Genomic DNA, 72,089 nt, shown 5'->3' with positions numbered 1-72,089 from the left:
CCCGCACCCGCTCCCGGGTTCAAGCGGGACCCGCGCCCGGACCGGCACTTCCCCGACCATGACTGCCAAAACCTGGAAAGGGGGATGCGCAGTATTCCTCATTTAGGACTCATTCTGCTAAAAAATGACAAGAATGAAAAATTCCTTTTGCTGGCTCTGCATTCATTGAATCGGTATATTTTCCTGAGCACTCATTACGTGCCAAGAGCAAGGGCGATAGGGTGAGCAAGATGCAAGCTTTACTCTCAAAAAGACCAGACAGAACTGGCATTTACTGAGCGACCTCCGTGTCCCGGGCACACACCTTAACGTTGTTCACCCCTTAAAACAATCCCTTCTCATAGGCCTGGTCATCTCCACTTTGCCCAAGTGGAAAATGAGATTCAGAAAGGTGTTCAAAGTTACAGAGCTAATGCAGGTGCTTGCTGCCTGACTCCCGCCTGCGTGTTCTTTTCACTTACGTGTCACTGCCTGCTGGGAGCTCCGGCTCTAGTGTCGGCGCCAACAAACTAAATAAGTAATTACCCACAGGTCTAAAATAGAGCACAGGGCAAAATGGAGGCAAGAGGGCCTAGTGGAGAAGGATCTCCCCGGCTTCTTCCCAGCTGCCCTGGACAAGGCCTCACAGGTCAGTCTTCGAACGAATTTGTACATTAAGCGGCACCATCGCCGTGCCTTGCTGTGCAAGGGGCGTCCATGTCAGGCTGCCTGGCTTCCCGCTCTTACCCTGCCCTGCTGGCTGTGTGGGCTCTCTCTTCCCTGGGCTTGGTTTCTTCCTCTGTAAAACGGTGATGGCATAGCAGGATTTTTCTAAGTATTAAATGAGATGATGTTTACAGAGGGCTTGGAACTGAGCCTAGATATTCAGCCCCCCATGGGCAGAAATCCCTGGGGGCTCATTAGAAAACCAATAGCCTTGGCTCCTTGAGAACCTGGCACCACATTGGAAGCTACAGTTTTCTCTGTAAAAACCCAGAACCTGAGTAATAATTCCATTAAATTAACCAGTACAACCTGCACCTTGGTTTTAAAGGAAAGGACTGTCTTCCCCGGGGGCAGACCATCCTGTGTCTCTGCCCCCAGCTCTGTGCGCCCACCCTCAGCCTCGCCATCACACCCAGCAACACCATGAGTCATGAGTCAAAATCACAGACAATTTTGCCACACACGTGCCCAAAGAACCACATTCTTATAGAGCCGTAAGCCATGCTTAACATACTTCCAGATCATTTTCCTTAAAGCAGGCATTCCCCCAAGCTTCTTGACTTCATCTTTCTTCCCCTTTTACGAATAAGTACAAATTAAACGTATGCTTCTGATTCAAGATGGTCATGTGGGCTTGAACATTTAACTCCCCACATTCTACCCACCCCACCCTGAAATGTTTCCAGTGCATTCCACCTGGAAACACACACACGTAGGAGAAATTCAGCATTAACCCTGGAAAACAGGAAAAAAGTGAGGTCTTTTTTCCAGGATAAAGGGCAGATGGGATTAGACTAGAGGAGGGAGGACTTCCCTGGCATTTTCCATACGGGAAGAAAACCCCAAAAGAACACACTACCAAGATCGAGGTAACAGATGCTGGAGGTCAGGATAAGGCCAATTGAGAAGTGCCCCCAATGCTCAAGTCCTCGCAGAGCCAATAACCCCGGCAAAGCCCACCGCTCTTTAAGTTAAAACAAGGATGACAACTACAAGTGGAATACCCAGACCCCCAGAGTCTCATCTATATAAAGCCCAGTGGTGACTGGTCAGGTTCCGGATGGCATCACATTTAATGATATACCAGTCCAATGGCCAAAAAAATACTTGATATGAAATTTAACTATTACCCAAAAGCTTGTTGGAAACAAATGACGTTCATGACATACTCCTTCCCATCCTCGTTTCTCTCAAGCTAGGCAGCTCCTCCAAAAAAAAAAAAAAAAACCCACAAACAAACAAACAAACAAAACGCTCTTTCTTTGCTTGAAAAATCCCCTAAATTCTTTCCAAACTAGTCTACGCTGACCTTAGTCATTTTCTCTCAACTCATTCCCCCGACAGGTCTAGGTGATCAAATCAACATACATCACTTCTGTAGTGGTCGAGAGGTATTTCTCATCCACAAGTCAATGTCTGCCATTTTCAATGTTAGAACATCAAATGTCCTCCTTACCCGTAATGCACAAAAAAGGCTCAGGAACCCAGCTAGAGAAGGAGGGAAGAAACTAAATACCCAAGGGGGTGATTTTTGTTTCCTGTCAGCAGGAAACCAGGAGAGTTGAACAATTTCTCGTGATTCCAAGACAAACACCTGAGATCTTGTTCTAGCAGACTCAGTTCACTGATTTTTGAACATGATTGCCAAGGGAACAGGAAAGAGTAAAATGTAGCTTAAATCCCATGATTTTTTTTTTCACTTTGCAGAGTGTGAATTTCAGAGGAACTTACAATTTGGCTAGAGATTTCAGCTTTTTCCCATTTTTTTCTCTCTTGAAGCCAAGGTGAAACAAAGGCTTCCGTTTTGTTCTATAAAAATCTCCCCCACAAACATCAAGAACAGGAATATAAATGCAAGCAGGTATTAGCATTAGATCATGCTGGGAATGTAAACCCAAACACAAAAGCACCTTTATTTCCCAAATTGGCATGTCTTTTAAGCTCCGCTGTGATTTATGCACTGCAGGAAGGAGGAAGTTAAAATGATGCTTTTCAACAAATTTTTATTTAGAGTTTGTAAAAGTAAATCAATACAAAAGGCACGTTATCACAGGGCTATCTTAATCTCATAAAAGAATAAATAAAACAACTGAACTGTCAGGTATAACAAAGATACATTTCGGAGGCTTTGGGATTATTAAAGCTGATTTTTATACCAAAAATGATTGTTTATAATGTCAATGAAAAAAAAAGAATAAAGCTTGACTGACCTTGACTAAATAACTAGAATGCTTGTTTTCTACCATAAATATAGCATCTCTGAAATTCCTAATCCCATGTCATACTTTCTTTTCCTATAGTTACTATACAATTCAAAAATCAACATGATTAAAAATTTTGAAATCAACAAACATTACTTGGTGTAGTGATTGAGATATAGTTCGGCACACATCATGAGCTTTCTATTGTTGCATATGTTCATATGTTCGTGGTTCCTTTTTCCTCTCCCTCTTCTTCTACCTTCGTTAAGCTTAACTGAATAGTTTTTATCTCCTCGTATTGCCTTATGTTCTATAATTCTTTGTTATTTTCATGGTTGCTTTAGAGTTTACATCCTATATAAAATTTTTATGATATAATTTATAGAATATATATTATAGATCTATATAAGATGCATGCATTATATATGAGTATATATAATCTGTATTATGTATCAGTATAGGATATATATATATATATCTTATATTGTATCTTTTCCAAAGCCTATCTTCAAGTGATAGTATATCATTTCATGTACAGTTAAGAATCTTACAATAATATTCTTCCATGTCTCCCCGGCCAGTCTTTCTTTATGCTGTTGTTATCATACATTTTATTTCTATATGTGATATAAACCCTATTAATACACTGTTATAAGTTTTCTTTAAACAGCTAATTATCTCATAGATTTAAATAATAAGAAAAAATATATTACTTACCGCTGTACCATTTCTTTTTTTTTTAAGACTATTTATTTATTTGACAGAGACAGAGAGAGAGCAAGCACAAGCAGAGGGAATGGCAGGCAGAGGCAGAGGGAGAAGCAGGCTCCCCGCTGAGCCAGGAGCCCGATGCAGGGCTCCATCCCAGGACCCTGGGATCATGACCTGAGCCGAAGGCAAGATGCTTAACCGACTGAGCCACCCAGGCACCCCATCCCTGTACCATTTCTGATGCTCTTCATTCTTTTGTGTAGATTCCTACTTCCATCTGGTATCATCTTTCTGCTTGCAGGACGACCTCTGACTTGTCTGGTGGTGCAAGTCTGCTGGTGATTGATTCTTTCAGCTTTTGTATCTCTGAAAAGTCTTTACTTTCCCTTTGTTTTTGAGAGTTACTTTTGTTTGGGTTAGAATTCTAGATCAACAGATCTTTCCTCTTAGTGCTCTAAGAGGTTGGCCCACTGTCTTCTCACTTGTATTGTTTCCAGTGAGAAATCTGCTGTTACCTTTACCCAGGTCCGTCTCTATCTAACCCGTCTTTTTATCCCTGGTGCTTTCAAGATGTTTTTTTCTCTATCGCTGGTTTTGATCAATTTAATCAAGATGTACCTTCATGTAGTTTTCTTCAAACTCTTGATCTGGAGATTTTGTTCAGTTTTTCAGTTCTGTGGGTTTATAGTTTTTGTCTAATTTGGAAATTTGGGTGCTATTATCCCTTCAAGTATTTTTTTTCTGTCTTCTCCTCTTCTCTTTTTCAGGTTCTTCAGTTACATATATATTTGACTGCTTGAGGCTGGCGTACACCTCACTGATGCCCTTCTGTTCCATTTATTCTTTTTCCTCAGTGTTTCATCTCGGGTAGTTTCTATTGCTGTATCTTTAAGTTCACTATTTTTTTTTCTTCAATGTCTAGTCTGTTGTTAATCTCATCCAGTGTATTTTTCATCTCACACTTTGTAGTTTTCATTTCTATTAGTTCATTTTGCATCTTTTTTTTACATCTCCTATGCCCCTACTTCACTTTCAGATTCTATGAAATATACTTATAACTGTTTTCATGTCCCTCTTTGCTAATTCTAACCTCTATGTCAGTTCAATTAACTGCTGTTTTTCCTTATTATAGGTTGTATTTTTTTAATTATTTTCATGCTTGGTAATTCTTGATTGGATGCCACATACTGTGAATTTTATCTTGTTGGGTGCTAGCTAGATCTTTTAATATTCCTACCAAGATTCTTGAGCTTTGCTCTAGAACACATTTATACTTAAAAACAGTTTGATCCTGTCAGATATTGCTTTTAAGGCTTGTTAGGTAGAACCAAAGCAGAGTTTAGTCTGAGGCCAATTATTTTCCATGACTGAGGCAAGATTCCTTTGTGTACTCTACCAAATATCTTGTGAATTTTGAGGTTTTCCAGTCTGGCTGGTGGCAACAAGAACTGTTCCTGGCCCTTATGAGTTCCAGATACTGTTCCCCATAATCTGCACACTCCCATTTCCTCATATCATGCACCAACTGGCTCTCTGCTGAATACTCAAAAGGACTCTGAAGGTATCTGGAGTCCTCTCTCTCTCTCTCTCTTTCTCTGCAGGTCTCTATTCTCCAGTAGTCTGTTCTGCAACCTCTAGATGCCTTGGTGTCCCTAGACTTGCAATTCTGTCGCTTCAACTCAAGAAGTCCACCAGATTCCACCTCTGTTCCCCTTCCCTGCACCCTGGCCTGGAAATCCTCTTGAGTCAGTAAGCTAAGGTGGTTGTAAGGCTCCCCTCATTAGTCTCCCCATCTCTCCAGGATCACTGTCCTTTGTTGCCTGATGTCTATCTTGAAAACCATTGTTTTGTGTGTTCTGCCCATTTTATTACTTGTTCCAGATGGGAGGATCAATCCAGGCCTTGTTACTCCATCTGGTTTGGAAATAGAAGTGTTGACACTTTGGATTTCAAATCCAAAAAAACAAAGGAATGTAAGCAGGCAAGGGAGATTGGGATTGGAAGTGGAGACTTGTTGGGTCCCTGGGTGGCTCAGTTGGTTAAGCAACTGCCTTCAGCTCAGGTCATGATCCTGGAGTCCCAGGATCGAGTCCCGCATTGGGCTCCCTGCTCAGCGGGGAGTCTGTTTCTCCCTCTGACCCTCCCCCCCTCTCATGTGCTCTCTCTCTCTCTCTCTCATTCTCTCTCTCAAATAAATAAATAAATAATAATAAAATAAATTAAAAAAGAAAAACCCTCTTTAAAAAAAAAAAGGAAGTGGAGACTTATTAAACAATACTGATTTTCTTCTTTTTCTTTTTTTTGCACCCCAAAACTGCTACTGACCCACGGCTCTGGGCTGCCACAAGCACTAGATCTAGCTCTGGCCCATGTGTTATTATGGCTCCAGAATTTTCCCTTTCCCTCGCCTAAATCCCTCAGTCTTGAGAGATATATGGAATCAGTTTGGCCCCACATGGCCTTCTAGGGCTGTGGACAGAGTCAACTCTGAGAAAAGTTAGAGTGCTTACAAATGCCATCTTGTGTTCCATAAATATTTATTGAGTGTCTATTATTGGCCAAGTACTTTTCTAGGTGCTGGGAATGCAGCAGCAAACAAAACAAACATCCTTGGCCTCACAGAGTTTATATTTCTATGATAAATGATAGATACATTTCACACAACACAATATAAACTTGCTATGAGTTTCAATTTTGTTGGAAAAAAAAATTCATGCTCTTACTAGCAAAATCATAAACTAAGCTAAGATGAAAGACAGGCTAATTTAAGAAAATTGTTTATACTGAGTAAATAGAGAATCTATTTAAGCCCTTAAAGAGTCTTCTTTAGGCCATTTACAGAAAACATGAAGCCCAGGGGATATGCTTTGCAGAGGAATGGCTGATTTGTCTGTTGGGTCCATGAGACCATGTATGAGTGGAGAGCCTCAGAGAATCCTTCACAACAGAATTCATTAGCTGAGGCCCTTCTCCCAGCCTACTTCTGCCATTGGGTAAGTTACTTCCCCTCCTCACCACATAATCACCAGCCAGTCTTACCCACCACCACCACCCCCAGCTTGAGGTGCCCCACCTCTGTGAGAAGACAGCATGGGTTATGGTAGAAGGAGTGATGAGTCAGACAGGCCTGGCTCTGAATCTTGGCTCCAGTAATATCTAGCTGTGGGACCTTGCTCAAGTTTCTTCACCTTTCTGGCCTCCTTTTTCACCCCCCTGAAAATGCAAATACTACTATTTACCTTCCAAGTTTGTTGAGATTAAATGAGACCCCAGCTACAAAATATCAGGTTGGTAGGCAGAGATTAGGAAATGTTCCCTCACTTTACATTCTGTCTTAGCAAAAGCTGTTTTTCAAGTGTCATTTGTTGAGTTTTGCCAACTCAGCATCCGTTTCACCTTCTCTGGTAAAAACATCCCAAATTTTTAAGAAGGAATTGTCTGTTCTTTATTGACTGCATTCTGCTGGCATGATACGGTAGCCTGCCCCTCTGTAGCTAAGTGGATGGACAATGACCTGAGGATGCTTTCTTCCTAAGATCGGAATCTTAAGCAGAAAGACAGAGAAGCTGAAAACATTTGGCGGTCATTCATCCCACTGGCCCTGACTGGACTGGTTCTGCTGTGAGATTTCATGTAACTCTTGCTCCCAGAGAGCACTTCGCTCCCCATCCACTCCCCGGCCTGTCCTGCATCCCCCCTTCTGTTCAGTGTTACCTTTCTAGGGAATTTCCTTTCATTTAGGTTAGCCATAGTGAATTTCTGTTGCTTACAACCAGAGAGCTCTATCTGATGAGCAAAACAAAAAACAAAAAACCAACAAAAACCCATATTTCATGTTTTATTTGGATTTAAATCAACTAGAGCCACCAGTTTTACTTGCTTGGCCAACAAGGAGGAATATTAGACATAGGACATGCCAGAGTTTTCCTAATTAACAGAAGAGCCTATATATTCTGTGTAGCAGTAGGTCTTCCCAATGATTTATTTCATTTAAAGCCATCATTCCCTATAACAAACACAGTCAAATGATTAAGTGAACACATAGTATATTTACCTGCTTCCAGTGATCCTTAGAGTTGCCCCTACCACCCACACCTGGAACCCTTGGAACTAACATGCACTGAATCCCCACATTTTGGACACTAGAATTTATCTGATTGACTGCTTCTCCAAAGAGTAGAAGCATCCATCCCAGCTTTTGGAGGCTGGATTGGGACCAAGGGAGGCTTCCCGGAGAAGACAACCCCCAATCTCATTGTAAAATAAAGGTAGGAATTATCCAGATGAAGAGGGAAGGAAAGGTATGTTTGGCAGAGGAAACAATAATGCAAAGACTTAGAGGAAGTGATGGTGTCGGAGAAGAGTGGAGAAATGACAGACGAGGCTGGAAGATTGCAAGACACGTTAAGAGGGCCCAGCCCTGCTTTGGAAAGCCAAAGCATTTTTAAGGTCAGTGTGTTTTTACTCAGAGGCTTATGGGGGTCTCAACATATCCAATAGGTCTTGTGTTCATGAGGCAGAGAAGCTAGAGCTGAAGCCCCCATATGTCTCAGTGGTCCTAGTTTGGAAGACATGGAGAACTTTGAGGACTGAGAGGATGGCCAGCAACCTTACAGACAGAACCCTGGGGGCCTCAAAAGCAGGTTTCTTCTCCATACCACCCATAAGTTGTGCAGCCCCGGTCTTCAGCCACCCACCTCTCTGAAACCCTTGTATCACCAACTGTCTACTCAACATCTCCACCAGGTCATCCAGTTGTGTTCATTGTTAGATTCATCATCTTCTTTCAAAATTTGCTGTTCTTCTTGTGATTCCTCTCTTGATGGAAGATACCTCGACTCTCCCAAGCACCACAGCAGAAGCCTATGCATTACCTGATGTCTTTGCCCACCTCCCTCCATGTTCAAAGTCATACACTCCCATCCATTCTTCTTCTTGGATTCATGGAGACATCTGCCCCCTTTTCTCTACTTGTATAACTACTCTTCTAATCTGGTCTCAACATCTTTCCCTTGGTTACCACAGCCAGCCTCTTAATCATCATCCCAGCATGTGCCCAGGACGCCAGTTGTAAGGTCATGGGTTATATAGCTTTAATCATCAGAGACATTTGTGAAGTGGGATTAGCAGAGATGAGCAGAATCGTTCACTGACCCATCCACGTTGCTACCTGAGGCTACCAGATATGGTAGCAAATATTATTCACCACTTGTCCCTTTAAAAAAAAAAAATCTATTACTTCCTTACAAATTCTTTTATTAGGTCTTATGTTTCTTTAGGCATCACCCTGTTGGATTTAATTCTAGTAAAAGGAATTTTATCTGCAGTCTTGCAAAGTAATCCCTCCTAATTAAACGTAAAGGAACAACAACAACAACAACACAAAAAAGCTGGCACAGCTGTACTCAGGGGAAAAAACCCTAAACAAGACAGCCTTTTTGGGAAACAAGTTTAAATATAGTTAAAGGCAGGAAATATTTACAAGAATCTAACTCAGTTTTCTGTTTAATAAACACACAAAGGACCTCAAGTATCTATAAAATCTCTGGAGATGCCTGGGCTCAGGGTCTTCCCAGTGTAATGTACCTTTCTTCACACAAGGCCTTTCATAATGATGGGCCATCACAGGGAACACTACTCAAATTATCATCTATCATTGCTGGAAGGTTTATAAACTGCATTTTTCTTTGCCAGATGTCACTTTTTTAAAAGCAGAGTTAGCAGGTTAACTAGAGAATATGAGACACAGGGGCAGAGCTTAGACCTCTAAGATCCAGGGTCAAATTATTGCAAAGCACAGTCAATGCCAAATCAATGAGGTTTCTGAATCAAAGCAGTATAAAAATGTCATCTTGTATTTGCTGCAATACAGTAAGTGTTGTGTTGATGCTCCCGGGTGCTGAAATGAAACACAGAAGAATCACAGCCGCTAAAGCAACGGAGTAGGCAAGAAACTGATGTCTTTAGCGCCATCTATGGGCCAGCTCTGGTGGAAGTTTTATTGTCCTTATTTTAAAATAGGAAGGAACAAGCGCAGTAGTATTTGTCAATTTCTCTGACATCACATACTAATAAGAGATAGGTCTGGGCTTCAGGCCTGATTCTATCTGATTGAAAAGATTGGGCTCTTTCCAGCTTCTTCACATTTATGTGTTCATTCATTCCATGGGGATTTATCAAAAACTTACGCTGGGTCAGGCCTCCATCACACACACACAGTTTTTAAATAAATGTGGATTTATTTAAAATTTATAACTATAACTTGTTATGAAAGAAAGAAAAAAGAGGAAATAATATAGACTAGGGATGACCTTTTTGGTAGATTATATTATCATTCAAAATATTTGCTGTCCTTCCTTGGGAGAATATTATACTTCCCCAGCTCATTGACTTCAGGTTTGGCCATAGGACTCATGGTGCCCTCCATATAGGAGCATTAAGCATCCACACTGTGTTGCACTAAGGAGTGTCCATGTGACCTATTTTGACCAATAGAATGTAGCTGGAAGCGATGTGCATTTTTGTCAGGCAGATACCTTAAAACCAGCTCACAGGTTACCATCTCTCTTCTCTCTGCCCTAAGTCCACAATGTCCCAGGTAGAGGCTATCCATTGGTCTATCCCAGAGTGAAGCCTTTGTGGATCAAGCCGACCCTTGATGGACATGCTGTTGCTGTAAGCCACTGAGATCTGGGGGTCATTTGTTAGCACAGCATAACAAACCTACCCTGACTTATGCACCTTCTTAATTGAGGGTTGGTCAGTGAAGAGTCCTTTGAGGAAGTAACATATGAGCTGAGACCTGAATGAAGGATCCTGCTAGGTAAATAGCAGGAGAGGAGAACTTTCCAGAAAGGACAAAACAGCCAATGCACATGCCTTAAGGTAAGAAAGAACTTGGTACATTTGAGGAAACAAGACCTGGGTGTCTGGAGTGAACAAGAGTAGTGAGAGATGAAGCTGGAGAGATGTCTGGGCTTGAGCATAGGGAACTCGAGAGCCAAGTGAGAAGGCTGGATTTCATTCCATGTGTGATAGGAAGCCACTGAAGGATTCCAAGCAGTGAGATGAAGTGATCAGATTCAAGTGTTATATATACATACACACACACACACACACACACACACACATGAATGAAATATAATATGTATATGGAATAGGTTCATTATAAATATACTGATACAAAGGATGTATAGAACAAAATTTATAAATGATAATAAATTATATAATACTTTTATAAGTTTCATAGAGGCAACTGATTTTTACAAGATGCTTCATTGGTTTTTGCCAAACCCTTGTATTCTTAGCCAGCTTATGATTGCAATTAATCAACAGGTTTAGTTCGACATATTAGTTGATATGGTAAAACAAAAGTGAAATAATTAAGATATATGTTGGAACATCACTCAGCCAAGAATGTGAGCAACTTCCATAATTGAATTAAATATCTCTTTTGAGCTCCCATTCCAGTGAGGTGGTTGAAAGTTTATCTCCATTAAAGTTTTATCCACCTTCCATTTTCTTGGGGTTGCATCTAAGTTCCAAGGCCCATTGAGAGGGCGGGCCCATTGAGCCTTCATTATTTCAAAGAGGCCACTATTTACACATTTATATGATAATGCAAATGTCAACATTTATATATCCCTCATTCCTATCTTCCAGGACTCATCAGGTCTGCAAGAGCTGTTTCCACCACTCATCCTTAAGAACCTGACAATGTCTATGAAGCTAAGATTCCATCTCCCTATATTCATTATAGGGTCTGCCAGGGAAGCAGGAGACAGGTTCCCTCTCCCTGGAACTTATTAATATCTGGATTTTCAATGTTCTCCCTCTTCTTTCCTCCACTTTAGCCTGAAGAAATCATTCCCAGTCTTGGGAAGGAGTAAATCCCTACATTCCTTAAATATCCCAACCCACAGTTTAGTAGATAGTATAGTAAAAACTGGCTTACTCTTTGGAGAAAAATAAAGTTGAATCCCTACCTCACACTATATACAAAAGTAGATTCTAGATGGATTCAAAATCTAAAGGTGAAGCATAAAACTGCACAACTAAAGAATTAAATATGGGAGAATATCTTTATGATTTAGCATTTGGGGAGACTTTCTAAATCAAGACCTCAAAAGCTCAAAACATAAGGCAACAAGTTGATGGATTTGATTACATTGACATTGGCACAATTATGCCCCCAGCCAAGGGAATGAGGAGGAGCTAGAATCCAGCACAGGCTCTGCTTAGGAGCCAGACGACTTGGGGTGGCTTCAGTCACAGATAGGAGTGTAACTCATTTGCCAGAGAGGGTGACCACAAAGACACTATGTGTGTGTCAGCTGGAGCCCCGATTCTGTCTCATCAATATTCTTCTCAGAAATTCCCATATCAACTCAAAGGTTTCTTTGCAGCCTCTGCTTTCGGTTTAGTCCTGAGGCTATTTCACTTGCCCTTACCTCTGCCTGGCATGCTCTTCCCCTGATCTCTGCATGGCTCCTTCCCTCCCTTCATTCAGGTCTCTGCTCTAACTGTCACCTCCAAAGAGAAGCCTTCCCTGAATACCCCTTCTGAATTACTACCCCCATCCTCACCTTGCTCTGTTCTCTTAACCAGCTTTCTTCATTCCACTTTTCACTCCCTGAAATCCCATATGTCTTGGTTCAATGCCATCTCCCCCACTGGAACGTAAGCTCCACAAAGGGAGGGACTCAGCCTCACTGGTGCCTGTCTAGTGCAGGCACAGAGGAGGTGATCGGGAAATATGAGGTGGATGAACGAATGGATTGGATCTAAAGAGCAAGCAGGATATGGAATTCTTCTCAGAAGAGTTAGAAAAAACGGAACAGCGAGTACTTAACCAGAGCAAAAAGAAATGTGAAGTATTATTTTCCCTAATTTTTGCCCTATTATGTTAAGATTAATTTGACTAATGAACCAGTTCCTTAAAACGCATAACGGAGTGAGTCAGCTTTCTCAGAATAATCAACATTGTGTTTAGCCTCCAGGACCTATTTAAAGACATAATTCGCTTCCAAGTGATATTTAGTGTTGCTTTATTTTTAAACAAAGAGCCAATTCATGATGTGTTTTTCAGATGCTTTGTGTGTAAGACATGCTGGGCTTTCACTCCCAAACAGGAATGCTTTCAGGATTATTGTCTGCATATTTGAGGAAGGAAAGTCTAAGGCCTGTCTACTTGTTGACTACCATCCAGCCCTTCAAATAAGCAGATGGCAGGTCAACTCTGCAGTTAGCACTTAGATCCTGAGGCAAACCCCCTGTGTCTCAGGAATGGACAGGCTACTTGGAATCAATTGAAGGATGATTTTGTTGCTTCTTTGGTGTCTGGTCCATCCGGTTACAGAAGCAGTTTCCATCCCTGGCTGCACACTGAAGCTTTAAAAATCCAGATTGCAGGTCCCAACCTTTTAAGATTCTGATTTAATTTGTTTGGGGAATAGGGGGGAAAAAATGGGAATTTTCAAAAGCTCCCAGGTGCTTCTAAGCCAGTACCAGGGTTGAGTCATTGTTTTAAAAGATCGCTCCTAAGACTTGGGCAAAACAGCATGAAATCTCACTGCCGCCAGTACTTTGCCTGGAGAAATACCCTTGGTTTCCCATTCGTCCACTCTGCTCCTCGGGCCTCTCTGATTTGCCGGCCCCTCTTGGTCCTTGACCTCTGGCCCTGACCCCATTCTCTTCCCTCTTCAGTGAAGGAACCTCATGAGGATACTCCCTCCATCTTTGACCTCAACCCTGGTCCCAGGCAGAATTCCTGCATGTCACCTGGCTACACATCCCCTGTCTGGGTGGGAGAGGGTTAGCCCTGCCCCTTCTTCACTCAACCCTGCCCTTTGAGATCTACCACCAGGCCCACCCCATGCACCGCATTCCCTGCATGAGCCACAGGTCTCCCACCCACACCCAAATGGTTGGGCCTTTATCCTATGGTACATACTCTTCCTTCTGCAAAGAATGTTCTTCCGAACCTCTTCACCTCACTTTCTCTTATTCATCCTTAGAACCCTGGTTCAGCTATCCCCTCTGCCAGGAGCCCTTTCCTGACACGTACCCAGAAAGGGTCAGTTGCTCCTCCCTCTGGACTCCGTGTCTGCTACTTAGACCACCTGGCCCCTGCCTGTGTCTGCTCACTGCCTCACTGGACCCTGAGCGTTTCAACAGTAAGACCATGTCTAACTCGCCTCCGTGCCCAGAATGCCCTCCTGGGCCCTAACCCAATGCAGCAGCATCAGAGAGCATGGTGAGTAAACCACTAAGCAAATGGGGCATCGGGGAGAACTGGGAGATTTGGCTTGGCTTACAGGTGAATCTGTGCTGGGGCCACAAGTGGTAATTTGTCATTTTTATTTTTAACCTTCTAAAGGTTAGAATTATCAGGATGCAGACTTAGTACAATACAGCTTTGTGTGCAAGGAGCAAATTAGTGAACAGTGGCCTTGATCCAGCCCACAGATGTCTTTTGATTATCTTACCTGGTGTTTAAAATCGTAACTTAGTTGTCAACATTCAAAAGTTAGGAAATTCTACAGATTTTACAGATTTTGGGCTCCTCAGAAAAGGAGGCCCCACAGAGTCCAAATTCCCAGGGCAACAATTTGTGGGGCTGGGCGGACTCTGCCCCACCTGGTGGGTGTGCCCTGGTCCCTTGGCTCAGCTCCATGCTCTCTGCTGCTCTCATGACCACCCAGTTGACCCTCGAGGGCCTTTGAGCTCGAACCCTTGATCTCCATCAACCTGGTGCATGGCTATTGGCATGTACTCCACCGTGTGCCATAGAGTTAACAGGACCTAATGTAGAGTCACACCAGCCGTGTGGCATTAGGTAGGTGACTTCACAGCTCTGAGCCCCTTCTATGCCTTCCAGCAGCTCACCAATGAAAAGAGGAGACAGACCATGATCACAGAAATATATGCGACGAAATAAGTACTTCAACAATATTGATACCAAAGCATGATTAATTCCAAAGATTCACACCAAAGCACCCAATGGAAAGTACAGAAAGCACCTGGCAAATTGAAGGGCAGCTTCCTAGAGGAGGTGTCTTTTGAGCTGGCCTTTGAAGGATGTATATCAGTTTGTCCAAGAATCGAGACTCTCTGGGAGAAAGACATTCCATGCAAAATGTGTGCAAAAACAGGAGGAAGAAAACAGCCTGGTGCCTTCTAGAAACAGTGAACTGGTAGATGTACCTGCAGCAGTGTAAGGCAGGAGGTGACACTTATTAGAGTTTGAGGTCAGTATCAAAAAGCCTAGAATGCTGTACCAAGGAGGTTGGACTTTATCTGGAGGGCAAAAACAGGCTTCCAGTTGCAGATTAACATGAGCTTCATATCTTGGAAAGATCACTCTGGAGGCAGAGCTTATGGGTCAAAGCACATCCACCAAACATTGAGAACTAAATGCAAAAAAAAAAAAAAAATCTGCTTTCATATCTGTAAGAAGTTTGTATATGAATGTTGATAGCAACTTTATTTATAACCCTAAACTGGAAACATTGTAAATGTCCATTACCCAAAAGTTGTGGTAAATTCTTACAAAAGAGAGCTCTACACAGTGAGAAAAAACAAACCACAACTAAAACCAACAACAAAGATAAATCTCAAAAACGTACTGAGTGAGGGACGCCTGGGTGGCTCAGTCGGTTAAGCGTCTGCCCAGGGTCCTGGGATTGAGTCCTGCATAGGGCTCCCCGCTCAGCAGGGAGCCTCCTTCTCCCTTTGCCTGCCACTCCCCCTACTTGTGTGCGCTCTCTCTCTCTCCCTCCCTCTCTCTGACAAATAAATACAGTCTTTAAAAAAAAAAAAAAACACACATACTCAGTGAAAGAAGCCAGACACACACACACACACACACACAAAAGCATATACTGTACAATTCCATTTAGATGAAGTTTCAGAACAGACAAACCTAATTAGAAACGAGTGATAGAAATCAGAGAGAGCAGGTAATAGATAGCAGGACAGTGTTACATCCGGAGTGGGAGTGCACTGACTGAGAAAGGGCATGAGGGAACTTTCTGGAGTGATTCAATTCCCCACAATATGTGAGAGTGGGGGAAGTGAGCATTGGCCTTTATAGGAAAGGCTTCATGTTCTGCTGGCACATGACCTCAGCTCAGCCGATCAGATGCACCTGCCCAGCCAGTGGAGCATCCCTTCCAGTGATGGCTGCAGCAAGCAGTTCCCAGAGCAGAAGTTACTCTTGTGCAACCTTCAGTGTCCAGTGGTCGGGGTGGAGGCCACAGGGTCCTCACCACAGTGGTGTGGTGGCATGATTTGGGCAGGGTGGGGAACTGTGGCAGGCACTGTTCAAGGAGCTGAGAATACATCGGAGGATACAGCAGATAGAATCCTTGCCTTTAGTAGGACATTCTAGCTGAAGACGCAGAGAAGAAACAAGTCAACAAATAAATAAACAAGTCATTTTGGATAGTGACAATGCAGTAAAAGAAGTAAAAGAATGATGATCTCCAATGTGAGTGGGAGAGGCTATTCAGACAGGCTGTCAGGGAAGGCTTCTCTGAGGAGGTGACGTTTGACCTGATAGCATTCCAGGCGGTGAGAACAGCATATGCAAATGCCCTGAGGTAGGAATAAGTTGGTCCGTTCAGGATTCAGAAAGTTTGGCAATATTAATATGAACAAGGGGGAGAGTGGCATGTGGGCAAACTGAAGACATAGGACAAGACGGAGAATGAGGGTCCATAGGCCATGGTAAGGAGTTTTATTGTCAGTAAAACACATAAAACAGATTTTATTGCCAGCAAAATTGGGAGATACTGAGGATTTTAAAACAGGAGATGACATGCTCTGATTCACTTTTTCAAAAGATCAGGAAATGGATTATTAGAGGCAAGAGTGGAAGTGGAGATGGAAAATCGGGTGAAGAGGAGCATGATGTTTAGTTTTCTGTGTCACCCGAGCTAGGCTACAGACCCAGTTACTCCATGAAACACCTACCTGGGTACTGCTGCAAAGGTACTTTGTAGATGTGATTCACACCTACGACCAGTTGACTTTCCATAGAGAAGACTACCCTCCTTAATGAGGGTGTGCCTCATCCAATCAGTTGGAAGGCCTTGCGAGCAAAAACTGATTTTCCCAGAGAAGTTCAGCCTCTCAAGACTGTAGCATCAATTCCTGTCTGGGTCTCTAGGCTGCTCTTCTGTCCCACAAATGTCACACTTGCCAACCTCACCCCCTCATCACGTGAGCTAATTCCTTACCAGAAATTTCTCAATAGAAGATAGAAGTAGAGATACAACCTATTGGGTTCTAACTCTCCCGTGAACCCTAACTGATACAAGTGGTTCACCCCTCAGGGTTCCTGTGCTGACCAGAGCAGAGAATTGTGAAAAGGACTTCTCCGCGCCCCACTCACAGCGGGCACACGAATACTGTTATTGCCCTACTGCCTTTCTATAAGGTTCTGCTGAGCTGCTGGATACAGAATCTCCAGGGCCTTCCCTCTCCTGAGGAAAAAATCCCCACAAAATCAAATGCACCTGAGCGGATAGTGTATAAAAGAGTCCCCTCACCAGCTCGAGTGGATGATGATACATCCGCTCAGTGGGATGTTCCACAGTCATTCAAATAACTGAGGACCCTTTCCCCAGAGGTCTGCCCTGAGGACACTCCCTGCCACCTCTCCCTGCTTTATTTATCCTCGCACTTCCCACCATTCTATGCTGTACTCATTCACTGGGTTTACTGTTTGTCTCCTCCTTCTAGAATGTCAGTTGCCTGAGGGCAGGGGGTTCAATTTATTCCTTTCAATGTAGAATCCCCAGTCCCTGGAACAATTACTGATATATAATTGGTATTCAATAAGCATCGATTGAATTAAAGCAGGAATGAATGAATAATGAAGATTATAACGTAATCCGAGAAAAATGTTTATGAACTCCAACTTTTTATTTTATTTTTATTGAATGATAGTAAAGCAAAGTTTATCGAGCAATAGTACAAAGCTCCCAAAGAGGGAGGGAACTGGAGAGGGTTGCCCTGAACTCTAACTTTAAATGAAGACAGCAGATCATAAAATACGCACATCACGATCTAACCACATGTTCAGCAAATGCATACTAAATCCACCGCATGCCCTTCATTGTGCTAGAACTGGAGATAGAACTTTGAGTAAGATCTTTTTTTTTTTTTTTTTTTTTAAATTTTAAAGGGGCTCATGGTCTAGAGAGAAGACAGGATATTAAGACCATGGTGGAAGGCTGTGAGTTCAGTGCCCACACGAGATTTATGAAGTGCTGACGGAGCCATGAAGCTGGGACCCTGGTGACAACAGCTCTCAAGCATTGAGCCTTAAGTGTTGAGCCTTCCTGTGGCCAGGCACCCTGATAAGCTCTGCATATACCTCATCTCAGATCATCTCACACCATAGAGGCTTTAGAAACAGAGAAGCTAAGGCACAGTGAAGTTAAGGAGCTTATCAGTTTAGGGTCTCATAACCAATCAGGGCAGAGATGGACTCAGAAGCCAAGTTGGTCTGCGTCCAGAGCCTGTGTTCTTAGCACTGGGCCGAGTGCTTCCATCATTTGTACAGAGAGTGGAAACTCAAGCCCAGGATGAACAGAAGTTTGATGGGTCAGAAAAGAAAATGCTAGAAGAAAACTTAACGTTGGGGCGCCTGGGTGGCTCAGTCGTTAAGCGTCTGCCTTCGGCTCAGGTCATGGTCCCAGGGCCCTGGGATCGAGCCCCGCATCAGGCTCCCTGCTCGGCGGGAAGCCTGCTTCTCCCTCTCCCACTCCCCCTGCTTGTGTTCCCTCTCTCGCTGTGTATCTCTCTGTCAAATAAATGAATATAATCTTTAAAAAAAGAAAAAGAAAACTTAACTTAAAAAAAATCTATCAGGGACAGTGCTGAGGAAGAGCATGGAGTGTGTGCATGAACTTTCCCATTCTTTTCAAATTCATACGATTGTGTATTTATTCTGTCATCATAAATACCTGCCTAATAAAATCTGGAACTTAAAGTTTTCACTAGAATGCTAATATAAAAAAATTGATTCTCACCAAATTCCCTGTTCTATTGTGAGAAAAACTTCATCTTGTGATATACTCAGCAAGATCTTTCTTCAGCTCACTGAACTTTTAGTATGCTCAAAAATGTATCCCCTTCTTTGCTGACTTAAGCATTGTTTTATTTTTGCCATGCCCTGAACGGTTCAAAGTCCATATTAAAACGCAAGGGTTTTGCAACCTTTGTTGATGCAAGCCTAGCAAGAATTCCCCAGCACTCCACCTCCTCATCAACAAAGCTGGAAAATACTATCTTAGCATCCGTACTATCTTAGTTTCCAAAGGCTGTTTATTTGAAACAATGGTAGGAGGAACACATGTGGACACTTACTTTTCATTCTTACATCCTCAGCTCATTTCTACTTCCTCCGTCTGCCTCCTACTTTTTTAAATTTAGTTGCACTCAGCTCAGATGTCACCATCTCTGTGAACCTCACCCCAAGTCAATCAGGAATAGAAATCTAACTGGAAAGAGCTTTGTGATTAAAAAAAAAAAGGAGGGGTATGCGGGTGGCTTTATTGGCTCCCATAACTGGAAGCCCAGGAGCCCAGGTTGGTTGAGCCAGGTTCTGAAATGATGTCATCTGAACTCTGTCTCTTTTGCATCTTTCAACTTAGTTTCTCTTCTTCAGAGTGGCAGAAAGCCACCCCGACAGACAGCCCCTGATCCACATTCTCCCAACTCCATAACCCCAATAGGGTCAGGGGAGGGGCACGAGATGAGTCCACATATAAACTCAGGACAGGATTCTGTTTGGTCCAGCTTGGGTCTTGTACCCAGGACTGTGGCGGGTGTGAGAAGATAAATGATTGACAATCTGACCAGGATCAAATGAAGTGAGACAGGGGAGCTCCCCCAAAATAAATCAGGATGCTGAGAAGGCAAAGAAACACAAATGATGGAATTTTTGATAAAGGATGTCCCCAATTCTCCACCTGCCTGTATATCTCCACCTATCTGCAATGTCATTTTACAGCTCCTCCCATCAAGAGATAAAATCTATTTTCCCCTGAATCTGGGCCGGGCTTGTAATTTGGTTTGACCCGTAGGATGAGTGAAAGTGAAGGCATGTCAGTCCCAAGCGTTGGCCTTAAGAGGCCTTGAGTTTCCTTCCTTTATCTCTCTCTCCCTCCCTCTCTCCCTCCTCCACTCCCTCGTCGGTCCACTTGTCCCAGCTGAGGCCCCAGAGAGTGAGAGAGCCCTGCTAAGATCCACAAAGCCACCGACAGCCCACAGCTGACCAGACACATGGGTAAGCCTTGCTGAGCCCAGCTTCCATCAGCACAACTGCCAGTCAGCATAGACTGGGGAACAAAAATCAATGTTCCTTGTTGTATATACTCTTGAGGTTTTATGGTTCTGCTGTAACATTACTGCAGCAACAGATAACTGATACACTCTGCCTCTGCTCTCTGTCTCTTGCAACCCCATTCTGCAGGCAAGCTAGGCAGTCCCTCCTCCACGTCCTCATAGCCCTTAGTCAAACAGCCCACATTATACTTTTGCAATTTTTATATTGAATTGTAATCATTTCTTGTAATTATTTGTTTACATGTCTATATCCTTGCCAATAAGTTCTGTGAGGGAGGGATTTTTTTTTTTTTTAATCTTTTTGAGCCAAACAGAAACTGGTTCAACATTCAGAGGAATTCTGAGGATAAGGAATGCAACAAAAAACTATTTGTGAAACCCATGCTGAGTGCCCAAATCACTGGCCAGTTTGAATATCTATACTTATGTATGGGGGCCATTTGTTTTTCCTGATTTTTGTATGTCTTTCCATTGGGTTATTTCTTCTTACTAGTTTGTAAAGGGTTTTTTGTAATATTTTCTGCATAGGTATTCTTTACCACATCCATGCATTGAAAATATTCCCTCCCAGTCCGTGAACTTCTCACTTCTCTTATGCTTTCGTTGGTGAGCTATTAAACTAAACTCAATTTTTGAGTTTTCCTGAGGCTTAACTTTTCAATCTTTCCTTTACATTTTGTACTTTTTGTATTTATTTGAGAATGTCTCCTTATCCCATGGTCATAAACATACCCTCCTACATTGTCTGCTAAAAACTTGGGAGTTTGTTTCTCATACCCGGGTCTTTAATCCATCTGGAGCTGAGTCGTATGCGATATAAGGTAGAGAGTCAATTGTCCCAGTATTATTTAGTGAATCTTTATCTTTGCCCCCTCTCTTGGGTTGCCAGCTCAGAGCACATCTCTATATGAGCAGGGTCCATGTCAGGTATCCCTATGTGGCTGCACTAAGCTATTTGTTGATCTCTGCACGAACACACTACCACCCTGTATTTATAGGATGAGTCACTCCACCTTACTCTTTTTCTTCAAAATTGTTTTGGCTATTTCTGGTTCTTTATTTTTCCATATACACTTTATAGTCATCAAGTTGTACATACACAGTCCTACACTAGATTTGTCAGAATTTTGTTTGGAATTGCATTGTATTTATAGGTTATTTGAGGTCTTTTCCATGAACACGATGTAATTCACCATATATTAGATTTCATCTGCCCCCAGGATATACCCAAGAACCCAATAATTCTCACCACCTCATCTGTTATCAACCGGATCCAAGCCAACCCGGTAGCCTCCCTCCTGGCGTCTTTCTGCCTCCGCCATCACCTCCCCTATGGCCTGTTTTCCACACAGTAGCCACAGCCATTCTTTAAAAGACATAAGTCAGTTCGTGGCCTTTGTGCCGCCTAAAATTGCCTTGTGGCACCACCGGTGCCAAACTCCACACTTTGGGAAACATGGCTTTATTTATTTATTTTTATTAAAGATTTTTTATTCATTTGAGACAGAGAGAGAGAGCATGAGCAGCGGGAGAGGCAGAGGGAGAAGGAGAAGCAGGCTCCCCACTGAGCCAGGAGCCCGATGTGGGGCTTGATCCCAGGACCCTGGGATCATGACCCGAGCCGAAGGTAGACGATCAACCATCTGAGCCACCCAGGTGCCCCGGGGAACACGGCTTTAAATGAACAAATGAGTGAGTGAATGGGTGGCTGCGGACTCTTTGTAAGACCCTGGCAATAAAGAAATGATCGAGGAAGGGGTGGTCCCCTCGGGGAAACCCAAATGGAGAGCAATGGCATTGGCCTGAGCGGAGAGGGCCTCGCATGCGGCGAGGAAGAAGTTGGGAGTTCACCATGGTGACGGAGAGCGGGGAGGAGCCAGCCGCGAAAGCGCGGGCACGGGGGAGCGCGCGGGGCGCGGCGCGAGGCTGGGCGGAGAGCTCCGCGACTCCGGGGCGGGTCCGGGGCTCCACGCGGCCGCCTCGCTCCGCACAGGGACGCGCTCCGAGGGCGCGCACCGGGCGGCGGCGGCGCGCGGGGCCGCTCTGGCGGGAGAAGCGCTTCCGGTGGCGGCGCAGGCGGCGCTGAGCGGGTCCTGCGAGCGGCGCGGGCGGCGGGGAGCGGTGAGTCGCGGGCGGCGGGCCGGGCCGGGCTGGGTGGCGAGAGCGCGGAGAGGCGAGGGCCGGGGCGGGGACGCGTGCTCGCGGGGCGGCGGCGCGGAGATTCCCCCCCCCCCCGGGCGGGATGTCAGGAGCCCCCGCGCCCTGCCGGGGATGCCGGGGCCGGGGTGGGGGTGGGGGGGTCCGCGCAATTTGGGGACCCCTACCCTCCCGCTGCCTGGCAGCTTCCCCGCCTGCAGCAGGCTGACCTGCCCCTGAGGTCCCCCTGAGCCCGGGTGGTGGAGTGCTTCTCGCCCCGGATGGGAAGGGGCTCACCATCCACGCCCGCACGCGCCCTGCCACGCTGTGCCCGGCGGCCGCGTGACGAAACTCCCCGCGGTGAGGACACCCAAAATGGCTGCCGCGGGGACAGGCCACCGCGCTACGGGCGCGAGTGATTGCCTGGCGACCGGGTGTTACCGACCCCCGTGCCCCCACATTCCTAGCTCTTGGCTTCTCCTCCTGGCGCAGAGCGGGGCTCCGGGGTCAGAGAGGAGACCACCTGGCCCCTGCCCTGGAACCCGCAATCTTGGCGGAAAGAGATAGGTGAGAGAGTGGTCCTGGACCGACCTTGCATCTCCATCCTCTCTTGATCTTTCCCACATGTCACAGGTCTCTAACCTTCCCAGAATGACAACCAAGGCATCCACTAAGTGCATGCAGGTGACTTAGGTTCATTGACTTTTACATTCTTCCAGCCCTGTGAGGTTCTTGGTTATGCTTCCATAATCCCGATGCGAAAGCTGGTACTCAGAGAGGTTGAGTGACACGCGCAAGGTCACACAGTTGGCCGTCTGTAGAGCAAGGCCAAGTGTCAGCTTAAATGTTACTTGCTCAAAGACGCTTTTCCTTGACTGTGTTGTCTAAAATTGCCCCCTCATGCACGCATTCTTTGTTAGACACCCCTGTGATTTTTCTTTCATACCATTTGTCATCAGTTGAAATTAACTGTGTTTCCTTGCTCGTTTTTTCCTCATCTTGCGACCAGGGCCTATTTTTGTCTTGCTCACCTATCCATCAATTGCCTGTACCAGGTAGACCCTCAGTGAATATTTGTTGAGTGCCTGAATGAAAAAGCCTACTTCTGAGTGACTTCAGAGCTCAGGCATTCAACCACTTCATGAACACCTGCCTTCTGAACCCCCACTGCATTTTGTTTGTACTTTCTCAAACTCATAATTACTTCTTCTACCTTGTCCTCTAGTTTTTGACTTGGGCGCCTCTTGATTTTCTCTTCCATTGTCCATCCCCAGTTTCCAGGCATTGTAATAGGTGGGAAGTGGGTATGCAGGTAAATAAGGAGCCTTTGCAGCTCTTATGGTGCTGGACTCAGACTTGACATGCAAGTTATATAAGATGAGAGCAGAACTCTTTGGGAGGATGAGTGGAAGCTCTACCAAGAAGTTCTGGGACCTCAAGCAGGTCCTTTCTCCCTTTAGGACTGCAGGTGTCTAGCTTGCAAAAATGACAGTTTGGAAGGAAAGATCTATCTGTTCCTATCTCACCTAGCCCTGCGTATAATTGCTCCAAGTATGCATTCAAGTGTTAGACTGAGTGTGCAGGTTTTTAAGCCCATGGGCCTTCTGGAAAGGGACAGTATCTGTGGTTGTAGCTGTCAGAGAGGAACCTGTATAGGAAAGGCTGGCTATACTTCAGGGTCAGTCAGATATTTAGAATGCTCTTAATACTCTGTAGAATGTTTATGAAATCTCATGTGGGTGGGTATAGAGAGGTGCCAACTGAGAGGAAGCATTTCCCCCCCCCCTTTACTTCCTGGGGAGAAAACTTAGAGGACATCCAGAGCAGCAGTGATCTTAAAAGCCTGTCCATCATCCAAACTTTTTGCTCTCCAGTACCTTAGAATAAAATATGGTATCTACATCCATCCTACTGTGCAAGCAGTGGTCAGATATATTTAGTTGGAATATAATCATGGGTGGAACTGACCTTTTGTGTGAGGTTAAAGGTGAGAAATCAGTAGCAATAAGTCATAAAAAAAGGGCTGACTTATCTAGAATGTGAAAAATTATTAAGTTAGAACACATATCAAACCTACACATAATTATACAAAGTTCAAAGTTACTAAGTTTTTAGTTAACTATTACTTTGTCAAATGTTTTCAGAGACATTATACATAACCTGATTTGACTCTTTAAAGTGGGTAGTAAAATAAATACTCAACTGAATTCATCCAAAATACTACAGTTTGGTAGTATTTTAACATTTTTATGGGCTGATGCCACCATCTCAAGTAAAAACCAATTAAAAAATAATGGATGAGAACTTCACCATCCTAAGAAAGTGATTAAGAAACCCAAGCCCAAAGTTGATCTTAAGGACTGAAATACGGCCGATGTTTGCATTGTCACTGGGATGTTCTCAAGTTAAATCCAAGAGTGAGGTCTGCCTTGTGGGGTGGGAGATAGGGGGTGAGGAGGATGCCGGCAGGGAGACAGGCAGAAGGCAATAATTCTCCATGTCTTCTTGATTCTAGAAAAGACCCCTAGAATAGAGAAGAGTATGCAACAGAAAGCCATTGATGAGTGGAAATTCACTTTGAAGGAGTCTAGGTCTTTGCCCAGGATTCAGCTTTCTGGTCTGTAATTTGATCTCCTGTGTGGCCATGCCCATGAGAAAGGAATGGGGTGTGTGGACAAGCAGCCCAAAGCTAAACAAATTAGTAAATGTGCTATTTAGGCTCCTCTAGTTAGGGTGATTGCCCTTGGCAGCCACATCATCCCTGGTCTCCCAAGGGTCAGAAGTGTGGCGGAAAGTCAGACAGAAGCAGCGCTTCCGGGCTCTGCCATCTTTCGGGTGATGCTTGATTTTTCTGAGCAGCTCTACAAATAAGGGACATTTTCTTGGAGGACTGAAATGAGGATTTGGCATCTCATAATGCCTGGAAAGCCTAGTGTCTGGCACATAATGGGCACTCAGTCATGTCCCCCAGACAGTGACGTTGGCGGGGTGTTTCGCACCTGCTTGGCCCTAAGTAAACAAACAGGGCGACCTGGCTTTCTTACCTCTTTCAAACCTCTTTCAAAGTTGTTTTAATTACTAGCAAATTTCCAGTTTAATAATTTAATTTCCATTGTTAATTTTTATTCAGGGTTAAAGGTCTTTGTTAATAAGTCCGTGATGAAAAGCACATTCTCTGCTAACTTGTTACCTGCAAAATTTTGGAAGAAAAATTTTTTGCCAATTTAAGCATTTTCTTGGCATGTAGCTAAAAGTTGGAAAGAAAAGTGATTTTTGTTAGACATTTCTGATCATCTTCTTCAGGCAGCCAAGCTCCAGTCCATTTCTTCCCCAACCCCATCACCACCACCACCACCAGCAACTGCATTTATGGGCAGGACTTCAGCCAGTGAGGACAGGAGCTCCCACTCATGGGGAACTGGCTCGTTAGACATGTGCCCTACCTTTGTTTAGCATTTTACAATTAATAAAGGTTTAAAAGCTGTCTTGTACACCTCAGCTTACTAATCTTACCAACTCTGTGAGCCAACTCTTTCCTCTATCTTAGAGATAAAAATATTGAGGCTCAGAGATGTGAAGTGACTCACCTGGTGACATGCCTAGAAAGGAAGTGACAGAATCAGGAGTCCAGTCCACACTGCGTTTGGTCCAGTCCAGTTCTGATTCCAAAGGTTGTCAGGGTAGGTGCTCACAGGACCAGGCCACAGGGCAGGGAGCTAGCCTCAACAGGAACCTGCCAGAAAGAACAGGCCGAGCAACCAGCATTAACGGCCAGGGAGTCATCTAAATATCCGTACTGGCCCTGCATCATCCCACAACTGGCAGGGGATTGGGTCATTACTTATTTATTATTTTTATGTTCTTTCCAGCATAATTCTCCCAAACTTACCTAATCATAGGATACCCCTGGTGTACTTCTTAAAAATCTAATTCCTAGGCCCCACCAGAGCTCTACTGAATCAGAATCTCCAGGAAAATACTTTCCTGGTCACAACTGCTTCTCCAGCAAGCTGGGTTCTGGAGCTGGACAACTTAGGTTCACATTCTGCCACCCCTACTTACTTGATCAAGTTTGCTACCCACCCTTGGAAACTGAACTGTTGTGAGGGTTAGATGAGATAATCATACAAGAAAAGCTCTTAGAATATAAGGTTATTAAATTAGTGGTTATTATGAAGTAGTATCCTAATTTTGTTGATAACGATCCAGGAACTTGGAGCAGTGGGCTAATGTATACAAGGTCACAGCGTCATTGGTGGAGCTGGGATGTGAGCTCAGATCTGCTCTCTCCACAAACACAGTCGCCTGAGCAGTACACACCACTTCCTTCCTTCCCTCCATCCAGGGATCCCCAGATACAGAACAGTTGGGAAGGTACAGCTTGGAGCCAGGAATTCAAGCTCAGCTCACCAACTCTTTCAGTGAACTTATTTGGAAAGGAAACTGATCACTATTGCCTGATCAGTGCAGACTTCACCAGCCATGAGGCTTTTATGTGGTGGGGGGTGGTCCTGGGCCTAGGAACAAGGGGGTGGTCTTTACCCTTGCATAGCTGTGCACTGACTGTGGGACATCTAACCTATAAGGAAGGCAGAAGTGCCCTCCCAGAGTTGTTCATGAAGATTGTGATGTAGTTTAAATAATGACTTGGGGAAAGATGGAGTTCATTAATATTGCCAGTAAACCTATAATGTATTACTGCGTTATGAGTAGAAGATCTTTGTCATGGCACTCATTTGGGCTTTAAAAGTTTATAAACTTGGAGTAAGTACATGGGTGGTACAGTCGATTGAGCGGCCACTTCATGGTTTCAGCTCAGGTCTTGATCTCGGGGACGTGAGATCAAGCCCCGAGTTCAGCTCTGCACTCAGCGTGGAGTCTGCTTAGGGGTCTCTCTCCCTTTGCCCTTCCCCCCACATGCCTGCTATGTGTCTCTCTCTAAAAATAAATCTTTTTTTTAAAAAGATTTTATTTATTTGAGAGAGAGAATGAGCAGGGGGAGCAGCAGGGAGAAGGAGAAGTAGACTCCCCAGTGAGCAGGGAGCCTGACGCAGGGCTTGATCCCAGGACCCGAGCCGAAAGCAGTTGCTCAACCAACTGAGCAACCCAGGTGCCTCTAAAAATAAATCTTAAAAAAAAAAAAAGCTTATAAACTCTGCGACTTGGTTATTATGGATTTCAGAGCAGCTTACTCCATTGAAATAATGGTTATTTTGAAAAGTGCGTGGATTTGGATACCAGAGTCATTCAGCAAGATTAGTGATCTGATAACTCAGTTGAAGACTTTATCTTAATCAGAGTTAAGTGATGTCCATAACACAGTAAGCTCTATGTGTGAAGCATGTCTACAAGTTTTTGGGGGGAAATTTAGGTTGTATTCATTAAAATATGATTGTTTATCAACTTACTGTTTACTGTGTTTTGGGTCTTTCCAAACCCAGGATCAAGCCAGTGTTAGACAAGAGAGGCCTTCAGTGGATATTGAATGCATAAAGTAATTTTATTTGTGAATGAATGAATAAAAAGACTTGGAGAAATTTATTTTGATGAGGCTCTCTGAGACTATATATAAGACCTTAGCCTAGAGATTGAATTTTAAGTTGTTTTCCTCCTAAGAGATTATTTCTGTCCCCTTTCAGGGGTCAGTTAATGAATCAACATATATAATATGTAAAATAATCTCTTTAGAAATCACTCTTTTTTTTTAAGATTTTATTTATTCATTTGTCAGAGAGAGAGCGCACAAGCAGGGGGAGCGGCAGGCAGAGGGAGCAGGAGAAGCAGGCTCCCTGCTGAGCAAGGAGCCCGATGCGGGGCTCGATCCCAGGACCCCGGGATCATGACCGGAGCCAAAGGCAGATGCTTAACAACTGAGCCACCCAGGCGCCCCTAGAAATGACTCATTTAAATGCAGTCTAATTCTCTAATAATTAATGATCCCAGATAGCCACATCCTGAGTTCATTCTAAGTGACTTTGTCTTTAAGTGATAAAGCCTTGACTATCTTCTGATAGCAAAGTGATGTCAGTCAACCACAGAAAACTTTTAAAAATCTCACTCTTTTTTTTCTCCTACAAAAAATATTTTAGGGCGCCTGGGTGGCTCAGTTGGTTAAGCGACTGCCTTCAGCTCAGGTCATGATCCTGGAGTCCCGGGATCGAGTCCCACATCAGGCTCCCTGCTCAGCAGGGAGTCTGCTTCTCCCTCTGACCCTCCTCCCTCTCATGCTCTCTGTCTCTCATTCTCTCTCTCGCAAATAAATAAAAAAAAAAAAATTTTAATACCGTTAAAATACAAATTTTTCTATAAAATTACTCATGGAAAAGATTCTTAAGTCAGAATTAACACCTCAACTGGTGAAACTTCAGGAAGCTCCTTACAGCTATTTAAGTATACAAGCAGGTCACTTTACCAGCCATTTCCCTGTCATGTCTCTGTTCTGGACTCTTAACAGCCTCTGTCCCTCTTTAGCACCCCCTGTTCCATCAGTTCAGATCATGAAAGCTGAATCTCTTGAACATCAGAAATGTGCCAAGATGATGTGGTATAAACCTTAACATTTTGCTGTTGACCATCTGCAGTTATCAAACCAGCTGGTAACTGGCTCGTAAGTTCCTGCTGGGGAGCTCTTCACTTAGTCCCCCTGTGGCTGTGATGCTCCACCCCTCCTGTCTCTCTTCATGGCCTCTCCGAATTTCGGAAGATGTTTCAGCAGTTGCGCACAACTGTCAAAGCCTCAGGTAGACGTGCAAAGGGAATAGCCTCCCACTGAAGTCTTGTGATTCTCGACATGGCATCTTTCACTCGCTTCCGGTGTGATAAAGCCGGGCAACTCACACATTCTTGAACACAGTCTTTGGTCTCCTGTGTAGTCTGTCCCTTTAAGGTATGGCATTTTTCCTTATCCATGCTACCTCTGCGATCCAAAGATATATATGTTGTTCTCTGAAACTTTTTTTTTTTTTTTTTTGAGAGAGAGGGGGGAAGAGAACAAGAGAAAGGGGGGGGGGAGGGGGGGGGGGAAAGAGAGAATCTTAAGCGGACTCCACGCCCAGCACAGAGCCCAACATGGGGCTCGATCTCACCTCCCTGAGATCATGACCTGAGCCGAAATCAAGAGTTGGGTGCTTAACTGACTGAGCCACGCAGGCACCCCTCTCTGAAACTTTCTTTTGAACCATTTTGGCTTCTTGATAATTCCTGCTGTCCCCAGTATCATCATAAAGTTGTACAACATAATGACTTCATCCAGTGTTCTCTGCAGAAATTCCTAGTTGATGAGTACCTGTTATAAAACTGCCAGAACTATGTGCTCAGCTGTGTTTGAGAACAACTCTCTATAAAGGTATCTGATCTTTGACCAGGTTCACCCTGGGCAGGGTGAGGGAGCGAGCCCAGGAACCGCAAACCTCCAGACAGCTGCACACTTTATGGCTGAACCAGACTGTGATGAAACCAAACGAGTTCCTTCCTCTCCCACCCCTGGGACTTGCCTTCCTCCTCACAAAGGTGCCTGAAGTGGCTCTGGCACCCCCAACCCTCTGACCCAAATAGCTGCCCCCAAGTATGCAGGAACCAATGCTGCCCACTAGCCAGTGGGCGCCCAGGACACAGTGATTTGACCAAGCAGTCAGGCCCTGCCGTGGCCCAGCCAGCAGGTGGAAAGGGGGCATGCCCCAGGGATCCCCCACGTGGTGGCAAAGGCCATGTGGGCACATTCGCCCTGTAGGTGGCTGCAGGGTCAGAGGCCCATCTGAGCTTCAGCCTCCTCCCTCAGCCAGCTCCAGGTACAAAATGCAGCATGCCTGAGATGCTGATGAGAGGGGTCCCCAGCAGCACCTCAGTGCCCCCTCCTCCAGCACCCTGACTCAATGCACAAAGAGCTGCTGCTTGGTCCGCAATCAGAGCACCCAGGCCTGGGGATGGACAGGAGGGAGACAAGTACCCCAGGGCCTTGGTGGGACCACTCATGGTCCCACTGTTTAATGTGGAATAGGACACAAATTTTTAAAAAGAAAAAGAAAAAATGAAAGTAGGACTCCTGATTATAGAAACTGGTTGATTTATTTAGAGTTGAGAAAGTGAAGTGTGCTTGAAGGTTCATGCATGAAAAGGCTTGTCTAATTGAAACATGGGAGTCACAGTTAATAATTAAAATTTTACCTGGCTTGAGATCAGCTGTCTTTGTAAGAATGTTAATATGACGTTTCTGAGTAGGCTTTATGTTTTTGAAATTCGTAGAGGCAGAGACAGATTATCAAGGCTAGTTGGTATTTCGTATACCAGTATATAGTGTTATTTGAAATCCTTTCTAAGTAGGGAAAATAGTGCTGTATTAGTTTCCTATTGCTGCTATAACAAATAACCACAAAGTTAGTAGTTGTAAAATAGTACATTAACCTATAGTTCTGGAGGTCAGAAGTCTAAAATGAGTCTGTGTTACTTTTGGAGGCTCTTTGCCTTTTCCAGCTTCCAGAGGCTGCCCACACTCCTTGGCTCACTGCCCCACATCACCGCAGTCTCTGCTTGTCCCACATCTGTTCCTCGGACTCTTGCCTCTCCTGCCCTCCTCTTTCTCTTGTAGGGGCTCTTGTAATTACATCAGGCCCACCTGAATAAGCCAGGGTAGTTTCCCAGTCTCAAGATCCTTAACTTAATCACACCAACAAAGTCCCTTTGCCACAGAAGGTGACATATTCCCAGTGTGTGGGGATAGGATGTGCCCATCTTGGGGAAGAGGCATTATTCAGCCTACCAGAGGTCCATACAGGGCCCATCGATGTATGCTTTCAGTGTTGAGGTTTGAGTGGGCTTGGCCTGGAGTCTGAAGATCAGCCTCCTCCTTCTCTTGCTGGGTAGATAAGGGTTAGTTGGGAGCAACATCTCAGATTCTTACTTTCGTCTTCCATAAAAATGGTATAGTATTCATAGAGCCCACCATCGTGAGAACTGAGATAGAATGTTCTGCTACGGGCACATAGTAGGGGCTTGCACTCTTAGGCAAGCATCTGGCCCAGTTCCTTGCCTGTAATACAAACTCCAAACATGTTGAGGTTCCTCTCCCCCATTTCTCTCCTTTCTCTTTGCCTGTTAAAGAAAGACCTTGTGAGGCCTCCACAGCCCTCTTGCTCACGTGCTCAGAGTCGCCACAGGCTCCTTGTAGTGCAGGACTTCACAGTGTCAGTAGAAACGTTTGCATTAGAGGGAAAAAGAGGGCCTCAAAGAGACCAGTTCTGTGCGGGCATTAGTTGGTATACTTTGAGGGGAGCATAGCTAACAGAAAGTGGTAGAGGAGAAAGAGGGAACTGGCAGACCAGTGCCCAGGAGGGCAGCCCTGCTGTGGTGCTGCTGCTTTTCTTCTGCCCCCGGCACCAGTCACACCACCTGGGCGGTTCTCTGCCCCCCTGCCCCCCCGCCCCCCCCCGCCGGGCCTCTGTTTCCTCATCTGTATGTTGCAGTTAAAAATGGTAGGTCTTTTTAAAGACCCCATCCAGCTCTTAGCAATTAGGATGTTTTGATTTTATAAAGTAACCAGGTTTTAAACCCAGATCCTGTTTGTGGCAACTTGACCTAAATGTTGCTTTCTATTTCACAAATTGGAGATGGTTTGTTAAAGAACTAGGATTCTGTGAATGCAACGTGTTAATTTGGGGGATGATGTATGTTAGGTGTAAAGGACAAGCAGTGATGGTGAGGGTTGTACTGGAAGGCAAGAAAGATTACTTGGTACTCCGTTTTTTTTTTTTTTTAAAGATTTTATTTATTTGAGAGAGAGAGAATAAGAGAGAGCACATGAGATGGGGGAGGGTCAGAGGGAGAAGCAGACTCCCTGCTGAGCAGGGAGCCCGATATGGGACTCGATCCAGGGACTCCAGGATCATGACCTGAGCCAAAGGCAGTCGCTTAACCAACTGAGCCACCCAGGCGCCCGGTGGTACTCCGTTTTATGAGAACAGTCCGTATCAGATATCCACAGGGGAACACGGTGATTGCTCAGGCCTGAGGGGCGGCATAGGCAGCGCAGAGAAATGCCAGGAAGGAAGCTGCTCCAGCTGCACGTACAGCCACAGCCTGGTGCCCAGACTGCAGAAGGGCCGGGCCAGAGCACCGGCACAGTCCCACGCCCCGCCTCTTGCTAGGCCTACGGAATCTGAACCTCAAGACGGGAGATAGTAATTGTCTTTGCAGAGGGACGTGTGATGTGTGTGTGCAGTCTCTCCCTACTTGCTACCACCATGGCTCAGAATTTTTAGAACTTGCCAAGACAACCATCTCTGCAGTGTCCCCCACCCCTAGACTGGCCCCTCAGGGTTGTATGCTCCTCTCTTCACTATCCCAACATGGGAGTCACCACCTACCAAGGTGTTCTTCCTTTTGGCCAGTTGGACTACGGAGAGACTGTCTTGCAGGACACCATGCTCTCCTTGCTTTTTCTCCGGCTGGTCACTCCTTGTCAGCCTCCTTTGCTGTAACCCCACCTGCTGAATCCACTCCATTCCCTGGGGGGCACTAAGGAATCTCAGCAGGGCCCCAGGTCTCTGCAGACACGTCTAAAAACTACTGCTGTCCAGAATGTGAATTGGAGATTTTGTTTTGCTTTTTTGCAAGTGTTATAAATAACACATTTGACGTATTCTAATTCAAAATTTAGACATTTCTCATACAATGGCACAGCTCTTTGATGTACATTGTATTTCTTGTATCCCTGGACTTGATGCCCATGATGTTGATGTGTCCTAATTTGAAATTCAGATGTTTCTCTTACTACAGCTCAATCAGCCAAAACCCAGCAGGGACAAACCTGTAGTCCGACAAAGTCATGCTCATTGGCTTCTTGCATCGAGGGAGACCGCAGACCAGAGGAACAGAGTGTGTCTTGCCAACAAAGGAGGAGATAAAGCTTTTAGAGCATCTTGGAGAACAGTGGACTTTCAGGGAAGCTTAGTGAAGCAATATTTTGATTGGCGTAAACCAGGGCTGGGTGTTAAGGTCTAGACTATGACGTGGCCCCATTGCCCTGTTTCCTTGGAAATTACAAAGTTAAGAAAATTGTGGAATGTCGTGTCCAGAAACTCCCTAATCTTAAGCTCCACACCTGTGCTGGAAATCCAGGCTCCTTTTCATTGTCCAGAGTGGGATGTTTCATTCTTTCTGTTTTGAATTCAAATAGCAAAGATTATAGAAGACACAATGTCTTGGTGAGATAAGAAAGCAGTAGTCATCCAAAGAAGGGCAGTGTTATTACACTTTATAGCTGTGACCTTGGGAGCGATATGGTTTCCCAGTAACCTTGCAGCTGGCTTTATCCGTGCTTGTTATTCCAGCTGTGGCTTTATGAGTAGCAGGGCTGACTTTCTCAGTCTCACTGACCAGCTGTTTCACAGGCACTGGATCCCTCACATCTCTTGTCCTAACGTGCCCGAGTTTGATCCAGTGGGCTATGATACTTATTAGTTTGAGATTTTGAGAAAGTATAAATGACAAGAGTGCCTACCATCTGCACTTGGCATCTTAAGGTACCTAAGAACTTGAGAAGCACTAAAAAATAACTTCGTGAAAAATGACCTGGAAAAGAAAGCTGCTATTCGAACTGATATTAGAAATGTAGGGAAGGGAAACAGGAATAAAAAAGCAGTGGTTTGAAGCCTTCTTAGTGATTCGGTCCTTCAGTCTGCTAATGTCACACAGAGAGATCTAGTCTAAGGAGATCACCAGCTTTGAGGGAAAAGATCATAGACAAGGATACATTATTTATCATGGTGAAAAACTGAAAATGATTTAGACATTAAAGATGTTGTTACATACCTAAAATGAATATTTAGTGCCATGGGGAATGCTCATGAAGTAAGCGCCAAAAAACAAAAAAAAAATCAGGAAATTAAAATACAGAGTATGATATCAACTTTATTTTTTATTTATATGATGTGTATAAAAAATGTCTCCAAGGCATTACCAAAACATAAAGGATGGTTATCTCAGTGTGGCTAAATTATCAGAGATTTTGGTTTTTTGTTCTATATTTTCTAAAATAATACAGTGCAGTTCTAAAAATAAGTGTGTATCACTCAGAGCAAGAAAGTGGTTACTTTTGGGAAAATAGTAATGGTTCTTAGCTATAAAATAGGTATCACATGAGGGAAATGATACGCCATAGTGTTACTCGTATTTGTGGGCTTGTCCGAATGTGTTTTTCCCACCATGTCCCTGTTGGATTGAGGAACATAAGTTTGCATTTTTGTTTGGTGGTTTATATGTTGAACAAGGCTGACTGAATCTGAGTCTTTTTCTAATTGTGGAATTTTTAGCATGTAACCAACGCTTTTTACATAATTAGTCACTTCTACCGGTAGAAATAACACAGTTAGTAGACCAGAATGGAGTAGTAGTTTGGCGTTGGTTGTCGCACCCAGAAAAGGGGTTTCAAACTTCAGACCCTGTTACTGCTGATGTTATTTTTAACTTTTTCTAGAGTATTTCTAGGCTTCCAAAAGTTAAGGAATGATGAAATACCATGTATCTATCAGGAGAAATATGTGGGAAATTATTGAAATTTGGTTAAGATCAGTTGGGATTTATGGACAAAGTAACTTTGGAGTTAGATTGTCTTTCTGCCATTTATAGCAAAGTTATTTTTATAAAGAGGAATGTACATAAATTTTCAGCTGGAAATTAATGTGACTATAGAGTTTCTAAAATGTGTAGCAACATTGTAAGTCTTGACTAGACTTATCTTTTTGACCCCCTAGAGTCCAGGACGATGTCTGGAGAACTTCCACCGAACATTAACATCAAGGAACCTCGATGGGATCAAAGCACCTTTGTTGGGCGAGCCAATCATTTCTTCACTGTAACAGATCCCAGGAATATCCTGTTAACCAACGAACAACTAGAGAATGCAAGAAAAGTAGTGCATGATTACAGGTAACATTAATGATTATACTTTTTGATTAATACGGTAATAGGTCATCATGTTAACCTATTGTCTTTAAACCTTTACTTAGTGATTTTACAACTTTTTTTTTTTTTTTTTTGCAATGGAATCCTCTTTACCAAAAAAAAGAGGAAATAGGAAGACGTGTTTTATCCCCTGAAGCTGAGCCTTAATGCAGATATCCGGGGTTCACAGTGACCTGAAAATAAGACAGCCATCCCTCCAACTCCTAGGTACCGATCCGTGAGGTCCCCTTTCCCAGTGCTCTGCCTCCTCCACTCCAGTACGTCCCTGGGTCAACAGCCCCCCACGCATCTTTCTGTCCCCGGATGGAGATAACCTCGTGCGGAAAGCAAGCTGTCAAGAATTAGAGTAGGTTGGTTGCTTCTGAAATAAAGCCTCAATGAACAAACCTCGCAGGTAGGAGCTCAGCTGGAAAGATGCTGGTGGCAGGTTTGTAGTTTTGGGCTGCAGTTCATCAATTCAAAGAGCCAGTCATGACGTCAGAAGAGAGATGCTCTAATAAGGCAGTGGTCACAGCCGTCTCCATAAAAGACCACATAAGAAATATTTCAGGGGGTGCCTGGGTGGCTCAGTCGTTAAGCATCTGCCTTTGGCTCAGGTCATGATCCTGGGGTCCTGGGATCGAGCCCCGCATTGGTCTCCCTGCTCCGCGGGAAGCCTGCTTCTCCCTCTCCCACTCCCTCTGCTTGAGTTCCTGCTCTCACTCGCTCTCTCTCTCTGTCAAATAAATAAATAAAATCTTTAAAAAAAAAAAAAAAGAAATATTTCAGGCTTTGTAGGCCACAGAGGGTTTCTGCCCCATAGTTTTCTTAGTTTTTTGTTTTTGTTTTTGGGTTTTTATTTTTTATTTTTTTAAAAACAATCCTTTTAAAAAATGAAAAGCCACTCTTAGCAAGCGAGGCAGACAGGCCATAGACACTAGTTTATAGCCTCCTGCTCTAGGGGAGAGTCAGCCAGTAGCTGAGATCTGGAGCCGCGTGGGGGGGGGGGTGGTCTTTGACGGTCACGTGGGAGGTTAGGGAAGGAACCAAGGGCAAAGGGCAGTCTGTAAAGTTCGTCATCAAACACAGGCTGGCCAGATCTTAGCATGGGCCCGCGCATCAGGAGAGGAGAGCCAAGCAGCAGGACATCTTGGAACCTTATGCAAAAGTACTGAAGAACAGGCAGAGGAAGAGTGAAGCGCATGTCAGGGATTCAGGAAAGGAAATGTTCGATGAATCTGGAACAAAAGCCATAAAAAGGAGAGGTGCAGAGGAAAAGACAGCGAGAGGAGTTGAAAAGAAGACATAAAAACACTGCAAAGAAGCTAACACTGTAAGAGCAAGACGGGGGCAGTGGGCGGCACTAATGACAGAGCTGGCTCCGTGGAAAAGGAGAAACAAAGACATGGAGAGTAAACCCGAGACCCTCCTCCAGTGGGGAAGAACAGATGTTGGCACACTTTTCCCACAGAGGGCCAGGTGGCAGATATTTTCTGCCTTGCAGGCCATACATTCTCTCTTGCATATTCTTGTTGTTTTTGCTTTTTTTTTTTGTTTACAGCCCTCTAAAAATGTAAAAACCATTCTTAGCACAAGAGCCATTCAGAAACAGGCCATGGGCTATAGTTTGTCAGTTCCCAGTACAGATGTAAAAGTGGAAGCAGATTAGGGGTTGCCAAGAAATGGGGGAAAGACTCCAGAGGAGCTTGCAGGAACGTTTGGGGAGATGAAAGTATTCCACACCGTGATTCTGGAGGTGGCTACACCACTGTACCTTTTCCAAAGCTCATCAAATCGTACTCTTAAAGTGGTTGACTTTTATTGCATTTGAATTATACCTCGGTAAAGCTGATTTAATTTTTTGAAAAAGAAGATGCTTCCCAATTCATTTGCAACACTGATACTCTAAATGACAGAAGTACACTGCAAGAATACAGTGGCCCATCTTGCAAATTAACAACGTAAAAATCCAAAATAAAATACTAGCACATCAAATCCAGCCTTTCATGAAAGTATGAACAAGTAGGATTTATTCCAGGAGTAAAAAGTTGATTTATTTTAGGACATCTATCAATATAATTTATCAGATTGAGGCAAGAAAGTCACTCTTGATAGATGCCCAAAAGAAGGTTAAATTATCCATGTGTTTCTCAGAAAATAATTAATCAGCTAGGAATAATGTACTGTATTTCTTTAATATGGTAAAGAATACACATCCACATTAGCAGCCAGCATCACACTAAATGATGAAACAGTAGAGCTGAGTGAACTTCCCAGACAGTTCTGCAGAAAAGCAATCCTGTGGAATATTTCCCCCAATACCAGAGAGGGAGGGAGAGAGAGAAAGATAGAAAGCTAGGAAGGGAGGGAGGGAGGGAGGGGAGGAGGGAGGAAGGAAAGGAGGAAAGAAAGAGGAGAGAAAGTGGCTTCCATAGTCAAATTTGGAAAAGTTTACAGCCCATTCTTTTTTTATCCTTAAGATTTTATTTTTAAGTAATCTCCACACCCAATATGGGGCTTGAACTTACAACCCTGAGATCAAGAGTTGCACTGACTGAGCCAGCCAGGCGCCCCTACATCCTATTCTTAAGGGTGTCACATCCCATTGACTTCTGAAAAATTCCAAGAAGTATTAGAGTAAACAAAGCCATTAGTCCGTTTTCCCAAACTTGAACATGGGCCTTTTTTCTTTCCCGTAACACCTTATAACATCTAAGAACACGCCCCTAAAAATCTTGCTCTAGGAGGCATTCTCTTTAAAGTTAGAAGCAAGTCAGGGATGCCTTTATCTTCCCTATTTTATAACATTGTTCTGGGATCCCTAACCAATTCAGTAAGACATAAAAAAGAAATAAGAGGGACGCCTGGCTGACTTACCAGTGGAGCATGGGGTCCTGAATTTGAGCCGCATGTTGAGTGTAGAGATTGCTTAAATAAACTTAAAAAAAAAGAAAGAAAGAAAGAAGATGTACAGATCTTAAAAATATGAGACAATTTCTTTCTCTTCTTTTTTTTTTTTTCAAATGATGATTTTCTCACCAATCAACTACCAGTGGAACAAATAAGAGAATATGACAAGTAGACTACACAAAAAGTCAACAGTTTCCTATACATCAGCAATAATCAATTAGACAATATTATTTTAATACCATTCATAAGACCAAAAAGATATATATATACCTATATATAAAATATCTAGGAATACACTTACCCGGAAATGTGAAGCAGTTCCAAGCCCACTTGGGGGGTCATTAAAAGAAACCTTTGATAACTGGAGCAACATGCAGTAAGTCTGGATAGAAAATCTTTTTTTTTTTTTTTAAGATTTTATTTATTTATTTGACAGAGACACAGCGAGAGAAGGAACACAAGCAGGGGGAGTGGGAGAGGGAGAAGCAGGCTTCTCACGGAGCAGGGAGCCCGATGTGGGGCTCGATCCCAGGACCCCGGGATCGTGACCTGAGCTGAAGGCAGACGCTTAATGACTGAGCCACCCAGGCGCCCCTGGATAGAAAGTCTTAATATGGTAGAGGTGTCAGTTCTCTCCAAATCAATACAGTTTCAGTCTAAATACAATTGTGCTCACCTATAAAATTGACAGAATAATTCTGAGCATTGTCCAAAAAAATAGAGCATAACTCAGGCACTTTGAAAGAGGAGAGACCACTGTTCTACCAGGCATAGAATGGACTGTCATTTGAGGGTGGGCATCGGCCCCACAAGGTGAAGATGGTGGGAAGTCCATAGAAAGCCCCAAAGCGAATAGAGAGCCCAGAAATGGACCCTCAACTCTATGGTCAACTCATCTTTGACAAAGCAGGAAAGAATGTCCAATGGAAAAAAGACAGTCTCTTCAACAAATGGTGTTGGGAAAATTGGACAGCTACATGCAGAATGAAGAGGGACCATTTCCTTATACCACACACAAAAATAGACTCAAAATGGTTGAAAGACCTAAATGTGAGACAGGAGTCCATCAAAATCCTAAAGGAGAACACAGGCAGCAACCTCTTCGACCTCAGCCGTAGCAACTTCTTCCTAGAAACATTGGCAAAGGCAAGGGAAGCAAGGGCAAAAATGAACTATTGGGACTTCATCAAGATAAAAAGCTTTTGCACAGCAAAAGAAACAGTCAACAAAACCAAAAGATAACCGACAGAATGGGAGACGATATTTGCAAATGACATATCAGATAAAGGGCTAGTATCCAAAATCTATAAAGAACTTATCAAACTCAACACCCAAAGAACACAGGATCCAGTCAAGAAATGGGCAGAAGACATGAACAGACATTTTTCCAAAGAAGACATCCAAATGGCCAACAGACACATGAAAAAGTGGTCAACGTCGCTCGGCATCAGGGAAATCCAAATCAAAACCTCAATGAGATACCACCTCACACCAGTCAGAATGCCTAAAATTAACAAGTCAGGAAATGACAGATGTTGGTGGGGATGCGGAGAAAGGGGATCCCTCCTACACTGTTGGTGGGAATGCAAGCTGGTGCAACCACTCTGGAAAACAGTATGGAGGTTCCTCAAAAAGTTGAAAATAGAGCTACCATACGATCCAGCAATTGCACTACTGGGTATTTACTCCAAAGATACAAATGTAGGGATCCGAAGGGATACATGCACCCTGATGTTTATAGCAGCAATGTCCACAGTAGCCAAACTGTGGAAAGAGCCAAGATGTCCATCGACAGATGAATGGATAAAGAAGAGGTGGTATATATATACAATGGAATATTATGCAGCCATCAAAAGGAATGACATCTTGCCATTTGCAACGACGTGGATGGAACTGGAGGGTGTTATGCTGAGCGAAATAAGTCAAACAGAGAAAGACATGTATCATATGACCTCACTGATATGAGGAATTCTTAATCTCAGGAAACAAACTGAGGGTTGCTGGAGTGGGGGATGGGGTGGGAGGGATGGGGTGGCTGGGTGATAGACATTGGGGAGGGTATGTGCTATGGTGAGCACTGTGAATTGTGCAAGACTGTTGAATCACAGATCTGTACCTCTGAAACAAATAATGCAATATATGTTAAAAAAAAAAAAAAGAAGAAGAAGATAGCAGGAGGGGAAGAATGAAGGGGGGGAAATCGGAGGGGGAGATGAACCATGAGACACGATGGGCTCTGAAAAACAAACTGAGGGTTCTAGAGGGGAGTGGGGTGGGGGGATGGGTTAGCCTGGTGATGGGTATTAAAGAGGGCACATTCTGCATGGAGCACTGGGTGTTATGCACAAACAATGAATCATGGAACACTACATCAAAAACTAGTGTTGTAATGTATGGTGATTAACATAACAATAAAAAAATTTTTTTAAATTTAAAAAGGGAAAAAAAAAAAAGAAAACCCCAAAGCCACGCCCAGCATTCAAAGAATCTCAACCCATGATGACTATAGCATTTAAATCTTGGTATTAGGGTGGCAGAGCAGCCAATGGAAAAGTCAAGTTAAGCAAGTTTCACATTTTCATATCTTAAGATAAATCCCAAATAAATTAAAAACCTCAGTGACAATTAAAAAAAAAAATAACAAAAAAACCTGTTACTAAAGTGCAAGACGTAGAGGTGAATATTTGTATAACCCTGAAGCGGGTCAGGCCTTTCCAGTCAGCGACTTCGTTTGTTCCTACCTGACTACATCAAGATAGTAACGTTCAGGGGAGCAGCTAACACAACTAACAAGATCTGCCCACAGCGGGTCAAGTTTACACGTGATCCGCTTAAACAGTGAGGGTGCTGCCACCCTGACAATCAACAGACACACTCAAGTAGAGAAAAAGGACAAAAGGCGTATTGCCAGCCTCAGTATTTTACATAACTTTTGTCTCAGCAAATGTACTCCTTTGTTTCTGATTAATCTTGGATGCAGGGGAAAGATTTATTTATAAGGAGATTGACTTCCTCATCCTTTACAAACGGAAGAGATTAGAAGCAATTAAAGTGCCCAACAATAGGGATTGGGATAATCTATCTTACAATCATGCGGTGGAAGACTGGAGCATTTAAGGGATGATGTGTTAGTTTCCTAAGGTGGCTGTAACCAGTTACCACCAACTGAGTGGCTTCAAACAACGGAAATTTGTTCTATTGCAGTTCTGGAGGCTGAAGTCTGAAACCACGGTGTTGGGAGGGCCATCTCCCTCTGAAGGCTCTAGGGGAGAATCTTTCCTCCCCTCTTCCAGCTTCTGGTGGCCTGAGGCGTTCCTTGATGTTCCTTGACTTGGAGCTACATTATTCCAGTCTCTGCCTCTGACATCACAGGACCTTCTTAGTCTGCACGTGGCTGGCTTATAAGGGCACTGGTCATTGGATTTAGGGCTCACCCTCATCAGCATGACCTCGTTTTAACTATTATATCCACAAAGACCCTGATTCCAAATAAGGTCACATTCTGAGGTTCTGGGTGGATGTGAATTTGGGGGGACACTATTCAACCCAGTACAGGTGGTACAGAAGAAGTTCTAAAGATACAGAAAAGCGTTTACAGAGTATTACTCATTTTAAAGAGGTGGTCATAAAGCAACAGGTATGGTGTTTATAGAGATCCTAAGTGGCATATACAGGTCCTGCAAGACCGTGGCTGTGTCTTCACAAAACAGCATCAGTGGAAATGAGTAATGAAAGGCTTGAATGATTTTAATTGCACTAACGAATGTCTGTATTTTCTAAATTTTTAGCAATAAATGTGTTTCTTTGATAACAAGATAAAATAATGAGCCTTTCTAATCTAGGGTTTCAAACTGTAGGTATAATAATTAATTAATGTTCTTGATTGCCACAGCTTTTGTCTAATTGGTTGAAAATATTATAGAGTTTGCAAAGTTCAAAATACATTTTTAAATATGTCATTTAAAACAAGGAATATTTCAAAGTTGAATACTTCAAGATACAAGATAAGTTTTTGTTTTTCAAAATTACAGACCAGTTGAGATACATGGGTTTGAAATGTTCGTTGTGTTTACTGTCTCTTGTGTTACTAAAATTTCACTGCAGGCACAGTTGTTTTAGGTAAGGGTAAACTTAAAAACTTTCTAGCTACATGTCTCTAGAGCACTGGTGAGCTATTGGAAATGAACAGTTCCCTTGTTATTTCTTATTTCCCTAGGCAAGGAATTATTCCTCCAGGTCTTACAGAAAATGAATTATGGAGAGCAAAGTACATCTATGATTCAGCTTTTCATCCTGACACGGGTGAAAAGATGATTTTGATAGGAAGAATGTCAGCTCAGGTTCCAATGAACATGACCATCACAGGTTGTATGATGACATTTTATAGGTAAGTCATGGAAATATAACAACAGTTCATTTTATATTACAGAGCTTAAAGTACATTTTTGTATATAAATAGTTTTATTGAATTAAATGTCATTTCACATTGAGTTCCATTTTATATAAATGTCACAACTCTAGGGGGTTTCTTTAACTTTTCCCGGTGCTAAATAAATCGTATTCTCTCTGTCGTTCAAAAGGAGACTGAATTTTTCCTCTAACTCGTAACACCCAAAAGAAAATGAGATGGAGAAAGAAAATTTAAAAGTCTCTAAGCAAATTCTCTTTTTCATCCACTCATAAGTCACAGATGTAAGTGTAGATGTAGCCGTAAACGCAGACACGCAGGCTTGCACGTGCCATAAGGAGGGATCAGGGCTACTTCGCCTGCAGACAGCTGGCTTTTTTCCCCAAGAGAAGGGGCCTGACATTTGTTGAGCGCCTACTGTATGCCAGGCTCTCTACAGATTTAAGATCAAATTTAAGGAGGATGACTTGATTCTCACCATAGCCCTTTGAGCTTGGGCTTACCCATATCCAAAGAAGGAGGATGCTGAGAATCAGAGGATGCACTTCGGCCCCGCCACTCAGGTCCCAAGCTTTCGACGCAGAACGCAGGGTCTTTGACCTAGCGCTCTCCTTCCGCAGTCCATCTCCTCTGTGGTTACTGGTGTTCACATTTTCTGTTCCGCACAGCGGCTAGGTCACAGGCGATGGCCAGTGTGTGACGGATCGCTCTGTTTTAGGACGACACCAGCCGTGCTGTTCTGGCAGTGGATTAACCAGTCCTTCAACGCCGTGGTCAATTACACCAACAGAAGTGGAGATGCCCCCCTCACTGTAAAGTAAGACTGTAAGAGTTAATCGTTCCCTGCACTTGCCCAGTGTGCATTTCATTCGGTGGTGTATAAACTGTTGATATTGGTCAGAATATCATGGGGCATATTTTCCAGTAGCGTTTCTTCTCCTCCCTTCCCATCAAGATGACCGTCTTGTCCAGCCTGCCTTCACAGACATGACTCTTGCTGTTAGGGACCCTGGTAGGCGGATTTGTCTCCCACGCCCTCAGGCTCCCCGTGCAGAACACAAGGTGGGCAGTTGAGGGCCGGGCCGTGGCAGACGACAGGCTGTGCCCCCATCTACCCTGAGCCCGTGGCCAGGTAGCAACATCAAAAGTAGTGGCATCAAGAGCGTGATCTCTGCAGAAACCAAGGGGACTTTTATTTAGGATTTGTCTTTAAAGAAGCCATCTCTAGAGCCAGACAGAAGGTGAACAGGTTTAAAATGTTGCCTCCTGTAAAAAACCGTTTGGACTGGCTAAAGTGATTAGTGAACCAAAACTTTTAGCTCAGCTTGGAGAACACTTCAAAGTGTTTTCTTTTTTGTCACTTTAAATGGCCTCTGACAGTCCATAGTGTTCTTTTGTCACCATATGGAACAAAGGCTGTAGAAATCTTGCTGCCACAGTGCTTATCACACCTTCATTTCTTCCAACCCTTTGAATTAAAACTTATTTTATTTATTTGTATTTATTATTATTACATTTCTTTAGAGAGACAGCATGCAAGGCAGAGGTATGAGGTAGACAGAGGTAGAGGGATGGAGAACCTCAAGCAGGCTCCACACCCAGCACAGAGCCCAACGCGGGGCTCGATTTCACGACCCTGAGATCATGACCTGAGCCAAAATCCAGAGGTAGATGCTTAATGGACTGAGCCAGCCCGATGCCCCTAAAACTTAATTTAAAATAAAAACAGCTGTACTTAACTGCCTGTTGCAGATGGGACTTTTCGTATTACGATACAATAAGTTACAATTTTAAGAACAGCAGTATGGCAGTTTTACTTCCAATATGTGTGTTTATCTTTTGAGAAGTACTTTTTATTTAGGTAGACATGCTGCCCACACTTAGGCCAAGAGGCTGTTACCTGCACGCTCACGGCCCCTCGGTCCATCCCACACCCCCACCCCCCCAGTACCTACTCCCTACAGCCGCCGCTGAAGCTGCTGGTCGGCTTGTCTATGAGGAAGGCCACTCTGCCCGGGGCTGCTTGCTTCCTGTCTGCATTTGGCCGTTTGTAGAGTGAGAGTGAGTGTTGTTTTGTGGGCTCTCCCTTCTTAATCATGCTCTTTCACATTGTCGCCTCGTTTCCTCAAAAACTGTCAAACCCAAGTGTCCTGGCGTGCACCTGTTTTTCATGCACTATTCTTCCTTTTCAGTGAACTGGGAACAGCTTACGTTTCCGCGACAACTGGTGCTGTGGCAACAGCTCTAGGACTCAACGCATTAACCAAGGTGCTCAGATTTTGATTTCCCTAGTTAGGCTTCTTAATTTGTTCTCATCCACCTGGCTCAAGTCCCTCGATTATTTCTCAAAATAGTTCAAGTCCTAGGACTTTCTTTTTTTCTTAAGATTTTATTTATTTATTTGACAGATAGAGACATAGAGAGAGAGGGAACACAAGCAGGGGGAGTGGGAGAGGGGGAAGCAGGCTTCCCGCAGAGCAGGGAGCCCGACGCGGGGCTCGATCCCAGGACCCTGGGATCATGACCTGAGCCGAAGGCAGACGCTTAACGACTGAGCCACCCAGGCGCCCCAAGTCCTAGGACTTCCTTAAGAATTACCATCATTATCTTCGCCTGCCTATCTCAGTTGGGTCTTCCAGTGAGTTTCGGAAAGGCTGTCACCAGCACCCTCTGCCAAGCCCCTGGTCTGTCCCTGGCACTGCGTCTTACGTGCCAGTGCTCCCCGACCCTGGCTGCCCACTAGAGGCTGTGTGCCGAGGAGTGTGCCCGCGCCCACACCTCTCGAGAGGTGGAGACGCCAGCGCCTGAACTCAAGACCCCGCGACTCCAAAGCCCCCCAGTCCGTCAGCCAGGCCAGTCTGGCAGATGCCTGGGAAGCATGTCTTGTCCCAGTGCGCCCATGCTGGAAATCGACAACCACCACCAGGGAACAAGTTTTGAAAGTACCCTCGGCCTGAGTTTCCATACAAAAGAGACTGTGTTTTTAGCAGTTTTCAAGGAGAAATAAGTATTTGCATTCAGTCATCCGGGCAAAGTAAAATAACGCTTTTGGGTTGTTTTTTTTTTCTGCAGCATGTCTCACCACTCATAGGACGTTTTGTTCCCTTTGCTGCTGTAGCTGCTGCTAATTGCATTAATATCCCATTAATGAGGCAAAGGTAAGATTCATACACAGTCTTAGAAAGGACTGGTGCTTGACAGTAGAGTCTTATAATAATTAGTGGTGTTGAAACTTTTAACAGTTCATTTTAATATTTACAGATGGAATTATATGGGACCTGGGTTTGCTTCAGAGTAATCTGGTGTGGGCACAGGGATGGGTCCATTAATGAAACAAGCTTAGCCATGAGTTGCTAATTATTGAAGTAGGCTGATGAGTATGTGGGGGGTTAGAATACTCTTTCTACTTCTGTGTAATAAAAAGTTTAAAACATATATCTCAAACTAACATTTAGTTGTTGTAGAGCTAGGCAAAGAAGGTCTATGCACAGAAAGTTTATTCTCTAAAATAGGTACCCCCACCACCCCAGAACTGTCTTACTGGGTTTAAAATATTAATGTACATTTTGGAAGTATTTTATAGAACTGACAGAAATTAAAAGAGAAGAAAGAACAAGAAAAAGCATTTTGGAATGGATAACAAAAAACAGGGTAACAATAGGAGCTATAATTTTAGTGTTAGTAATCGCTTCTCGGCCTTTTGGCTAAGATCAAGTGTTAATCAAATTTTAGTGTTAGTAACTGGCGTTAACTATCCAGTGGTGCCATATACTAGTGATTCCTGGGGCAGTATAGTTAATTTACTTAGTAATGCCATGTATTATATGTGTCTTTCATTTGGGAAGTTGCTCAGATTTGCATGTGAGCATAGAAATTAGCCTTATCTTTAAGTTAGCATATTCACCCTTTGAATTATATTATTGTTAAAAAATGCAGCACTTTTTTTCATGGAGTTTACTAGTGTTATTTTCCTTTTTTAAAAAAGATTTTATTTATTTATTTGAGAGAAAGATTGAGAGTGAGCAGGGGGAGGGGCAAAAGGAGAGGGAGAAAGGATCTCCAGCAGACTCTGCACTTGATCCCACAACCCTGAGATCACCACCTGAGCTGAAATCAAGAGTCGGATGCTCAGCCGAGGCTCCCCATGTTACTTTACTTTTGTGCCTACCACACAAGGATTAGACTTGTTCGTGGTATTTAAAAATAGACCTGTTAGGGGCGCCTGGGTGGCTCAGTCGGTTAACCATCTGCCTTCGGCTCAGGTCATGATCCCAGGGTCCTGGGATCGAGTCCCATGTCGGGCTCCCTGCTCAGTGGGGAGCCTGCTCCTCTCTCGCCCTCTGCCCCTCCCCACTGCTTGCTCTCTCTCTCTCAAATAAATAAATAAAATCTTAAAAAAATAAAAATAGACCTGTTAGTGCCAAAACTGACACTCAAGCGGGTATTTGGATTCAGTAGGGACTTGGTCTTCCGTAGCACAGTGCTGTTTCCAGCCGTTTCATGAAGGTATCTGTGAACTTCTTTGCCTGTGTTTTGCTCGGCAGGGAACTCAAAGTTGGCATTCCTGTCACAGATGAGAATGGGAACCGCTTGGGCGAGTCGGCCAATGCTGCAAAACAAGCCATCACACAAGTAGTTGTCTCTCGGATTCTCATGGCAGCCCCGGGCATGGGTTAGTAGCTCTTGGTCACCGAGCCCTGGCCGTAGTCTGAGGGGCGGGAAGCCACGGCGCCGCTTAAGCAGGGGAGTGGTGTAATCCTTGGGCTTTAGCGGCATGACAGCGGGGGCCGTGTCAGGAGCAGAGTGAAGAGGGCCAAGAGTGATGGTTGGAGACTGGCCAGGAGGCTGGCACGCTACAGCAGGTCAGTGATGGGGCTGGTTTGGACCAGGGCGGCCACAGTATGGGCGATGAGAACTTGAACTCAAAGAATTGGATTTTCATTCATCTGGAGAAGAAACTTCTCAAAGTTCTTGAATCAGAATAATTTCTACTGAAGATTTATTTGTATCGATTAGAAACCCTTGGAATACAAACCAGGTTGGGTTGGTTAGAGCAGCTATTAGGATGTTTGCCAAGCTTCTACTCAGTTTTGTCCTTAGGGCTTGGAGTCGACATGACCCACAGTCAAAAATCTGCATTGTATGTAACCCACTCGTAGGGCTTCCTAGAGCCACCCTCAGACCAAAGGCTGAGAGAAGATTCTCAGACTTACTCAGGAAACAGAGGGCCCGGGAAGTCTAGTGCTCATTACAGAAAAAATTTGAAATTAGTAGGATTAATTTCATCATCTAAGCTGAATGCAGAAAGCACTTGACTATTAACCAAGCTCTCAAAAGAAGCACACTTAATCAGTTGTTGTCAGGTTGTCCTGCTAGTATCTTTTGTTGTCTTTAGGTTCCTTTTGTCATTGTGAATCTCATCAGCGCACAAGTAGGAGTAGGGACATTATAGTGGTGTCAGCTATAATCCCAGATTATTCGGATTATCCGATTTAACCACCGTTAATCGATTGAACAAAGAAACCCCTTGGCGTCCTCATGAGACAGCGGTGCACGCTGTGGGGGTGGGTGCACTGTGGCAATCAGACACAGACGGGGGTCGTGAAACAGACGGGGGTCCCCGGGGTCTGGCACCAACACGCCCACCACGCCCGACTTCCACATCTGCCGACAGCAGGCTTGCAACTCCAGCCTCTACCCTGCATTTGCTTTGGGTTTGGGTTTTGTTCTTTCTCATTTTGAAATCTGAGGTTCCCCTTTGGAGCTCAGCCAGCCCAATGGATCTACTTTTAGAGGCTTGGTTATTTTAAACATTATTTAGTCCCCAGAGAAGAAACACAACCTTTCTGTCCCAGTGGAATCTATAGAGGTAATTGCCATATGGAAGTGGTTGATGTGACAGTTCAGTCTGATAGAAACTGTGAGTAAATAATAAATGAACTACCACTACCCGAGGAGTTATGTCCATTATTGTCTCCAGCCGTCTCACAGCCAGTTTGATAGAATTCTCCCCATTTTATCGATGAGGAAAACAGAAGACTGAGGCTCAGAGAAGTTAGGTAACTTTTCTTCCTCAAGGCAGGAATCTTTTTCTTGAGGCAGAATCTTTCTACTGGACTCCACCTGGGATGGATGCCTGGGGGAGGTTGCATTTGTTTAATTAGCACAGAAGGGGAAAGTTCCTGATGTTTGTACTGTTACATATTTAAAGTTAAATGTAAAGTTCTCTCCCAGATTATAAAATTTTCTGGCTGGTAATGAGCATTACGTTGTTTTTAATTTTTTTAAATGCTAAAGTATTTCAAAGAATTATTGCAAGTAATTTCGCTCTGCCAGTGTGAAAATAGCCTAAAAGTGACATAAGCCTTTTGTAAAATGGTTAAAAAAGATGTGAGCTGAAAATAAATATTAAAGAAAGATTTAAATGGATGTATCTTTACTTGCAGCTATCCCTCCATTTATCATGAACACTTTGGAGAAGAAAGCCTTCCTAAAGGTAAGCAAGCCCCAGTTCTGTTAATCTTTGTCTCAATCCTTTCAGTTCCTTTTCAGACTTCAAACAATACAGAATATTTCCTACCCAGTGAGTAAAGAATTTGAAGGCCATTGGCACCGGGCACTTACGTTAAATAAAAAGATGTTTCCGGGAACATTTTACTTCTGATCTCAGATATTTGAGAAAGCTGTTGTAAATGAAGGTGGCTGCTCATTCCTCTTGAGAGGTTATACTCAGTTACAGCTTATCTTAGTCATCACTTGGATGCCTAGCTAGGTGATAATGAAGAGATAGTGTGAATTTGGAATGATGTGTTCATAAGTCACTACACATACTATCAGAAATGAAAAGAGTTTGGAGTAGTAGCTTTGTAGGACCCTGAATATAGTGCCCGGTGTATTTTTCTTTGCTGATCATGTCTAGTAATTCATTAATTTTATCAGCCACCTCCCTTCAAGGTCACATTGTGACCAAGGACTCTCGATGCTTCTACATTGCTTTTTGTAGCTTCCCACTGTAAAGCAATAGTGTTCATGCGTCACCCTCATTTTCCAGTTCTTTCACAAGTGGGATACGGTAGAATAGGGTGACTCACTTGGCTCATGCGGTTTGGAAAGTGGCATTGTTAGATCTGCCAAGAGAAAGGAGCCACGCTCCTCGCTGGAGGAGCAGGTATGTTGTGGGGAAGACCACAGCTCTCCTGGCTGAATTGTTTGGGGTCTTAGAAACAGAACTGTAACATCGAGGGAACAAGATAAAGCTTTAAAAAAGGACATAGTTCACAAGCCAAGCACTTCCTGAATGATTTCATCGCTTAGGAGTATTCTAAATGTGTGACAGGTGTGTTCACTGACCCGTATACTCCCCATGCGCCCCAGAAGGAAAGCTACAGTCAACACTAAGCGAACACTTCATAAACACTCTCAATATAAGAATGTTCTTCGAGAAGTAAGCCGGAAAAGTCTGCTATGAGGAAACAGTAATGTTGAGTGCTTCGTTTGACCCATGTAGCCAGGTTGTCACCTGTCAGTGCCCCAACCCCATGTTAGGGAAAGGGGCCCCTCTCTGCAGCACCTTCTCTCATATTCTTTCTTGGGTGCTTTGGGCACATGGAAGAATTCTATTCCCTGCGCATCCTCCTCTAGCAATCTTACACGTCGGTGTGAATTGTGCAGTCGTGTTGTCGTGGCTCTGTAGCTACTGAACAGTCCCAAAATACAAAACAGTTATATATATGGAAGCAGTAAAGCTATTGCTATAGACCAAAATGTCATCGTGGACTCATCCGACATTTTACCTACTTCACTAAGCTCTTCTTTTGAGAATTAATGACAAAGTTTTGCCCAAATCTCTTTCTGGTGCAAAACTTAGAAAAGGATTAACTCTTAAAAGCTGCTAATGGATTAGTTTATGTACTGGAACATTAACTATATCCTAAAACTACCAAATTGTATACACATTTGAAATTCATCAGCTTTGACATCTCCGTGATTTTCAGATAATCTGAAAAAAATTAGTGCTCTTTCCTCTGTCCATCCCTGCTTTACTTATGGGAAGTGATTCAGGCTTTGGAGGAAGAAACGCATTAAGTTAATTTAAATGGGGTTTGTCAGTATCACTCTCCAGGATACTAGTAGGAAGTGGCCCATCCAGTACATCCATAACTTTGCAGACATTGACTTGATGCCCTGCGTTCTTCTCTACCAGCTCTTAATCTGGGAAGCCATTAGGATTAGGATTCTAGTAGTTCAGCGAGGGCATGTATTGACCCAGGCAAGCTGTTGACTTACCTGGTTGTTAGCTCCTAAGGTAATGGCATGCCAGCTTCAGGAGCAATGGAGGATCAAAATAAACCTAACCCCCCACCCCCCAGGTTGAATTGAAGCAAAATTCGGGCTTTTAAAGCAAGACCAGATGTCTAGGTCAGTTACAAGGCTTGGAAATTGTCATCTGATATGAGTTTGTCTGACATAAAAGTGACAGCTTTTGCAAGAGAGGAGTACTAAGTGTGACTCATTCACCAACAGTGCAATGAGCTTATGATTGTCCTGAATCTGCAGGTAACCGTGAAAGCAGATGGGAGGCCACTCTCGGTGGCAGCATCCCCATTGCTGAGGCCCACCCAGTCTTTTCTCTCTGCCTCTCGAATGCCACCCAACACCTCTTTAGCAGAAGGGTCTCCGCAGCCTGTTTCTGGATTGGAGGCTCTGAATCTCGCCACCTGCCCCTGCGGGTGGTACTTTATTCTGCAGTCCGGCTCTGGCCTGCGGGTATTGGGCATACTCTGGCTGCTAACATGTGTCCTGATCATGGCTGGGGATTCCAGAAATTCTATGAGAAAGTCTGCATTTGAAGCTCCATTAATGCTGAAAAGTTAGGTCACTGGGGAAAACACAAAATGAGGTTGGTACATTCTTCTCCTAGTGCAGGTGTCCGTTGGTGCTCCTGGGGTCTCAGCATTGTCGGAAAAGTTGCCGGAGTTACTCTGATCTCCGAGTGACAGACACTGGACAGAAGACCCAGTTGGGCATCTCGCATCATTTTCTTGCTCTGACGGATGGAAATTGCTGCAGATACAGCCTAATAACATTTTCTCCGTGAAGGCCCCAGCAAATGATACAAGCAGTTAGCTCCCCATTGTCACTCTGTTGTGGGCTTTTTCACATTAATAAATGAAGGCATATTGTGTTTTCCTCCCCCACCTCAGTATACGGTTTTTAGCTTTGCTTGATACCGTATACGTTAGTGATAACTTGGAGATGTGCCACCTCACCTGTCCTTGACGAAGCAGCCCTCTGTCTGCCCCACTGTCCAACAGTGAAGGGCCTCACCGGGAGCTGGGAGAGACCACTGGCCTCAGAAGCCCCATGGCAAGGTCGGGAGTGGTGGTCAGAGTGGCTGATACTCAGTCCCAGCATCCCGCCACCCATAGGGGTCTGGTTGTAGCTGTCCTGCTGCAGACGTCAGTGGAGGATGTTGCTTTGAAAAAGGAATGGCGGACTGTTGTTGAGCTATTCGTACACACATACCACTCCCCAAGTGCAGCATGGCCTTACCCTGCAATACTGCATTTTGCCCACGTAGAGAGTTCCATAGGACTTAACTGATAGTCTAGCTATTGCTAAAACATAGGCAGAGGTGGCTTGTATTAGTATCCATATATTTCCATCTTCAGAGCACTTTCACATGCATCAGGAAAGGCAGGCTTTACCGTGCCCCTTCTACAGAGGCTCCCGAGATAATTTCTACAGCAGCTCATGACGTCCACGTGGGTGGTGTCTGCCTCACTTGGCCCCCTGCTTGTTCCCACAGCCCCAGTGGCTGGCTGTGCCCCTCTGTAAGGGTGTACTTATCTGGGCTTTTACCTTGGACATGACCACACTCCTCTGCAAGCATGAAACAAATTGAACCTTCTTGGCTTTTTATGAGCTTGGGGAGCATTCAGTGTGATTCGTCCCTCCCCCTATCTTTCCCCAAGTGGGGTGCTGGAAAAAAAGCATCAGCAGTGGGCATGTGACTCCCAGAAATCTTTGCAATAAACCAGAAAGCTCACTGCTGAAAATCTGGCCCTTCGAAGAATGGTATTCTTAAAGAATAACTCCTGTGGTCTCTTTACCTTGCTGGCACTTTCATTGGGAATAAGTCAAGTTAATATGGTTTGGGTCAGATAATAGTTCCTCATTCCTTAAGTTCTACTTCTTCCATATTCCCTTTAATAAAGGTGGACTGCTCTGTCTACTCTGTAGATTTTTCAGGACTTTCTGTTAATTAAATGTGAGTGTTGCATTTACGTGCCAAGCAATGTGCTAGGTGCTTGAGTCATAGAAACAGGGCTTGAGCCCTGCTCGCAGGGACCATATAGCACAGTGATGGGAAGAGGCACAGGGCAGTGGTTCTAATACTTGGTGGTTATAGCACAGAGGGAATAGAGGAGGTGTCTCCCTCAACTACAGGGGGTGGCAGAGTCTTGAAGGGGACGGCTCAAGGGTACATGCGTTGCAGAAGCTCAGAGAGGTCACACAGCATGGCTTATTGGGAGACTTGCGGATGATCAGGTTGCCTGGCATGTGGGCCATGTATAGGGAATTGAGTATATCATATGTAAAAATTAATTCCCCATGGTTCGTAGACTCTAAATGTAAAAATGAACAACTGTAAAACTTCTAGCCAAAAAATATAATAGATCATCTTTGAGATCGAGAGTTAGGCCAAGATTTCTTAGACACAACACCAAAGGCAGTCCATAAAAGAAAAAGTGATAAATTGGACTTCATCAAAATGGTAAAATTCTGTTTTTTGAAAACTATAAAAGATGAAAAGATAAATAGACTGGGAGAAAATCTATACAAAGCTTGTATCTGATAATAGAGTTATATCCAGAAGATCTAAATCACTCAATACTCATTTAAGAAAACAACCCAATTTTAAAAATGGGCAGAAGGTTTGAATGGACGTTTCACCAAACACATATCTGTATCAGATAAGCACATGAAAAGATGCTCAGTATCTTTATTTACTGGGGAAATTCACATTAAAACTACATGAGCCACCACTAAACATCTACAGGAATGGCTAAAACCAAAAGGACTGACCATAGCATGTGTTGGTGAGGATGCGGAGGAACTGGAACTCTCATGTCTTGCTGGTGGGAATGAAAAATGGTACAACCACTTTGGAAAATAGTTTGGTAGTTTCTTAAAAAGTGAAATAGATGCTTACCATCTGATCTAGCCATTCCACCCCTAGGTGTTTACCTAGGAGAAATGAAAGCATATGTCCATAAAAGACGAATGGTTCACAGCAGCTTCATTTGCAATAGCCAAAAACTGGCAACAACCCAAATGTTCATCAGCAGGAGGATAGATTACCAAATTGTGCTGTATCCATGCAGTGGAATACCTCACTCAGCAAGGAAGAGTAATGGACTACTGATACACGCAACCACCTGAATTAATCTCAAAACAATTACACAAGAAATAGATGCCATACATAAAATTCTAGAAAATATAAACTGATATATTGTGGCAAAAAGGAGATCAGAGGTTGCCAGGGAATGGGTGCAGGGTTTAGGAGAGAGAGAGGAATTGCCAAGGGCACAAGGAACAAGGAAAGCATTACGGGTGACAGATATGTTCATGACCTTGATCATGGGGATGGCTTCACGGCTGAATACATGTATAAAAACTGCAAATACTTGCAGTTTACTGTATGTCAGCAAAGCTATTAGAAAAAAGGTCCTGGAGGAAGGAAGACTTTAGGGTCATATTACTTTTTGAGCTTTTACCTCTTAAATATATATTTTTTACACTTACGATTACTCTCTTTAATTCATTGAAACTTTTATTTACAGTATCCTCTGTTTGCACGATTTTAAGTGTGTGAGTATGTAGGGGAAGACCAGACATCCACTGCTCACTAATTGAGTCTCAGGCTGAGTGCTATTTAAGAAGTAGGGGTGAATCAAGTGAATGGCGTGCTGGAGAGGAGTCGGGAGACTCTGGGATGACATCCAGGTTGGGTTAAGTCAGAATTCTCCAGGATCCTTGTCATTACTCAGAGCCTTTCCATCGAAACCTTTGGCACGAGCCACAGTCCGCCTTCCGCTCATACACATCCTTCTTTGAGATTACCCGCAGCTGTTCCCTGAGATAACAGGTTAGCCCCGTTTGCTTCAGACAAGAGCCCACTTGAAATCAGAAGGCCACTCTCAGGGGCTCAAGTTCATCCTCCACAAAATCTCCTTCAGTACTTAGTCTGCCTTCCCATCACCCAGTGCAGATGTCACATCTGGGAAATGCCGGGGCGAGGATGTACATCTCCTTATGAAAATCCATATCATCATACAGGGCCAGTTACCCAAGATACAATACGTTCTTTTCCTGCTGTCCTTTGAGGGGTGGGCCTGTCCCCTCTTGATGACATTTCTCCCTTCCTCTCTAGTACTTGCCTCTCTCCCCTCAAGTTAACCTGCGTGATGTACCTTTTCGCCAGAGGAGTCTTCTCGGGGACCAGGGTACGCCTCTCATGCAAGCTTCTTTGGGATCATGATCTTTTAACAGCCTGTGTTGACTCTGCACTAAGTTGGCCGATTTCATAACAACCAGTTCACAACTCAGCTGCCGCTGTTTCAGGGGCCTTGTTTCTAGAACCATCTATCCCATCGTTCTCTGTATCGCATGTTTTGGTACCACTCCTTTTTGAAAACTAAAAATCTAACAGTGCTTATTCTCCACAAGACCAACCAGCTCATTCACTTCCATTAAAAAAAAAAAAAAATGACAGGCAAAAATTTTCTGTGCCAGCAGTAGTTTTAACCATATTGACAGTAACTAAAAGCAAGAAAGGGAAGCTGCAGGGGAGGAGGGAAATGTTTGCTGGGTTTCTGCTACGCTCTGGGCACCGTCCTGGGTGCTTTACGAATGTTACCTGCCACATCTCCCACACACTTTTAGGCAACTGTTGCGATCCTCATTTTGCAGCGAAGGAAACCGAAGCTTGGAGAGGTTGGGTTCTGCCTGCCCTGTCCCCACAGTCGGGAACCAGGGGGCAGGGCAGAGAGTTGAGTACAGGTTTGGCTGTCTTCCAACCTGCGCACCAGTCTGTACTACCTCCCCCCGTAGGAGGTAATGATTCCTCCACGTGTTCAGAGCCAGGCATCTCTCAGACGATATGTGCAAGAGAAAAAACTGAGAAGCCACTTGATCTTTGCATGTGCAGTCATTGACCGATCAGGGAGGCTACAGGAAGTCAGGACTAACATGCTTGTTGCAGTGTTACCCCAAATTTCACTAATCCGGATCTTGTAACCTGGAGAGTTTCCTCCCTATTAATCAGCAGAAGAAATTGTCTCTGTATGAAAAGTATTCAAAATAATTTCTCTCTCAATACAGAGGTTCCCATGGATGAGCGCACCTATTCAAGTTGGATTAGTTGGCTTTTGGTGAGTGGAATTAATTTTTTATAATTAATTTCTTCTTTAAAGGTAAATACACAGCATATGAAAGGTGAAGGAATGGGCAGATAATGTGGGACACAAGTTTTGAAAGTGAGACCATCCCAGAACATCTGGAACTTATGGTCCCCAAAATTAGATAGAAGTAAAGAGAAGCCTACAATGTTTGGGACTATTTGCATGATTCTTTTTTTAAACTCCTGATATCTCTCTGATGTTTTTTGCTGAAATTATCTTGACAGTCCTTGGTAATAAAATTATACAAACAGGACATACTTTATAAGGAAATACGATGCTCGAAAGAAAGGGGATTGTTATAAAAGTAAAATAGAAGAAGAATCTGAAAGTCATCCATTTGAAAATGCTCTGATTTGTCTTTTTTTTCCTTTTTTTTTTTTTAGTTTGGTATTTGCTACACCTCTGTGTTGTGCTCTATTTCCTCAGAAAAGGTATGTATTTGCTATTCTTCGGAATGATCATGAGCTTTAATCCTAAAAACCAGTTGAAGACACAGGTGCTGTTATTCCGTTTCACTTGAAGGGAAGTTGAGATTCAAAAAGATTAATGAAGCCGAGTCTCTAAAAGGAAGAGATAGAGGCAGAAGTCAAACGCACATCTGTTTAATTTCAGAACTCTCTTTATCCCGCTCTACCATTACATTTGAAAATGCTTTATTCGTTTGTAAGAGTCAGGTTAACTCTGGTACAAATTGCTTTTGTAAAAAATTTAGATACGGCTTCTTCTCATCCAATCCATTGGCCAATGCAGCTACAACACAGACATGTTCAAATTTAAGGTCCGCCCCAGGGACAGCGGTTATATGCACTTTGCCTCGATGGTTGGTTTATTTGCTGCCCCTCTTCCTATTTAGTTCCTTGCCTTAAAATCCTTATTGTGTACTTTCATCACAAGCTACCCTTAAATCCCGCTTTTGATGTAAGAACTGGATTGATGGGCATAAATCAGCATGGGATAAATCTAGGTCTTCAGCCTCTTGCTGATCTGACGTGAAAGCACAGAGAGCAGCATTTTGTTGTTTGGCCTTTGTCTAAGGGTTACCAGGCTCCTGCCTTTGTAATACCCCCATGCGCCAATAGGCCCCAGACATAGGGTCTTTCATGCCCGAGGCTTTCAAAGGACAATGAGGGGTACTGGAACTAACTTTATCAGGTCCACGCCACCTGATAAAGCACTCCACCTTTATCTGCTCTTTCACATCCATCTTTGACTCCTACTGGTCTTAAATCGGGCATTAAATCCCAAGGAAAAGGAGCCTCGAAATCACCTTGATGCCTAGAGCCATACCCCCTGGGAGGGGGCAGGACCTTCAGAATTTATTCTCTAAGCCCACTACAGATGCATTTCCTCAAGTCCAAAGAGGGGTAATTACACCTATTTACTTTTCAAACCCCAGAAGCTCAGGACTCAACATAAGAAAAGTTTATTCCAATGTCCAGCAGTTGACCTTGTACTCAGTGACTTAGAAATAGTGTATGTGAAATGCCGAGGAGAATACCTAATAACAAGATAAGCCCTTAATAAAGGTAGCTGTTATCATTTTGAGATTAAAGGATTTGAAAACCCATAAAGGAGCTTCCTACATAGGCCTTGGTTTAAATGAAGCTTATTCCTGTTTTTTTTTGCTTATACATTTGTTTATTTTTCTTTTTGATTCTTACTCATCAGTTGGATAGAATAGGATTACTGATATTCCTTGGTTCATTACACACTACGCTCATTGGTCCAAGCATGACCCTATTTTGTTTACTTTAATGATATAATGAACATCCATGAATCCACTGCCCACTCATAAATAAAAATATTACCAATAAGTTATATGTTTTTATAGGTTCTTCCCAGCCCATACCCCTCCCTCCTGCAGATTTAACCATTATGCTGCATTTCATATTTATAATACAATTACATTTAAAAATCTTTATTATATATATATGTATATATATATAGTGCATATATATACATATATATATATTCCCGATGTTGTTTAGTTTTGCCTCTTTGGGAACTTTTTAGGCAAGGGTGTCATACTATATATAGTCTTCTGCTACTCGTTCTTTTTTATTCAATATCATGTAGCTAAGAGTCATCCACATTATTGCATGTAGCTAAATTCATTCACTGTTTACTGCTGTATAATAGTCCATTGTATAAATATGCCACAATCATCCATTCTCCTGCACACCTGAGAAATAATGAAAATGCTCCTTATCAGAATTTGTGGGAAACAGCAAAAGTGTTGCTTTGAGAGAAATTTATAGCTTTAAATGTATATATTAGAAAGGAAGAATGGCTGAAAATCAAGCACTAAAGGTCCAACAGGAACAAAAAGAATAAACTGCAAGGAAAGAGAAAGGAAGGATGTAAGAAATAGAGGAGGATCCAGGAAGTCAAAAGTTGGTTCTTGAAAATAGTAACAAAATGGTAACAAATAGTAACAAAATCATCGTGATGTCAGTCACAACAAAAGAAACAAATAATACTATGAATGAAGAGAAGGTGTAACTACAAATATTGCTACAAGTATTATCAACATCATTATGCCAGTAGATTTGAAAACAGGCAAATGGACAAATTCCTGGAAAAATATTAACAATGCTGAAAAATTAGTCTGAATTGGCATATCGCCATTAAGGAAGTTGAAGTTTTATTTAAACTTCTTCATACAAAATCAACACAAGAACTAGGTGGTTTTACAGGTGGAGTTTACTCAACTGTCAAGAAACAGATTACTCCAGTTTTAAACAAACTCTTCCAGAAGATTAAAAAAAAGAGTGTCCCCACCATCCAGGAAGGTTTGAATAACTTTAATTCCAAAATCGGAGTTGGCCTTTATAATATATTAAGAGTAATTATGAGTACTTCTAGATCAATGGAAAAACAAGACCAAGAGACAGTATAGCGTGTTGGTTAGGAGCGTGGCTTTGAATCTCAAGTATCCCTCCAGTTTCCTTATCTGTAAAACTAGGATAATACCTGACTTTCAGCGTTCTTATAAGGATGAGAAAGCATAGTATCTGGTCCAACAAATGATCAATAAGTCATAACCATTATCATTATCAGTGGCATCATTTTAAGACTACCCTACGTCCCACTGTGTAGAACATAACCACGTAGGTACTTTCTTTCCTACATTCACAATATTTCTTTTATTTTCTTACATATGTTTATATATCTATATCCTGTCTTTTTTTTAATCTCATGTTTTCCCACATCTCAACTATATTACAGAACAATTTTTTTAAAAGATTACATATTGAAATATTACCAGGTTTTCTGGTAGTAAGCATTATGGACAATTTTTCTTCATACTTTTATATAATAAGTATGCATTTGTAACAAAAAAACAAGCTTTAATACATTCAGGTACTTTTTTTAAATGCATAAAGCAAAGACTAACAAGTCATCGCTCAGTGGTGTGTGACTATGAGTGATGGTTTTTTTCTTGTACAGTTCAGTGTTTTCTAAAACTTTTGCAAGAAGCATGTATTCTTAATACAGTGGAGAAAAGCATATTAATGCAAGTGAATTTTTAGTGTTAAAAATTCCACTAAGTACATATGTCTTTTTATTAATGGTGAACATTTATATTGTTTTCCTTGGGGAAGTGGCATCATCACACACTGTTTCCCAATACCAGCAGGGGCTGAGAGTCTTGTTGCTTGCCTTCTTCCCAGCCATGAACAGTTCTTAAACTTTTAATAATTTTTGAGCTCTTAAGCTGCATTTCTTTGATTATTAGCAACAATTAATTTTCCAAAAGGAACTGGGCATTCATTTTCAAGGCACAGGAAGCATTTTTCAAACAGGACTCTGTCTTACAATACCAGTCATGATTCGGGGAGCCGTCCCAGAGAAGGGACGGCCCTTCTCTGCTGTGTGTCCCGATTCTAGTTCCCTACTCTGCCCATGTAATAATCGTGTCGTTTCTCCCTTATCCTAGTTCCATGTCTGTGACAAGCTTGGAGGCTGAGTTGCAAGCCAAGATCCAAGAGACCCATCCTGAATTACGACGTGTATACTTTAATAAGGGATTGTAAAGTAGTAGAAGACACTCTACAGCTTATCCTGTCTACTGCAGGCCCGGTGAGGAAAAGCCAGTTCGACCCAGGTTCTCCCAGTTACAGAAACCTTTTAAAGACCCACATTAGCCTTTTAGAGTCAAGCTGCTACTTACCACACAGCACCTCGTATGGGCCAGGCGCCTGACACCTGTTGGCTCCCTTACATTTGAATCACGATGTAATTTACAGAAATATCCTTTCTCTAGCTTTTATAGTAATTGTTTTTCAAAGACAATATACCAGCCCTCACCCAGAGTTTTAAAAAGCACTGCTAGGCATAGAGTAGATGTTTAGTATATGCTCAATACATATGTATTGATTATCAGTGAGTGAAAAGGAAATCTGTTTGAAATATTGAGTTTTTATCCCATTCTTGTTTCAAATCACTCAGCACTGATTGGGGAAAACACAAAAGCTCTGAGGCTAAGCTATAAAAAATGACTCGTAAATATTAAGGACATTTGCTTCCACTTTGGGCAATGGGCAACCCAAAGTAGATGATGAGTCTTTTGGATTTATAGGATAAAAGCTCTTCCGTCTACTTCCCAAAAGTCACAGTAATGGACACATGTGATGAGCCATCCCTGCTGTCAACAACTATATGCATTCATATTGCTGGTGGATTTCTTTAGTTGACTCTTAAATTTATTCTGTTTTACATTCCTATGAAGTTAATCTTACCTTGCACTTGTTGACTTTATATTCAGTTATTTACATCAAATAATCAAATAACTGAAATGTACAAATGTCAGATTTTGGAAGTATATTCAATACCAATGCTGTATGACTGGGTTGAATCTGGTTTGTTTGATTTTTTTTTTTAGAAGTGAGAGCACAGTTCCAGCTAGCTACATGTCTTTTCTTGTCATTCTCATAGACCTCTTTGGCTTTCAGAAAGATACAGAAATAATGTGTATGTGAATCAGTGACTGAATGAATTGTACTTGAATATTCTATACTTCATTCCACCCTGCTTGACAATAAGGAATCCATGGACCACTGTTTACATCCTCTGTAGTAGCTTCACATGTATTTAATGTAGCAGATTATGTTTCAAGTCTGAAGATGTTCAAGGCATATGCTAGGTGGTTGTTCTGTTGAGTGAGGCCACTCAGTTCAATTGTAATTCAGAGACTTATAAGTGAAAAAAAAATGTAGAAGCTAGTTTTGACAGATTTTTCCAGACAATGTGACCAGACTGAATTTCCTCATAAAGAAAAAATGGTGTTCCTTGTGTCCGTGTTTCTCTTTTCTCTGAAAGGATTAATGGATCTGAAGCTTGGGGCCACTCTGAGCCTTCCTTTGTGCCACCAGAATTTTCTCATTTAGATTTTCTGTCTTAAACCATTTGAGGCAAAATAGCTTCCCCATTACATTCTGTCCTTGGATGTATTTTATTGCCATAGATGCTTCTCTTTAAAAAGTGGTAAGAGCCTGAAATTCAAGGCAGATCTCCACGAGGTGCTTTTAAGGGTGCTTTTAAGGAGAAACCGAAGCCCCCCACAACCTGCCCCAGCTAATCTCAGTATTCTGACCCCCACGCTCCCCACTCCCCACCCCTGTTCACTGGTAGCTCCTTCTCAGAATCTTAACCTTCACTGAGAAATTAATCAGCAACTGGCTTGAAGATTGATGAACTAAACTTTATACACACCAGGAAGGGATAATGAACATGGAGATGTGTCTTTTTAAACATTATTTATTGAAGCTTCCAACTCTTGATGCTTTTATATAGAAATATTAACTGTATCGTTTAATCGTGGTTTATAAAAAGGAACAAATGAACCAAGATTGGCAATTTTGCTGATTTCTTAGAAATACCTTTTCTGGAGAAAAGCCCACATGAAGTGCAATGAGCTTATAATGGTAAATAGTTATTCATATTTCTATTAACATTATAAAGAATTATGATTGTGCATATTTACTGACTGGCAGTTTTTATTTCAGTATTAGCACAGTGTCTCGCCAGTGTTGGAATCAATGTATTATTTCAGTTCAACTGGATGAAATGTTAAATAAACTCAGAATGAAAATAAATTCTCTCTTTTATTTGTATGTAAAAAGCAATGCAGTTTTTATGTCACAGTTGATGGTACCTTTCATTCCGACTTGACATCTGGGTACCATCAGTAACTCCCAATGAATGATAGTTTGTATTATGCCTTCAGCAGGGAATTCTTTCCTGTTCTTGGCTCCCAGGCTGCCACCTTCATGAATACCATATGCACAGAGCACACGCCCCCTCCCAGCCCCACACAGTGTAATTCCAGGAATGTCTATTATGAGCACAGGGGGAAGTGTGATTCTGCTTTAGATGCTGATAACAAACACCATTGCACATGGTGGGGAGGTAAATTCGCTCTCAGATTGTCTGTCAGATTCTAATGTGGAACTAGCCTTTGACATAGTTCACAGAGAAGAATCTCAATTAACCCAAGATTGGGGAGTGCCTTATGACCAGACTTAATAAAGGGTTGAGCATTATAACCTTCTTGTTCCTGTCTCTGCATCTGTTTTACTACCGTAACTCTGTTCGTCACTTAAAAATGAGTTAACTATATTCAAGAGCTTGGGTCTAGAAGTCAGACAGAGCTGGTAGAATCTTGGTTGTACCCACTTTTAAAATGTATGTGTTTAGGCGACTGACATTCTCCATAACTTTCAGCTTTGTTTGTTTGCTTTGGTTTTGGAGAAAATAACTGAATGTACCTCATAGAATCATTATAAAGATGAGCGAGACAATCTCTGTACAGCAGTTGGCATATTGCCTGGCACCTGGTAAACTCAGTGAATGGTTGCCCAGCGTGTATTTATTTGTTCTAGAGACACTGCTTGTGCATTCAGAATACCAGTTTATCAGTTGTTCATGGTAAGATTTTAGAACCCCAGCAACTCCCCCAGAGTTAACCCCCAACCTAACTAAAAATACAGATTAAAATGCTCAGACAGAGACACTTGAATCCATCCTGTTAAAATGTCTGACAACTAAGGTTTTGCCTGAATGAGACAGAGGTAGGAAAAGTCTCTGCTCGCAGATGAGAAAACCGGGGCTTCCAGTGGTGAAATGCAAGCTTAAGGCCACTCCTGGTCACTTGAAAACTGCAGTGGGAGCCAAGATCTGACACCCAGGCCTTCAGCCCTCTCCAAAAATGTAAACAACTGGAATACTCGAATGAAATTAGTTTTTCCTTTGTGTATGCAGAATTTCACTGAAAGCTGAAGAAAAATAAGCTTATGTTTGGTCGTGATGAATATAAGGTGTCACTTCAAACATAGATGGTCCATAGACCAGAACATCCAAATTTGCTAGAAATGCAAGTTCTGGGGCCCCACCCCCAGACTTACCGAACCAGAACCTGCAGGATAGCAGGAGCCCCGTACACATTACAGTTTGAGCAGTTCTGCCTGTAGCCATATCTCGGGTGTTCCCAGAGATCTGAGCATCATTGAGCCCCTTTCAGGCTCAACTTCCAGTTTTCTATGAATTCGCATGTTTTGCCCCTCACCAGATTCCAAGGAAGTATCAAGGCTCAATGCCAACACACTTAGGGACACGGTATCAGGCTTACCAGGGCAGGGATGTCCGTTTCGCCTACTGACCTAGAACAGTTGGTACCAGCCAAGGGTCCACGTGATCACTGGGTTCACGCTGGCCCCTTTCCAGGAGTCTGAAAAAGCATCCTCCCGTTTCCTTGCAGAAAAGGACCCATTTTGTGTCACAAAGAGGAGGTCATCAGGATGTGGAAAGAACGGGGACTGTGCGCTTTTCTGGGAACGGGGCCCGAAACAAACACTGTCCCTGGAAAGTGAGAGGGGAAATGGCTGTCAGCAAGTGAGCTGCAAGCATCGTTATGAGGCACCCCTTTGTCACGGAACACCACTGCCCCTAAAGTCTCTGGAGCAGAAAGAGTACTTGGAACGATACACATTTAATCCTCAAGAAGCCTGTCATATCCCCACCTCTGAAAAGAGAAGGAATCTGAGGCTCAGGGAAGTACATTAGCTTGTCTGGTGTCACACAGTGGCCCAACCACCATCTCAATCCAGGCCTGTCAGACTCGACTATTTCCCACTGCATTTCATGGATCCAAAGTGGGCGGTGGCGGCAGCTTCTTCCTCTCCTCCTCCCTCCTCCTCCTCCTCCTCCCTCCTCCTCCCTCCTCCTCCTCCCTCCTCCTCCTTCAATTTCTTCTTCCTCTTCCTTGTCCTCCTCCCCTTCTTCTTCCTCATTTTTTTTTGCATACATCACTCCTTGTCATTCCCCCAAGGGTTACCCCTCCATTTAAAGGTGGGGAAACAGACTTGAAGAAGTAGAATCACTTGCCACAAACCTAACCTGGTTCATTACAAGGACTATGGAAGATGACTCACATTCCCACATACGTACCCACACACAAGGTTTGTGGGACCTGTGGGTCAGCGAGGTCATTTCCAGGTAAGAGTCCTGGATTAAAGTAAGAGTGAGGAGCAGTGGTTCTTAAAATGTGGTCCCTGGACCACCACCAGCTGCAGCAGCATCACGGGAACTAGAAATGCATGTTCTCAGGCCCTTTCCTTAAGTCCCAGCCAACTTTTAGCAAGCCCTCCGAGTGAGTCTGATCCATCCAAAGTTGAGCCCTGGCTGATTGTTCGGATGATTGCTTCAGTTGAATTCAGCTCCGTAATCTCAACCTGAGCTTCCTCATCTGTGGGATGAAAATAACCCTCCTCCCCACACTGGGTACTTGTGAGGATTCGGGGAGTATTAATAAATAGGCAGCATCTAGCCTGGTGCCTGGCACAGTGCACGCTCACCCAGCACATTGTAGCTAAACTTCAAATGTGTGATCCCCGGGGCTGAAAGTTTGGCAACACTCCGTTGGTGATCTTGCTGGGAAACATGTGAGTGCATGACTGCGGGTGGGTGTGCAAGTTGCTATGATTGTTCTGCGAGACAGTTTGGCAGTATCTGTCAAAACTTACAAAAGCACATGCCCTCTTTTAAGCATTTCCACTGCTAAGAATTAATCCCACAGATGAACACAGTCGGGTTCATGGAAGGCCTGGCTACTCCCATGGGAGCCATATGGATGCAATGTGTTGGGCAGAAGGTGGAGGAAGGGGGAGGTTGGAGGGTGTTTCCAGAGAAATTGCTAGGCAGGAAAAAAAAGTATACTCTATTGTGGGGTAATCTAAAATAGAAGAACACATTTTCCTTTGGGAACTTTTTAAAATTCTGATTTGGATTCTTGAAAGATAGATAAATGGATTAATAGCAGCTGATTGGCACAAATACAAATAAACTAAGTTGAGAAGAAAGGCTATCTCTGATGGTGGGATTCTAAGTGATTTTTATATTTCCTCCTTTATGCTTTTCTGACTTTTCAGACTTCTTCAGAATTCAGGACAAAATAAATAGTATTTTTAAAACCTCTGTGTGTGATAATCCCGGTTTTCTAATAAATGCACTGATACGTATAAAAAACAGAAGGCTATATACCAAAATGGTTAACCGTTGTTGTCCCTGGGTTTACAGGTAATCTGTATTTTCTTTACAATTTCCTGTATCTCAGATTTTCTGGAATGCATCTGTATTCTTTTATAATCAGATAAACGTCAAGTTCAGGCTGATGAGTAATGCCATGGCTTGATGCCTCACAGGACCATCGCCAGCGCCAGGCAGGCTCCCCGGTTTTCGAGCGCCGGCGGGGAGGGAGCCGCAGCGCTGAGAGGCGCCGCTAGGGTGCAGCATTGCCCGCAAGATCGCACGGCTGAGCCCCGCTCCGCCCCGGGCGGAGCGCAGGTGTCCCAAGGCAACCGACTGCGGCCGGCCACGGCCGGCGGAGTCGGCCGGCCACGGCCGGCGGAGTGGATCTCTGAAATTCCGAGGCCACCACAGGAAGAGGGCAGAGGAAGCTAGGAGAGACGAAGAGATGGCCTGGTTGGGCATGCGACAGGCAGGAATGGATTTAGCCAGTGAAGCACTTGACCTGGGCGGGCGGGGATGGAGCAGAACACAGAACAATGGTAGACCGGCCCAGTCCGTACCCTCAGGCCCATGAGTACTGTGACAAAGGCCAGTGACACCAGGAGGATGAACCCTGAACCCGGCTCAGAGAGGGGAGCTGGGAATCAGGGAGGGCGTTAGGGAGTGGCACGTTAGCAAGATGAGTAGGAACTACTGAATGGGAGCAAAGAGGGGGCAGGAAGAAAGCCAGGGCTTCTGGTTAGAAGGAACAGTCAATGGGAAAATCTGGAGACCAGAGAAAGTGTGACTAAGTATTGTGCGTGCAAGGGAGGGAGCTTTCAGGAAGATGCCGCCAGGTCCGGGGAGGGTGGGGCAGGTAGGGAGAGCCGGCCCTTCAGTGCTCAGGGAAGGAGCGCGGTCTTCATCCTGAAACCCCGGGCTCGTTCTGAAGGCTTTTGTGCAGGGGAGGAAGAGTAGTCAAATCCTAGCTCTGCCACTTACTATTTTCACGATATGGGAAAAGCCAGCTCCCCTCTCTGAGCCTCAGTTTTCTCCTCTGTAAAATGGAGACGGTAACACCCACTCTATGGTCTTGGGAAGCTTAAAAGGGGTAAATGGAGAACCCAAAGTCCTGACTTTCCTTCCCTTGTCTTTTTATTTTATTGCTATTTCTGCAGTAGCATTCAAATGGAAAAGCCAGACAAACAGGCCATTTCTAGATTGTCCACGGTGTCAGCTTGGCAAACATTAGTAGTCCAGAGGAGTCATCTGGCTAGCTTCCAGGGGCAGAAATCATTTCCTCATGTGTGATTGCAATCAAGAACACGTTCTGCCCTCTTATTCCCGTATATAATGAAAATGTATTTTAATCATGTGCAATCTCCAGGAAAGATGGGAACACAGGGAACGGTTTAGAAAAAAACATAATAAAAAGCTAAAAATAGAGATAAAACCGGCTACTACTCTATTGAAATGCTAAAGGACACAACCTCCTGACACAGACTGAGTAATAATGCCGGTTCTTAATGCAGGGGTGGGGTGGGGGCGCCAGGACCCCATCTCCCTCCCCCCCACCCAGAGCTGCAGCCCTGTCAGGTGAACATTCCAGGGTGGGTGCCGGTGTGGACAGGGGCAGGAAGCACAGGAGCACAATGGGCCATGTCTCTTTCTAGCCAGGGCTCCTCACCAGAAGAATGAGTCCCATCGGAAAGTCCAGTGATGATGCCCCAGTGAGGAGAAAGAGAATCTGGAACCGAATCCCACTTCCCCGGCGAACTTCCAGCTTTGCAAGGGCAAAATCTGGACGGTGGAGGAAAAAAATAAAGGCATCCCAAGCTGCTAGTCAGAGCCTGACTAGCAAAAAACTGGAGGGAAGAAAAGGAGGCTGAGGACAGAAAAATGTGGACCGCAGCTCTAAGTCAGGGAGTTGAGAGTAGGGAAGAGAGAGTTTGGGGCACAGGGCGCAGAGAGGGACAGCTATGGGGAAATGCATCCTTAAAAGTCCGCTGGGTATTAAGAGGGCATCCCATTTGAGTAGGGTTTCTCAGGCCCGGTTTCACTCCAGAATCACCCGAGGAGCATTTCCCAATTCCTATTGCTCAGGCATCATCCAAACCAATTGCATCAGTACCTGGGGGTGGCCTGGGGACTGGCATTTTAAGCTCCCTAGGTCATTCCGAGGTGCAGCCAGGATTAAGAACTGCTGTTCTGAAGATCGACGAGTACTTTCAAATGATTTAATGACTTTGGGGGTGCTGGGTGGGGTCTTCAATGCACTACAGTGTTTGAATGTCCCGCACTGAGCTAACACTAGGGACATGTGTTATCATCAAAATCCACTCAACCACAAGCGAGCTCCTGTTTTCAAAGATGGCTAACATTCATCAAGCAGTTATTTTGCCTTTCACCACCTCAATTTCACAACACCCGGTGAAATAACCACTTCACAGATGAAACTGTGACATTTCAGGCACTGGCCCGAGAGCAGCTGGCTAAGACGCACGGCAGAGGCAGACGGAGCTCAGGCGTCTGGCTCTAGCACCTCCTGGCCAGTGTGCATCGCTGCCCCTCACATCCTGCCCAGGCCCACTCTCCCCTCAGCCTGCCTTCCGCCTGAGGGAGGGGCCGGAGCCAGCCTCTGACCGCCCCTCACCCCCAACACCACAACCAAGACTCCCTGCAGGGCGGCCTGGGCAAAGGAACGTGCAACAGCACTGAATGCCAACAGTAGATGGCCCAAGACTGCAACTTACTAGTTCTGGAGAGCATGGCTCTGAACAGCCTCCAGCAGGAATGGAGCTGGTGATTTGGGGGAAAAAAAAAAAATGAAGTTTCTGGAGCCCCGCAGAGCTCTCAGTTCGAGGCACAGACCTGTTTCTCGGTTCATTCACATCCCAGCAGCCACCCTGCCTCCAACTTGCTCTCCCCCTCCTCACCCTGCTTTCTTTCAAGCCTCAACCTCTCTGGCCTAAAAAGCTCTTTACTTTTACTACAAAAATACTACATGCTTAGAAGAATAAACTAAGAGAACAGAGAAGGTGGTAAAGTGATAGCTTCCCTTTTCTTGTTTCCTAATCCCAACCGCAACACCAGCACCTCCCGGGGACAACTGCAGAATAATTTGGTCTGCATTTATCCAGACCTCGTAGGTGCTCATGCAAACATGCCTGCTCACCTGTCAATGGATGTGGCTTGGCTTGGTCTATAAGCGGGAAATCTTAGTATACTTATCAAACTACATACAACCACATTCTTTCCCCTCAAAAAATCGACTATGGATATTTTTCTCTTTTTTTAAGTTTTTATTTATTTAAGTAATCTCTACACCCAATGTGGGGCTCAAACTCACAACCCTGAGATCAAGAGTCCCATACTCTTCCGACAACCAGGCAGGCACCCCGACCGTGGATATTTTTCAAGGCAACGTAGATAGATCTTCCTCATTCCTGTTCAGAGCTTTACAGAATTCCAAAACATTTATTCCTATAATGTATTCATCAGTCCCCTATCGATGGACATTTCCATTATTTCCACGCTTTTGCTCTTACCAAAAAAAAAAAAACGCTGTTGTGAATATTCTAGTGTGTAGCTTTCTATTCTCTTAACACTGTTTCTTTAAGAGAAGTTCTTAGAAGTGAGATTAACTAGGTCATAGGATGTGACCTTTTCAAATTTTGATGAGGGTGATAATGAAAGCTGACTATATTTAGCATTGATTTTGATGCGCCAGGCATTATGAGCACATTTTACTCACTATTTCATTTAAGCCTTTTATCAAGTCTGTAAGATAGATTCTATTATTATCCTCATTTTTCATGCAGTCACCTTGCGGCCCACAGAGGTTGACTCCCTTGCCCCAAATTACACAGCTAGTAACCAGACTGTCCTTCAAGAAGTGAGTGCCGGTTTTCACTGTAGCAACAGGGCCCATTTCCTGGAATCCTCCCCAACAGAGGATATAACGGTCTTTGTAAGAACTAACGATCTAGAGCTCCCTCTCTTTGCACTTGCTTCTCACTCCTTCAGGTTAAGTATCTTCTGTTGTCTCCACCACTACCAACCTATTTTTAGACCACTGTCTCCTCCCCTTGGGCCAGAGCCTTCACTGGCTCCTGCTGCCAAGCTTCCCCTTCCCAGTTCATCCTTCTCACTATCTGAACAGGCACACGTTCTCCCAAAGCCCTCTGACAAAGTTCTGGTTCCTCGCTCTGACAGTTGAGGCCCTACAAGTCTGTCCACGTCAATATTCTTTCTCTGGCCCTCCTGTGCTCGTCCCATCAGCTTTCACAAACCATGCCCATGTGCTGCCACATCTCTGGGCCTGTGTATGCTCCATTCCCTCTTTCTGGAAGCCTTTCCATCTTTGATATGCCTGGAAAACTCCTACTCATCCTTCAAAGCCCAGTAAAAAATGGCCCCTCTTAAAACCAGGAGAAACCAAGAAGGAGAACACCAAAATGTTAATAATGACAGTGATATGGCAAGTGATATTTCTTTCTGTCTTATACTTTGTTTTCTAGATGCTTTGCAATGAGTAACTATTACTTTCATAATTAGAAAAAATAATTTTAATTTTTGAAACTTTCTCAGTTGAAATGTCTTAGTCTGTGCTTTATAAAGTAGTGTTTTTGGGTCCTGACCCAAATCATCCTAAATTACTCTCAGAGAGGAATTTTGGCCTTGCCTCTTGTTATATGTGGGTCAAACTAGGTGTCCTTTTCCTCTGAGAAAATTTCCAGGGTGGCTGTCATGGAGTTGAACCTTTATAAGTGGTTGCTGATTGCATTAATTAATCAACAAATAAGTCAAGCACACACACCTTGGCTGACTTCCAAAGCATAAGCTCCTTGTGCATCTGAAAGAAGACTCCTCCCTGGTCTCCCCTCCCACAGAGATTAGGGGTGGGCCTGGCCTCCAGCCAGCCCTTACATTAAGTGACCATTTCAGGGCTCCTTGGAGGCGCTGCTGGCTGAGAGAGCAGACACTACATATGTGGCTCAGCGATGGGTCTGTGTCCCACACCCAAGTGTGGGAAGTGCGGTTTGAGAGCAAACAGATGGAAGAGAGGCATCAGCTCCCCCCTGCACTGTGACGTGAAATTCTGACCCCTCTGATCCCTTGTGTGACCCCCAGGTTCCGCCCTGCACTGTGACGTGAAATTCTGACCCCTCTGATCCCTTGTGTGACCCCAGGTGTGAGGGGCAGCCTTACAAGTTATGCAGCAGCTAGGAACCATATCTCGTCCTCCTTGGGGGGCTTTTAAGGTTTCAGAGAATTCACTTTTCTCCTTGGGAGGTGTTTATATGGGTACATGTGTATCAGCTCTCTATTGCTGCATAATAAACCATTCCAAGCATTGTCTTCAAACAACGATGATTCATTACTTTGCCTGATTCTGTGGGTTGGCAGGTGATTCTTCCGCTGGTTCACCTGGCCTCCCTCACGTAGCTGCGTTGCTTGCCGGAAGGTCCAAGATGGCCTCCTCCCCTGCCTGGTAGTTCATGCTGGCCATTGGCTGGGACACCTTAGGGCCTCTCATCTTCCAACAGGCTAGATTCCAGGCATGGGCCTCAGAATGGTGTTCCAAGAGGAAAAAGTCCCAGTGCACAAGCACTTAGGAAGCCTCTGTTTACACCATGTTTGCTGGTATCCCACTGGCCAAAGCAAGTCACATGGCCAAGACCAGCGTCAGCCGCAGAGGAAACTTAACACCTGCCCCTCGGTGGGAACAGTGGCGGAGGGGACAGAGCTGGATCCTCACTTCGCTGCCAGACCAGGGAGTTTCCAGAATGCACACAGGTGGGGAGATGTCCAAGGGAGCGGATTAGGATGACACCCACATCTGCTCCAAAAGCTGGAGAGAGACCAGAAGAAGGACCGACCATCTTCCTCAGGAAGCTGCAGACCAGAAAACTTGCCTTTCAGTTACAAGAAGTGCATCTGGCCACTGGTCTCTTGCCGTGACAGCCGTTGGGACCCAGCTCTGAGGCCGCAGTCTTCCTGGAAAGTCCCCACCAGGGACAGGACATGGCAGGGACACTCGGGCCATTTCTGTCCAGTGCAAATCTTCTAAAAACGATCTTGGCTGCGCTGGCCACATGTCAGGTCTGTAGCAGCGGCTGAGGGTTTCCTGGCCCCTCCCCGTACCTTCATCGTTCGTGGGCCCGTGGCTCTGCTACGATTATTGAGCAGCTTTCATGCCTCAGCTACTGTGCTAAGTGATCCGTGTGCACTGCCATTCATGAGGTAAGAACTGGTGTGAGCCCCACAAGTGAGGAGCAGAGAGCTTATGTGGCTGGCCTGGAGGCTCTCAGCCAGCAAGAGGCCGGCCCAGCTTGGACTGGGAATTTGGGTCTGTATCTCTGGAGGGCAGGTTCACGAGGCGGTTAATCATCCTTCTCCCTTCTCTGGCCTCTCACTGGGAGGTTTTCCAGACTTTCATTCCTTCCAGAGTAAAAAAAAAAAAAAAAAAACCCTACACTTTCCTTCTTGGAATTTGTCTAATTTTGGAATGAAGTTTCCTGGTAATCTGGTCATACATTCATTAGCAAGAGCTAAAATTAAAGGCTTCTCCTCAGTACAGTTGCATCAGAAGTGCCACGGCGGAGACTTGAGTCTCATCATGGGAAGGTAAGCCCTCTGGGCACAGGGAGCATGGGAGCGGCTCAGCTTCCCCAAGCTCAGCAGGTCCTCAAAGGCCAAAGACCTGAGTTTGGTGGATGCTGTAGCCTCGAGGAAGAGCAGGGCTTG

The 72,089-nt window shown here is 43.9% G+C and overlaps 1 protein-coding gene and 1 pseudogene across 2 annotated transcripts; one reads left to right on the top strand and one right to left on the bottom strand.

Annotated features, from left to right (window-relative positions):
• Positions 1–22,031: 22,031 nt before the first annotated feature.
• Positions 22,032–61,924, top strand: SFXN1 (sideroflexin 1). Of its 2 annotated transcripts, none has more exons than XM_044916823.1 (11): positions 22,032–22,097; positions 34,859–35,033; positions 42,175–42,345; positions 43,085–43,183; positions 44,559–44,634; positions 45,439–45,524; positions 46,911–47,038; positions 48,813–48,862; positions 55,753–55,802; positions 56,216–56,263; positions 59,773–61,924. In XM_044916823.1, exons 2-11 carry the CDS (start codon positions 34,870–34,872, stop codon positions 59,867–59,869), a joined length of 969 nt encoding a protein of 322 aa, XP_044772758.1. In that variant the 5' UTR covers positions 22,032–22,097; positions 34,859–34,869; the 3' UTR covers positions 59,870–61,924. The 2 variants fall into 2 exon arrangements, with proteins under 2 accessions (XP_044772758.1, XP_021554181.1); XM_021698506.2 differs by lacking the exon at positions 22,032–22,097 and adding an exon at positions 29,120–29,138 and having other exon boundaries at positions 34,865–35,033.
• Positions 28,608–29,065, bottom strand: LOC110588208 (annotated as a pseudogene).
• Positions 61,925–72,089: the final 10,165 nt, after the last annotated feature.

The sequence above is a fragment of the Neomonachus schauinslandi genome, chromosome 7 (assembly GCF_002201575.2).
Source record: "Neomonachus schauinslandi chromosome 7, ASM220157v2, whole genome shotgun sequence".
NCBI lineage: Eukaryota > Metazoa > Chordata > Mammalia > Carnivora > Phocidae > Neomonachus > Neomonachus schauinslandi.
Note: the sequence above shows the minus strand (reverse complement) of the source record. Positions and strands in the feature narration are given on the sequence as shown.

Coding starts and splice junctions, on each gene's coding strand:
- SFXN1 (XM_044916823.1), top strand. CDS start 34,870: ATGTCTGGAGAACTTCCACCGAACATTAACATCAAGGAACCTCGATGG. Junction 42,346..43,084: donor TGTATGATGACATTTTATAG/GTAAGTCATGGA, acceptor GCTCTGTTTTAG/GACGACACCAGCCGTGCTGT. Junction 56,264..59,772: donor GCTCTATTTCCTCAGAAAAG/GTATGTATTTGC, acceptor CCCTTATCCTAG/TTCCATGTCTGTGACAAGCT.